The sequence below is a fragment of the Loxodonta africana genome, chromosome 7, assembly GCF_030014295.1.
Source record: "Loxodonta africana isolate mLoxAfr1 chromosome 7, mLoxAfr1.hap2, whole genome shotgun sequence".
Lineage (NCBI taxonomy): Eukaryota > Metazoa > Chordata > Mammalia > Proboscidea > Elephantidae > Loxodonta > Loxodonta africana.
This window is the reverse complement of record NC_087348.1, coordinates 22481522-22553610: the sequence shown is the minus strand read 5'-3', so window position 1 is coordinate 22553610 and position 72089 is coordinate 22481522. Positions and strand designations below refer to the sequence as shown.

The following is a 72089-nucleotide window of genomic DNA, read 5'->3' as shown; positions in this document are numbered from 1 at the left end:
CCAGCATATTTAGCGTGCAGGGAGCCCTTGGTTCTCTCAGTCAGAGCAATGTCTGGCTATTTACACAATAATGGGTTGTGGATAATACCCTCACCATTTGGTCAGGCAAACAATCCCTTGAGGAATGGACAATCAAGAAGTGCTGTTACAGAAGTGGTCACATGGATATGCATAAAATTACGCATAGATTAACAACATATCCCATTAAAGCAACCAAAGTCACTAGTGCGATGGGACTCAATGCTGAATAAGAACAGCGGGAAAGCTCTTGATATAGATTCCAGGAAGTTTCTTTAGTGTCAAGGATCAACACAGGTTGTTGTTGTTAACTGCCTGCAAGTCATTTCCGTCTATAGTGATCCCATTCACAGCAGAAGGAAACACTGCTGGGTCCCGTGCCATCCTCACAGTCATTGTCATGCTTGAGCCTGTTCTTGTAGCCACTGTATCAGTCCATCTCACTGAGGGTCTTCACCTCTTCTGCTGACCCTCTGCTTTGCCAACTCTCATGTCCCTTTCCAGGGACTGGTCCCTCCTGATAATACGTCCACAGTTTGTGAGACTAAGTCTTTCTGTCCTTGCTTCTAATGTGCATTCTGGCTGTACTTCTTCAGAGACAGATTTGTTCATTCTTTTGGTAGTCCATGGTGTATATTCAATATTATTTGACAACACCATGATTCAAAGAAGTCAATTCTTCTTCAGTCTTCCTTATTCACTGTTCAGCTTTCACAAGTGTATGAAGCAATTGAAAACACCATGGCTTCAGTCAGGCCCACCTTAGTATTTAAAGTGACATCTTTGTTTTTTAACAATTTAAAGAGATATTTTGGAGCAGATTTGCCCAGTGCAATGAGTCATTTGATTTCTTGACTGCTGCTTCTGTGGGAGTTGATTGTGGGTCCAAGTAAAATGAAATCCTTGACAACTTCAATCTTTTCTCAGTTTATCATGATGTGGCTTATTTGTCCATTTGTGAGGATTTTTTTTTCCTTTATGTTGAGGTGTAACCCATACTGAAGGCTGTGGTCTTTTATCTTCCTCAGTGCGCTTCAAGGCCTCTTCACTTTCAGCAAAGAAGATTGTGTCATCTGCATAATGCAGGTTGTTAATGAGTCTTCCTCCAATTCTGAAGCCCCGTTCTTCTTCACATAGTCCAGCTTCTCTAATTCTTTGCTCAACATACAGATTGAATAAGTATAGTAAAATGATACAACTCTGATGCACACCTTTCGTGACTTTAAATCACACAGTATCCCCTTGTTCTGTTCAAACAACTGCCTCTTGGTCTAAGTTCAGGTTCCTCAAGACACAATTAAGTGTACTGGAGTTCCAAACTTTGCAACGTTATCCATAACTTGCTATGATCTACACAGTCGAATGCCTTTGCATAGTCAATAAAACACATGTAAACATCTTTCTGGTGTTCTCTGTTTTCAGTCACAATTCACCTGACATCAGCAATGATATCTTTGGTTCCATGTCCTCTTCTGAGTCTAGCTTGAATTTCTGACAGTTTCCTGTAGATGTACTGTTCCAACTGCTTTTGAAAGACTGTGAGCAAAATTTTACTTATGTGTGATATTAATGAAATTGTTCAATAATTTCCACATTCTTTTGGATCACCTTTCTTTGGATTGGGTACAAATATGGATTTCTTCCAGTCAGTTGGTCAAGTAGCTGTCTTCCAAATTTCTTGGCATAGATGAGCGATTACTTCCAGCATTACATCCCTTTGTTGAAACATCTCAATTGGTATTTTGTCAATTCCTGCAACGTTGTTTTTTGCCAATTCTTTCAGTGGAGCTTGAGCCTTTCCTTCAGTACCATTGGTTCTTGATCATAGATCACCTCCTAAATAGTTGAAGATTGACTGATTATTTTTGGTACAGTGACCCTGCATATTCCTTCCATCCTTTTTTTAGGCTCCCTGCATCACTGAAAAAAACCATTGGCTACAATTCCTGGTGGCTTAAAAATGAGCTTATCCTGAAATATATATATATATTTTTTTTTCTTAAACAGATTTTTAATTCCACTTTGTGACTCAGTCTATAATCCAAATCACAACTGAAAACATTAGCAAGCTATTCAAATAAGACATTGTGTATCAATTAATCCTCCAAAATCACATCTCATTGAACCAAGCCAAAATTTTTTTCCATAACCAAAATCCAAATCCATCACCATCAAGTCAATTTCAAGCTACTTGAATAGTTTGCTAATGTTTTCATGGCAATCCCATGAGCGCTATGAAGAAGAAGTGACACATAGCATTTTATTGGTTTGTCTTTGGCTATAATCTTTATAGAAACAGATCACAAGGCCTTTCTTCCCCAATGCCCATGGAGTGGTTGGAACTGCCAACCTTTAGGTTAGTAGTCAAGCACAAACTCCTTGCATCACCTATGAATGGAATAGAGATGCATGGGCAGTTATATACAGATCTGTGTCTGGTTGGATACAGGCTTATGTATGGTTGAATACAGTTCCTTGTAAGGTCATATAAAGAACTATGTGTGGTTGAACATAGGCCATTTGTGATCAGACACATGCCAGAAGTATGGTAAGATATAGCATCATGTATAAATGGATACAAACCTGTGTATAGTCAAATAGTCATATGGGTACTCAGATACAGACCCACATGTGGTCAGAAACGGATACAATATGGCCTGGTGCAGATGAAAGTGTGTGATTTGACCCAGACCTATGAGTGACTGGATATAGATATGTGTGTGTGTTGAATACAGACCTATGCATCATCTATATGTAGTCAGATACAGAAGATCTGCATGTGGTTGTATACGAACCCATGTGTCTAAGATACACACACTTGTGTGATCAGATAAAGGCCCATATGGGGTAGAATACAACATGGTGTTGTAACATAAAGACCCATATGATTAAGTGGAGACATTTGTATGGCTGGAGATACACCAGTGTGTAAGGCTGGGTTCTTTAGATAATCAAAACCAGTAAAGCATATAAATACATATATAGACATTTATATCAAGGAAATAGCTTACATAGTTGTAGAGGATGGACCACCCCAAGTCCATGGGTCAGGCTTCTCCTGATGCATGTAGCCAAGATGGGCAGGTTGGAGAGCAGGGCTCTTGTTCACAGGCTGTGAAGATCAAGGAATCTCAAAGATAGGCAGTCAAGACCTCGGGTAAGCTGCTAGCTCAAGTCCCAAGAACAGGAGATCAGTTGAACAGGAGCCAGCTGCAGGATCCAGAATGAGCAAAAACCCACAAGCCTTGCCAGGATATCCACTTATAGTCAATGCAGGTCACACACACAAGGAAGTTCCCTTTCAACTGACTGGCTACTCAGAGAAGATCCCATCGTAGAGTGATCACATAATTTCAAATGTCATCATGGGAGTGATCACACCATCATACAACTAGCAAATCACTGAGGATCATGGCCATTCAAGTTGACACACAACAGTAACCATTACAACCAGTATGTGGTCAAATATAAATCTTTGTACAGTAAAATACACCCTTGTTTGTGGCAAGATACCCACCAAATCAAACCCATTACCGTTGAGTCAATTCTGATTCATAGCAACAGTATAGGACAGAGTAGGACTTCTCCATAGGATCTCCAAGGCAATAAATCATTATGGAAGCAGACTGTCACATCTTGCTTCTGTGGAGTGTCTAGTGAGTTTGAACTACCAATCTCTCAGTTAGAAGTTGAGCACTCAAGGAAGAGATGTGAGACAGAAACAATACTGTCAGCATCTTTCTTGAAAATGAAATCATGCCAAATAACCCAGTGAAAAGTTCCAGGCTCTCTCTCTCTCTCTATATATATATATGAAAGGCAGGGTTTAAGTCCCTATTAGAAGACCATGATGTACTATAAGCAAGAAGATGAAATATTGAAAAATAACAAAGCCATCGTCAGATATTTTAAATGATCTTGGAAGATGAATACATGATTTTTATGAAAATATAACACCAAAGAAAGCTGCTCTGCTTGAGGAGACAAAATGATTTCCCAATCGGGAAAATAAGTAAGATTTAGTCATTTTTCTGTCTACTTGCTTTTTTCGTTTGGATTGTTTTTATGTATTTAGCAAACTTATGATTAATTTAGAACTCTGAACCATCCTTTCTTGTAAACCTTAACATGCTAAGCAACATAAGCAAAGCTACAGATATAAAATATCTTACAAACATAAAAAAATATCTCCATATGGGGTGCTATGAATCATATTTTCATGTCTTATTTTGAATTGTATTATTCTGAAATCTGCAGTGAACACTATTAATTGTGAAAAAGGATTAGATTTATTTAAGAAAGAGACATTAGAAAATCTTCCACCAACTAAAATAAATTTCTGGTATTAAATGTAGCGTAAGTCATAACATGGATATAAATCTATAGACTCGACAGAGCTATTCTACACCAAAAAAGAACACATATTTTCCTACGAAATGAAAATCTTATGAATATATTTTGAATAAAATGTGTCTTTGGAATTATCCAAATAAATGTTTTTCATCATGCACAAATTATTTAATGTGAGGAATTATTTACCCAAATTAAAAAATTACACACAGTTTTCTAGAATCAATTCAATGGCAATGGATTTGAATTTTTGTTGTGTCGTTGTTGTTGTTTTGTATTGTTTTGTTTTGTTTTCCTGGAAGGAACAATTCTTTATTGAAAGTAGGTGATACATTTGCCTCTTACTTCATTTTCTTCTTCTGGTCCAAAGCTTCTTCATGGCATTTTTCATCTCTGCATTTCTCAGAGTATAGATTAAGGGGTTCAACATAGGGGTGAAAACAGTGTAAAACACAGCCAAAAATTTATCAACAGGTAGGGTGAAAGGAGGTCTCACATACAAGAAAATACAAGGGACAAAAAACAGGACTACCACAGTGATGTGGGAACCACAGGTAGATAAAGCTTTGTGCCTCCCTTCCTGACTAAGGTTCTTCAGGGAGTGAAGAATGACTCCATAGGAGAAGAGTAATAGCATAAAGATGACCAAACGTATTGTGCCATAATTGGCAATCACAGTGAGACCAATGACATAGGTGTCAGTGCAGGCAAGTTTCAATAAAGGGTACATGTCACAGAAGATGTGGTCAATGACATTGGGGCCACAGAAGGGAAGGTTGTAAACAAAGAGAAGATGAGCAACAGCATTCACAAAAACCTCCAAAATAAGCCACCAGCAGCAGCAGAACACGTACCCATTGGTTCATGATGGTCATATAATGCAGGGGTTTGCAGCTAGCCACGTAGCGGTCATAAGCCATGACCACCAGAAGTAAAATCTCAGCACCACCAAATAAGTGTCCTATAAAAAGCTGAGTCATGCAAGCTTGAAAAGAAATGATTTTCTTCTCATAGAGTAAGTTTGTAATCATATTTGGGGTAACCGTAGTAGAATAAACAGCATCCATTTTTTTTTTTTTTTTATAAATGATAAGTAGCCAAGAAAGAAGTACATAGGGGCATCCAGGGTAGAGCTGATCACCACAGTCAAGACAATAAGTAAGTTATCCACAATTGTCACAATGTAGATCAGCAAAAATGCAACAAATAATATTTTCTGACCCTGAAGACTCTGAGTGAGCCCCAAGAGAACAAACTCAGTCACATTGTTCCTTTGCTCCATATGATCTCCTATGTTTCCTTATTTCAGAGTTCGGAAAAAAGTTCCCTGTAAATATAACGACTAGTGACATTCCGAAGTCTCCAGATAATTCATTTAATCATTATACAAGTTGACATTATATTTATTATGTTTCAACACTGTACTATATTCTAAGAATACACGGCTGATCAAACATGGTCCATAACCTCAGTGAACTTATCAAACGATGAAAGGCAAACAAGTAATTAGAAACACACGGGAAAAGAGCAGATTGTGAAATAAATGGGGTAACCACATTAACTTGTCATCTGGGAGAAATAAAATTGTATGTATATATATATATATATATGATTAGTATTACATATAAAATTATAAATAGAAAGTTTTAAAGTAAAAATAAAGGAAGATTTACTTAATATTCACTTTCATATTAATAAATAAGATTATTTTCTACATTCTAAAAAAAAAAAGAATGGCAAAGTCTTTTTAACTAATAGCTTACATCCCCCAAAGGACATATTTCAAAATTTCAAAAATTGGTACTGATAAGGTACAGTTGCACAATAAAGACATAAGCACAACACTACATACACTATTATTAAAAAATAATAAATAAATAAATATACCAATATGAGAAAAACATGGAAAGATACATTTTTTTCTTGGAAACAGGTAACTTTTTTTGCTGGTGATGAATATTCAGAAATGAAAAAAGATGAGAGATTCCAAGGAAAAAAGAAGACTGTGTATACACACACACAACCACACCTCCTCCAAAAAAAAACTATCATAAATATCATCAATATTACTCAATACTGTGACCTCTTAAAATAATTCTATTAATGATATCCAGTTATTCTTGACACCTCTATTGACATTTACTTGAATACCTGACGTCATAATTCTGCCGGACCTCCTCTTCACAATACATGGATTTTCTGTTTTTGTGGCCAAACCCTCTGTGTGTGCACTAGATCCCATCCTCTTTGTCCCTGTTCCTCTTGTAGTTGTCTCCTCCAATTCCTACATTAACAATTTTCCTCTCTGTATTTACACAGCATAGTATCATCATTGTTTAAATAATTTATCCTTCGACTCATCCTTTTCAAGCAAGAAACTCAATTCTATGTTCTTTATGAAAACACCTTCCCCTTGCTAAATCTAATGATCCCCATCAGTCCTTTTCTTACCCAACCTATCACTCCTATCAGTTGAAGTAATAACCTGCTTTTATAAGCATTATCTTAGGTCCTTGAAGGTCACTCATTCAAGGTTTACAGATTTACATCATTCTCTAATTATTAACAGATTAACAAACAATGCTCACAGAGCAATTCCATTGATCCTACGGGAGACCTATAAGTCTCTGTCCATTAGAATATTCCACAAATTGTTACCCTTGAAATTTGTTTCTAAGAATACTGATGTTAGAGAAGGTGAATGTACTCTAAATCTTTGTACTTTGAAATATTCCCAAAAAAGCATCATAGAATTAAGTCAATCTCCACATATTTTATCAATCACAAAGAATTTCTAACATGGCTGAGTATCAGAGTCACTTAGGAGAACTTTTTTAAAAGAGCTTGACTTTCCAAATCATACTACCGATGTATCCTTGCATAATATAAACCCTTCTGAAGACTCATGTATAAAAACACTCCCTGGGTTACCTGCATAATGAAACAGTCATTCAGTTCAAGTTCTGGATTGTGGTGCCTTCTCCCTTGTCCTAAAAGATAACAGCTTCATACACTGATGCCATCTCTGTGGACACACACAGTAAGATAGTAGACGCACCAGCACCAGACCTGGAAATGTTTCTCTGTGGCCAGTTCTTTCTATGCTTCCGGAAGTCTGTCTCATCTTAGTCCTTCAGAAAATTGGTACCTTTTCAATAGATGAGATTTTTATTACAAATTCAAAAATGTCCTCTAACAAAAAGAAGTCTGAATATTACTAATCTTACAGAAATACTTTTGGGTACAGGAGGAAATTAAAACACTTTGAAACTCATTTTATACATCCAGTGTAACCCTTGAGCACATATGAAACAAAAGCATTCCAAGGTTTTTAAATTTTAAATTTCTTAACTATTATTTAGTAATTCAAATACAGCTATGTATTTTAAAAACCTAATATGACAAAGTAGAAATTATTATAGGAACAAAAGTTCTTTAAAATTTGATACAAATTGATGTAAATCAACTGACTACAGGAAGCATCATAACCTTCTGCTTGACACTCTTTTGAAAAGTAGTGTCTATTTTAGTTACCTTGCCATCGTTTTTATGTTGGGTGTGTGGGAAAGACAAAATGTCTCCAGCTCTCATATCTTTAAGTACAGAGAAGCAATAGTTGAGAAGCTGTACAAAACAAACAGCACTCAAAGAGCCTCATCTACAGCACTTACGGATTTAGAAGTTGAAGTCCTGCATGTCAAGCTGATGTCATAATGGGATAAGATGTTGGTGAAAGGGATGTGTGTACCTTGCATGTTTTAGTATGTGTATTATTGTGACCAGAGGCAAACTGGAACAAAATATGTTTCTAAAGGTGGACACATCTTCCTTGCCATGTTTTTACCCATGTTACGTTACCACGACTCAAAGACATAGAGCCAATTTCTTCAAGATTTTCAATCTGGACAATTCTATGGTTGCTCTGACCAATAAAATATGACAGAAGTAATATTGGGCCAGTTGTGGGGATAGCACTTACCTACCCTAGCAGCTTCTGCCTTCTCCATCTGAGAACCCTAAGCTGCCATTTTAGAAGTCTAACAAGCTCACTGGAGAGAACTTATCTTCAAATCTCTACATGGAGAAGGAGTGGAACCCAACAGATCTATCTCTGCCAGGGCACCATTCATATGAATAAAGTCACCTTGAACCAACCGTTAAGTCCAGCCCTTACCAGAATATCAGAGAATGAACTAACTCTATGCCATGTGGAGAAAAATTGCTTAGCCAAGTTCTGCCTAAATTTCTAACCTCAAAAATAAGCTATACCAAAATATGTGTTTTTTTAAACCACTAAGTTTTAGGATAGTTGCTTATGCATCAGTGCGTGACTGGAATAGTAATGATTCTAAAATGTGTATTAAAATGAAAAGATTCTACAACTAAAATAACCTTGAAAATAAAAGTGGTAGGATAATACTAAGTGGTTTTAGGATTTACTACATAAGAAATGTAACTAATACTCTGTGTTGCTAGTGAAAGATTAGGTAGTTAAACAAAAAGAACACAGATTTTAGAAATAGAACCACACATATATGCTAACATGTTTTCAACAAAGTTTCCATTCCATTCAATAAGGAAGAGAAAGAATTATAAGGAAGTGATATTTAAACAACTGATACCCACATTAAAAAATTAATCATGTGATCCAGCCAACATGGCACCCTAGACAGAGGCACCATGCCATCTCTCTGCAGCAAAGACCTGAAAAACAAGATAAAATAGATACAAATACCAATCCTAGAAATCTAACCATTAAATGAAAGGATAAAAAAACTAGATTGAATACTGAATGGAAGACAAAGTTGAAAGGAAACAGTGAAGGAGAAGGATGTCCCCTGCCCACTAACATGGCACAGCATCACCATCTTGAAGCAGAGCCAGCAATGACCACAGACATGGAGTACAGGATGACAACTTCACAGAGTTCCCAACAGGGGACAGAGCACCTTGTAACCAGAGAAACATGCTTTCTCAACCCTCACACTTCTGACACATACACCAACTCCCCCACTCCCCTCTGGCCCCTGGCAAGCTGCTGTGCCTAGAGTATCCAACACTCTTAGACCCACCCGCACAGTGGATCCACACTGCCCTGCCCCTCTTGCCACTGGACAAGCTGCTGAATGGTGGAAAGTGAACCTGTCTGGCTCTACCACCCCTCTGGCAAGGGGCTGTGAACATTTTACACCACTGGACCAACATCAGAAGGCAGGCAGTGCCCCCCCAGTCCACCTTCAGCCACCTCGCCAAGCCAGCATACAGCAATGAGGGTTCACCCTGCCTGCTGCTGCCCTGCCCATCCGGACAAGGTGGTGAGACCTACCATGCACACAAGTGAGCAAGCAGCAAAGGATGCCCAGATTGCCCGCACTGACATATCAAAAGAAAACAAAAAGCAGGATGAAACAAGAGAATATACTATCAATAAATAAAGAAAATAATACATTAATGTCTCAGAGACAGCAGACAATATCCATATAAATATATAAAAAACCAGGACAAGATGGCTCCAGCAAGTGACCAAAATAAAAAATCAGATGGCCTTCTGGTAGAAGAAAAGGCAGTGGAACTACCTGATAATTCAAAAGTCTAGTATTTATGGCTCTCCAAGACATAAGGAAAGATATCAAGGAAAACACAAACAAAAACAAAGAAAAAATATACAAAATTATGAAAAAAAAATCAGTGAGACACAAAAAAAGCAATGAAAGAAGTAAGGAAAATAATAGAAGAAAAAAGTGAAAATAAATGAACTAATAGAAATCATACAAAAACAGCAAATAGAAGTGTAAAATATAAAAAAAATTTCAGAAATGGACAACTCAATAGAAGGTATTAGGAGCAAATTTGAAACAAGGAAAGGCAAAATAAGCAAAATTAAAGACAAATTCAAGGATACAACTTTGACAAAAAATCAGACACAAGAATGAAGAAAATCTAAGACTTATGTGGGACACAATCAATAGCAAAAATGTGCATGTCATCAGAGTCCTAGAACAGGAGAAGAAAGGAAAAACACAGAGAGGATTTAAAAGATTTGCTGGGAGGAAACTTCCAAAATTCCATGAAAGAAGAAAAGCTGATCATCTCAGATGCACAGTGTATTCCACATAGGATAGAACCCAAGAGAAAATCACCAAGATATCATAATCACACTTGCTAAAATCAAAGACATTAAAAAAAAAAACCTCAAGACAAACGAAAACTCATGTACAAAGGGGAAACAATAAGACAAAGCTTTGATTACTTGGCGGAAACTATCCAGGCAAACCATTGGTCTAACTGACAAAAAAAAAAAAAAAGAGGAGAGGGAGCCAAGATGGCTGACTAGGTAGACGCTACCTCAGATCCCTCTTGCAACAAAGACTCAGAAAAACAAGTGAATCAATCACATACATGACAATCTATGAACCCTGAACAACAAACACAGATTTAAAGAGTTGACCTGAGTGACAGAGACGGAGAACGAACAACTAGGGGAAGCAGTGACTGTTTTCAGAGCCTGGAACCAGTGTTCCAATCAGGTAACCTTGGCCCCGGGCTTAGGACTGGGCGCAGGGGAGCTGAACACAACATCCTGTGATGGCGCAAACATGCAGCGCAGCCCTACCCCCTGAACTGACCCCGGGAGGGGGCCCAGCCTGTCTGCGCGGGTGGCGGGAGAAGAAGTCCTTGGGAGGCAGTGACTGATTTTGGAGCCGGGAGTGCAGCGTCCCAGCAGGGGAACCTTGATGCTGGGCTTTGGACTGGCAGCAGAGGAACTGACCGCAGCTTCTGCGGGCCAGACCCTGGGGGGCGATCTCTACACAGCCAACACACATAGGTGACACGCCCCTCGGGAATCTCAGATAAAATAGTCATCCAAAGCAAGATAAGCAACTTTGGCTATATTCTGGGGTGCTACTCTCTCCTGTTTTTCTGAACCCTCCCCTCCCCTTCCCAGGCGGCTTCATTAACATTGGAATTTCCTGAGCCAGAGGGAGAACAGCTACGGCTCCTCTGCTTTTCTTTTCCCTTTTTTTTTTTTTTTTGGTCTTTTTCTGACCCATTCTTCCAGCCTGAGAGAAGCAACCACAAAAAACCCAGGGACCAAAAATAAGGAGGGTGACACATACCATTCAGTAGAGGTACTTGCATTGGGGGCCTAAGGTACAGCTGCAGAGTGCACCCACCAAGGTGCTTTAGGAATAGAGACACACCTACCTCACTGACACTTGGGGGAAGTCTGTCAGCATCCTGCCCCCCCCGGAGTGTGAACCCCAGCTGCTACTAGAATCTGGTGCACACAACTATCACCACTACTTCTCAAGGTGGATAGGTTTTAGGGTGCAGCACACACTTGATGACCCAAAATCACATTCTACTCAAGAATAGTGAATAGACTCAGGCATATATATCTGGCAACAGCCCAAACCAGCTGTTAATAGGTCATAAGTAAGTCAAGGGCTACAACAATCAAGACAGCACAATCTAGTAGCCCATCCACGTATATTGAAAGAAAACAAAACAAGACAAGACTCAGTGAGCAAATATAGAATAAATCACTACAATATCTTAATGATGGCTTGGAGACAGCAGTCGATTTCAAACCACATAAAGAAGCAGACCATGACAGCTTCTACAACACCCCAAACAAAAGAATCAAAATCTTTCCCAAATGAAGACACAATCCTGGAATTATCAGATACAGACTATGAAAAAACTAATTTACAGAATGCTTCAAGACATCAGGGATGACCTCAGAAATGAAATAAGGCAAACTGCAGAAAAAGCTAAGGAACACACTGATAAAACAGTTGAAGAACTCAAAAAGATTATTCAAGAATACAGTTGGAAAATTAATGTTGCAAGACTCCATAGAGAGACAGCATGTAGAAATCCAAAAGATTAACAATAAAATTACAGAATTAGACAACGCAATAGGAAGTTAGAGGAGCAGACTCGAGCAATTCGAATGCAGAGTGGGAAATCTGGAGGACCAGGGAACTAACACCAACATAGCTGAAAAAAAATCAGATAAAAGAATTAAAAAAAATGAAGAAACCCTAAGAATCATGTGGGACTCTATCAAGAAGGATAATTTGCTTGTGATTGGAGTTCCAGAACAGGGAGGGAGGACAGAAAACACAGAGAGAATAGTTGAAGATCTGCTGACAGAAAACTTCCCTGACATCATGAAAGACGAAAGGATATCTATCCAAGAAGCTCATCAAACCCCATTTAAGACTGACCAAAAAGAAAAACACCAAGACATATTATCATCAAACTTGCCAAAAACAAAGATAAAGAGAAAATTTTAAAAGCAGCCAGGGAGAAAAGAAAGGTCTCCTTCAAGGGAGAATCAATAAGAAAAAGTTTAGACTACTCAGCAGAAACCATGCAGGCAAGAAGGCAATGGGGTGACATATACAGAGCACTGAAGGAGAAAAACTGCCAGCCAAGGATCATATATCCAGCAAAACTCTCTCTGAAATATGAAGGCGCAATTAAGATCTTTGCAGATAAGCACAAGCTTAGAGAATTTGCAAAAACCAAACCAAAGCTACAAGAAATACTAAAGGAAATTGGTCAGAAAACCAATAATAACAGATACCAGCACAACAAAAGGTCACAGAACAGAACATCCTGCTATCAACTCAAATAGGGAAATCAAAAAAACAAATTAAGATTAATTAAAAAAAAAAATGCTCAAAACAGGGAATCATTGAAGTCAATATGTAAAAGATCACAATAATCAAAAAGAGGGACTAAATACAGGTGGCATAGAACTGCCATATGGCAAGGGATACAAGGCGATATAGGACAATACAAGTTAGGTTTTTACTTAGAAAAATAGGGGTAAATATTAAGGTAACCACAAAGAGGTACAACAACTCCATAACTCAAAATAAAAACCAAGAAAAACATAACAGTTCAGCAAACATAAAGTCAAATACTATGAAAATGAGGATCTCACAATTTGCAAAGAAAAACGTCTCAGCACAAAAAAGTAAGTGGAAAAATGAGATTAACAACACACATAAAAAGGCATCAAAATGACAACACTAAACACTTATCTATAATTACGCTGAATGTAAATGGACTAAATGCACTAAAAAAGAGGCAGAGAGTCTTCAGACTGGATAAAGAAACACGATCCATCTATATGCTGCCTACAAGAGACACACCTTAGACTTAGAGACACAAACAAACTAAAGCTCAAAGGATGGAAAAAAATATATCAAGCAAACAATAAGCAAAAAAGAAGAGGAGTAGCAATATTAATTTCTGACAAAATAGACTTTAAACTTAAATCCACCACAAAGGATAAAGAAGGACACTACATAATGATAAAAGGGACAATTGATCAGGAAGATATAACCATATTAAATATTTATGCACCCAATGACAGGGCTGCAAGATACATAAATCATATTTTAACAGAACTGAAAAAGTGAGATAGACACCTCCACAATTATAGTAGGAGAGTTCAACACACCACTTTCAGAGAAGGACAGGACATCCAGTAAGAAGCTCAATAGAGACACGGAAGACGTAATTACAGCAATCAACCAACTGACCTCATTGATTTACACAGAACTCTCCACCCAACTGCTGCAAAGTATACTTTTTTTTCTAGCGCACATGGAACATTCTCTAGAATAGAACACATATTGGGTCGTAAAACAAACTTTTGCAGAATCCAAAACATCGAAATATTACAAAGCATCTTCTCAGACCACAAGGCCAGAAAAGTGGAAATCAATAACAGAAAAATTAGGGAAAAGAAATCAAATTCTTGGAAACTGAACAATACCCTGCTCAAAAAAGACTGGGTTATAGAAGACATTAAGGAGACAATAAAGAAATTCATAGAATGCAACAAGAATGAAAACACTTCCTATCAAAGCCTCTGGGACACAGCAAAAGCAGTGCTCAGAGGCCAATTTATATCAATAAATGCACACATACAAAAAGAAGAAAGAGCCAAAATCTGAGAAGTGCCCCTACAACTTGAACAAATAGAAAGTGAGCAACAAAAGAAACCATCAGGCACCCGAAGAAAACAAATAATAAAAATTAGAGCTGAACTAAATGAATTAGAGAGCAGAAAAACAATTGAAAGAATTAACAAAGCCAAAAGCCGGTTCTTTGAAAAAATTGACAAACCATTGGCTAGACTGACTAAAGAAATACAGGAAAGGAAACAAATAACCCGAATAAGAAACGAGAAGGGCCACATCACAACAGACCCAACTGAAATTAAAAGAATCATATCAGATTATTACAAAAAATTGTATTCTAACAAATTTGCAAATCTAGAAGAAATGGATGAATTCCTAGAAAAACATTACCTACCTAAACTAGCACAATCCGAAGTAGAACAACTAAATAGACCCATAACAAAAAAAGAGATTGAAACGGTAATCAAAAAACTCCCAACAAAAAAAAGCCCTGGCCCAGACGACTATACTGCAGAGTTCTACCAAACTTTCAGAGAAGAGATAACACCACTACTACTAAAGGTATTTCAAAGCATAGAAAATGACGGAATACTACCTAACTCATTCTATGAAGCCACCATCTCCCTGATACCAAAACCAGGTAAAGACTTCACAAAAAAAGAATATTACAGACCTATATCCCTCATGAACATAGATGCAAAAATCCTCAACAAAATTCTAGCCAATAGAATTCAACAATATATTAAAAAAATAATTCACCACGACCAAGTGGGATTTATACCAGGTATAAAAAACTAAACTAGTTTTTTTTATGCAAGGCTGGTTTAATATTAGAAAAACCATTAATGTAATCCACCATATAAATAAAACAAAAGACAAAAACCACATAATCTTATCTATTGATGCAGAAAAGGCATTTGACAAAGTCCAACACCCATTTATGATAAAAACTCTCAGCAAAATAGAAATTGAAGGAAAATTCCCCAACATAATAAAGGGCAACTATACAAAGCCAACAGCCAACATCACTCTAAATGGAGAGAGCCTGAAAGCATTTCCCTTGAGAATGGGAACCAGACAAGGATGCCCTTTATCACCACAGTTATTCAACATTGTGCTAGAAGTCCTAGCCAGAGCAATTAGGCTAGACAAAGAAATAAAGGGCATCCGAATTGGCAAGGAATAAGTCAAATTATCTCTATTTGCAGATGACATGATCTTATACACAGAAAACCCTAAGGAATCCTCCAGAAAACTACTGAAACTAATACAAGAGTTTGGCAGATTCTCAGGTTATAACATAAACATACAAAAATCACTTGGATTCCTCTACATCAACAAAAAGAACATCGAAGAGGAAATAACCAAATCAATACCATCCACAGTAGCCCCCAAGAAGATAAAATACTTAGGAATAAATCTTACCAAAGATGTAAAAGACCTATACAAAGAAAACTACAAAGCACTACTACAAGAAATTGAAAAGGACATACTTAAGTGGAAAAACGTACCTTACTCATGGATAGGAAGACTTAACACAGTAAAAATGTCTATTCTACCAAAAGCCATCTATTCATACAATGCACTTCCGATCCAAATTCCAATGTCATTTTTTAAGGTGATAGAGAAACAAATCACCAACTTCTTATGGAAGGGAAAGAAGCCTCGGAAAATGCTCTGGATCATTAGCCATTAGAGAAATGAAAATTAAAACTACAATGAGATTCCATCTCACTCCAACAAGGCTGGCATTAATCCAAAAAACACAAAATAATAAATGTTGGAGAGGCTGCGGAGAGATTGGAACTCTTATACACTGCTGGTGGGAATGTAAAATGTACAACCACTTTGGAAATCTATCTGGTGTTATCTTAAACAGTTAGAAATAGAACTACCATACAACCCAGAAATCCCACTCCTCGGAATATACCCTAGAGAAATAAGAGCCTTCACACAAACAGATATATGCACACCCATGTTTATTGCAGCTCTGTTTACAATAGCAAAAAGCTGGAAGCAACCAAGGTGTCCATCAACGGATGAGTGGTTAAATAAATTGTGGTATATTCACACAATGGAATACTACGCATCGATAAAGAACAGTGACGAATCTGTGAAACATTTCATAACATGGAGGAACCTGGAAGGCATTATGCTGAGCGAAATTAGTCAGAGGCAAAAAGACAAATATTGTATAAGACCACTATTATAAGATCTTGAGAAATAGTATAAACTGAGAAGAACACATACTTTTGTGGTTACGAGGGGGGGAGGTAGGGAGGGTGGGAGAGGATTTTTTACTGATTAATTAGTAGATAAGAACTGCTTTAGGTGAAGGGAAGGACAATGCTCAATACATGGAAGGTCAGCTCAACTGGACTGGACCAAAAGCAAAGAAGTTTCCGGAATAAACATGTCTGATGAGTTGTCTTTGGGAATGGTTCCCGTCCTGGGCCAACAGAAAGTTTGGGGACCATGACCGCCGGGATTCCTCTAGTCTCAGTCAGGCGATTAAGTATGGTCTTTTTGTGAGAATTGGGGGTCAGCATCCCACTGATCTCCTGCTCCCTTAGAGATTCTCTGTTGTGCTCCCTGTCAGGGCAGTCGTTGATTGTGGCCGGGCACCAACTAGTTCTTCTGGTCTCAGAATGATGTAGGTCTCTGGTTCATGTGGCCCTTTCTGTCTCTTGGGTTCTAAGTTATCGTGTGACCTTGGTGTTCTTCATTCTCCTTTGATCCAGGTGGGTTGAGACGAATTGATGCATGTTAGATGGCCGCTTGTTAGCATTTAAGACCCCAGATGCCACATTTCAAAGTGGGATGCAGAATGTTTTCATAATAGAATTATTTTGCCAATTGAGTTAGAAGTCCCCTTAAACCATGGTCCCCAAACCTTCTGTTGGCCCAGGAGAGGAACCATTCCCGAAGACAACTCATCAGACATGAAAGGGACTGGACAGTGGGTAGGAGAGAGATGCTGATGAAGAGCGAGCTAATTATATCAGGTGGACACTTGAGACTGTGTTGGCATCTCCTGTCTGGAGGGGGGATGGGAAGAAAGAGAGAGTTGGAAGCTGGCAAAATTGTCACGAAAGGAGAGACTGGAAGGGCTGACTCATTAGGGGGAGAGCAAGTGGGAGTACAGAGTAAGGTGTATATAAACTTATATGTGACAGTCTGACTTGATTTGTAAACGTTCACTTGAAGCTCAAGAAAAGTTAATAAAATTAAACAAAAAAAAATAAAAAAAAAGAGGAGAGGAAACAAATAATCCAATAAGGTGAGATGGAGGAAAACACAACAGACCTAATCGAAATAAGAAGGATCCTAACAAAATACTCTGGAAACCCTAGTGGTGTACTGGTTAAGTACTACGTCTGCTAACCAAAAGGTCGGCAGTTCAAATCTACCAGGCACTCCTCAGAAACTCTATGAGACAGTTCTAGTCAGTCCTACAGGGTCACTATGAGTTGGAATTGACTTGACGGCAATGGGTTTATGGGTAAAAAAATCCTAAGAAAAATTTTGGTCCGACAAATTTGAGAACCTAGGAGAAATGGACAAATTTCTAGAAATGTTGTTGTTGTTGTTAGGTGCCGTCCATTTGGTCCTGGCTCATAGCGACCCTAGGCACAACAGAACAAAATGCCGCCTGGCCCTGAGCCATCCTTACACTCGTTATGCTTGAGCTCATTGTTGCAGCCACTGTGTCAGTCCACCTCATTGAAGGTCTTCCTCTTTTCCGCTTACCCTGTACTCTGTCAAGCATGATGTCCGTCTCCAGGGACTGATCCCTCCTCACAACATGTCCAAAGTATTTAAGAGGCAGTATCACCATCCTTGCCTCCAAGGAACATTCTGGCTGTACTTCTTCTAACACAGATTTGTTCATTCTTTTGGCAGTCCATGGTATATTCAATATTCTTCATGAACACCACAATTCAAAGGTGTCAATTCTTCTTCGGTCTTCCTTATTCACTGTCCAGCTTTCACATGCATATGATGCAATTGAAAATACCATGGCTTGGGTCAAGCACACCTTAGTCTTAGAGGTGACATCTTTGCTCTTCAACACTCTAAAGAGGTCCTTTGCAGCAGATTTACCCAACGCAATGTGCTGGAAGTGCTCACTCGTCTATGCCAAGAAATATGGAAGACAGCTTCCTGGCCAACTGACTGGAAGAGATCCATATTTATGCCTATTCCCAAGAAAGGTGACCCAACTGAATGTGGAAATTTCAGAACAATATCATTAATATCACAAGCAAGCAAAATTTTGCTGAAGATCATTCAAAAACAGCTGCAGCAGTATATCGACAGAGAACTGCCAGAAATTCAGGCCGGTTTCAGAAGAGGACGTGGAACCAGATAGAGATATCATTACTGATGTCAGATGGATCCTGGCTGAAAGCAGAGGAGAATACCAGGAAGATGTTTGCCAGTGTTTTATTGACTATGCAAAAGCATTTGACTGTGTGGATCATAACAAATAATGGATAACATTGCGAAGAATGGGAATTTCAGAACACTTAATTGTGCTCATGAGGAACCTTTACTTGGATCAAGAGGCAGTTGTTCGGACAGAACAAGGGGATACGGTTTGGTTTAAAGTCAGGAAAGCTGTGCGTCAGGGTTGTATTCTTTCACAATACCTATTCAATCTGTATGCCAGGCAAATAATCCAAGAAGCTGGACTATATGAAGACGAACAGGGCATCAGGATTGGAGGAAGACTCATTAAGAATCTGCATTATGTAGATGACACAACCTTGCTGGCTGAAAGTGAAAAGGAATTGCAGTACTTACTAATGAAGATCAAAGACCACAGCCTTCAGTATGCATTGAGCCTCAACATAAAGAAAACAAAAATCCTCACAACTGGACCATTGAGCAATGTCATGATAAATGGAGAAAAGATTGAAGTTGTCAGGAATTCATTTTACTTGGATCCACAATTAACATCCATGGAAGCAGCAGTCAAGAAATGGGAAAAAAAAAAAAAAAATTGCATTGGGCAAATCTGGTGCAAAAGACCTCTTCAATGTGTTGAAAAGCAAAGATGTCACCTTGAAGACTAAGGAATGCCTGACCCAAATCATGGTGTTTTCAATCTCCTTATATGCATGAGAAAGCTGGGCAATGAATAAGGAAGTCCAAGCAAGAACTGACACTTTTGAAGTTGGTGTTGGCAAAGAACGTTTAATATACTGTGGACTGCCAGAAGAACGAACAAATCTGTCTTGGAAAGAGTACAACCAGAATGCTCTTAGAAGCAAAGATGGTGAGATTACATCTCACATAATTTAAACATATTATTGGGAAGGATTGCTCCCTGGAGGACGTCATGCTTGGTAAAGTAGAGGGTCAGTGAAAAAGAAGAAGACCCTCAATGGGATGGATTGACACAGTGGCTGTAACTATGGGCTTAAGCATAACAATGATTATGAGGACCATGCAGGATCGGGCAATGTTTCTTTCTATTGTACATAGGATCCCTATGAATTTAAGCCAACTAGATGGCACCTAACAACAAAAATGCACAAAACCAACAACCAATGTCATTCTCAATGGAGAGAGACTGAAAGCATTCACCCTGAGAATGGGATCCAGACAATGATCTGCTTTATTGGTACTCTTATTTAACATATTCCTGGAAGTAGCCTCGGGCAACAAGGTAATAAAAAGAAATAAGGGCACTCAAATTGGAAAGGGAGAAATAAAACTATCCCTATTTACAGATGATATGATCCTACACATAGAAAACCCCAAATATTCCACATACACACACACACACACACACACACACACAAATTATTGGAACTAATACAAAGTTTCAGTAGAGAAGCAGGATACAAGATCAACATACAAAAATCATTTGGATTTGTATACACCAAAAAAAAGAGCTTTGTAAAGGAAATCAGGAAAATAATACCATTTATAATAGCCCCTAAAAAGATAAAATACTTAGGAATAAATCTAACCAGGGATGAAGTCCTATACAAAGAAAAATACAAAACACTGTAGCAAGAAGCCAAAAGAGACCTACATAAATGGAAAAAACATACCATGCTGATGAATAGGAGGAGTCAACATTGGAAAATGTCAATTTTACCAAAGAGATCTACAGATATAATGCAATCCAAACCCAAATACCAACAGCATTCTTTAACAAGATGGATAAACAAATCGTTTTAAATGGAAAAGAAAGAGGCCTGGATAAAAAGGCATTATTGAAGAAAAAGAACAAAGTAGGAAGACCTCACACTACCTGATATCAGAAGTTACTCTACGGCCATGGTAGTGAAACAGCCTTGTACTGGTAAAATGACAAACACATAGACCATTGGAACACAATCAAGAAAGCAGAAGTAAATCAATCCACCAATTGTTGGCTGATCTTTCCATTAAATGAGAAAAAGTCTTTTCAAAATATAGTGCTGGCAAATCTGGACGTCCATTTGTAAAAAAAAAAAAAATGAAACGGGACCCATACTGCACACCATACACAAAAATTAACTCAAAATGGATCACAGACATAAATATAAAAAGTTAAATGATAAAGATGATGGAAGAAAAAAATAGGGGAATGCTAGGGACCCTATTATATGGCATAAATACAAAGCAAACAGTAACTAACAATGCTCACACACCATAAAATGAGTTAGATAACTGGGATCTTCTAAAAATTAAACAAATATGCTCATCAAAAGACTTCACCAAAGGAGTAACAAGAGAACACACAAACAGGGGAAAAAAAAATTGGGGTTATGATATATCTGATATATCCAGAAGGCTGCCTCTTGCTCTCTCTATATATATTCCACCTGAGCACAATTAAGCATTCTGAAATTCCCATTCTCCTTAATGTTACCCATAATTTGTATGGACACTTTGGCATAGACAATAAACACAGTAAACATCTTTCTGGTATTCTCTACCTTCAACCAACATTCATCTGTCATCAGCAATGATATCCTTTGTTCCTCATCTTCAGAATCCTGCTTGAATTTCTGGAAGTTCCCTGTCAATGGACTGCAGTAACTGCTTTTGAATAATCTTCAGCAAAATTTTACTTCTGGGTGATATTAATGATATTCTTTGATAATTTCTGCATTGTGTTGGATCACCTTTCTTTTAAATGAGCACAAATATGGATATCTTCTAGTTGATTGGCTAGATAGCTGTCTTCCAAATTTCTTGGCATAAACAAGTGAGCACTTGCAGCAGTGTATCAATTTGTTGAAACATGTCAACTGGCATTCTATCAATTCCTGGAGCCTTGTTTTTAACCAATGCCTTCAATGCAACTTGGATCTCTTCCTTTAGTACCATTGATTCCCGATCATATGCTACCTCCTGAAATGGTTGAATGTCGACAAATTCTTTTTGATACGGTGACTGTATATTGCTTCCATTTCTTTTGATGCTTCCTGAATCATTTAACATTTTTCTCCACAGAATTCTTAAATATTGCAACTGAAGTCTTGTATTTTTCTTTAGTTCTTTCAGCTTGAAAAATGATGAGCCTGTTCTTCCCTTTTGTTTTTCTATCTCTAGGTCTTTGTACATTTCATAATACTTTACTTTGTCTTCTCAAGCTGGCCTTTGAAATTGTCTGTTCAATTCTTCTTCATCATTCATTAGCCATTAGAGAAATGCAAATGAAAACTACAATGAGAAATCATGTCACCCTGACATTACTAGAACTAATAAAAACAAAAACAAAAAATAACAAAAGTTGGAGAGGTTGTGAGGAGATTGGATCTCTTATGCATTACTGGGGGGAAATGTAAAATGTAAAATATGGTGCCTCCTTGAAATTCTAGAAATAAAATACCATACAATCCAGTAAGCCCATTCCGAGGACTATATCCTAGAGAAATAAGAACTGTCACAAGAATAGACATATGCACACTTATGTTCATTGCAGCATTATTCATAACAGAAAAAAATGGAAGCAACCTATGTGCCCATCAGCAGATGAATGGATAAACAAATTATGGTACATACACATATTGGAATTCTACATAATAATAAAGAACAATGATAAATGCTCAAAACATCTCAAAACATGTATGAATCTGGAGCACATTATGCTTAGTGAAATCAGTCAATCGAAAAAGGATGAATATTGTATGAGACCACCCAAGAAAATGTTTATACATACACAAAAAAAACAATCTGATGATTACAAGGGAGAAGAGGGATGTGTTGGGAGAACCACTAACTAGACAGTAGACAAGTGTTAACCTTGGTAATGGGGAAGACAACACACAATATAAGGGAAGTTGGTATATCTTGACTAAGGCAAAGTCTTAGAAGCTTCCTAGACAAAACTAAACACCTCGAGGAACAGAGTTACTGGTGTTGAGAGCTGGGGGCCATGGTCTTTAACATAGCTCATAAACAAAAGGTTTTAAATCCTACTTTGCTGAGTAGTGGCACCTGGGGTCTTAAAAGCTTGTGAGCGCCCTCTAAGATACATTTGCTGATCCCATCCTGTGTGGAGCAAAGGAGAATGAAGAAAACCAAAGACTTAAGGACAATATTAGTCCAAAAAACTAATGAACCACAGCCTCATCCAGCCTGATCCCAGAATAATTAGCTGGTGCTTGGTTACCGCTACTGCCTGCTCTGACAAGGATCACAATAGAGGGTCCCAGACAGAGCGGGAGAAAAACGTAGAGAAAAATTCAAATTCACAAAAAGGACCAGACTTACTGGTCTGACAGAGACTTGAGGAACCCCCAAGACTATGGTCCCTAGACACCCTGCTAACTCAGAACTGAAGCCAACCCTGAAGTCCATGTTTCAGCCAAAGTTTTAGACACACCTATAAAACAAACAGTAACACATGTGAGGAACATGCTTCTTAGTTCAGTCAACTGCAGGAGACTAAATGGGTAACCCCCACCCAGCCCAAAAGCAAAAATAAGAAGGCAGAAAAGGACAAGAAAAGTGTAGGAATGGACAAAGGGTACCAGGGGTGTAACGGGAAAGAGGGAGAGGGTTGACACTTTGTGGGAATTACAGCCAAGGACACAAAACAATTTATGTATAAAATTTGAGTGAGAAACTAATTCATGCCATCAACTTTCAGCTAAAGCACAGTAAAATTTAAAAAGATTTAATCACATGTAAGCAGATAGAGCATCGTTTGTGGTGGACACAGACCTGAGTATGGTAGATACAGATATCTGAATGGTTGGATACAGATCTGCCTGTGGCTAGACACAGACTTATGGTCTGTCAGACTTAGACCATTATGTGTTCACATATGACTCATGTGTGATCAGATATAGACCCCTGTGTGGTCAGATACAGACTTGCGTGTTTATGTATAGACCCATGTGTGACCTTAGACACATGTGTAGACAGATACAAGTCTATGTGTGTTTGGTACAGACTTGTGTCTTTGACTTTGAGGATTGTGCAGTAACTCATGCAGCAAAAGACACTGAATCCTTTCAGATCAACTCACTGAAAATGTGAATCAAATGTAAATAAGAGAATTCCCTCTGTAAATCAGAAACAGAAAGGCAAGTTGTATGTACACTCTGTGGAACTAACTACAAATTTTATTGAGATTTTTAAAGCAAGTCTGCACAATATGCTTCTTATTCAGAATGAGAAATCCAGATTATTGTGATATACCCTTTTTTACAATAGAAGTATTTCAAGACATTAGGAATTTCTGAGCCTTATAAAATGACTTTAAGATTTATCAGGAATAATTAATATTTGGGAATTGCATAAAAATGTTTTAAATAGGTGAGTAATAGAGGAGATTATCCCACCAGATAATACAAATACACATTAAAAATCTTTGATAACTGACATAGTGTGTTAGTGGTAGAGAGTTAAAAAAAAAAAATAGAAGAAATGAAAGAAATGGTGAAAAGACTGAATGAACACAAATAATTTACAAAGGTTATGGAAGGAACTCTATATCCCAGACACTGTGAAAGAAAAAGAAAGCACAAAGACAACTAAGGAATAACCCTGCCTTCAGCTGACTTATACACTATAAACATAGACAACAGACCAAGATTTTTATACATCACTCCATATAGCTATGCAAATTTGAAAATTAACTAAATTTCCAAAAGTGGAGAACTTAGTTATGCTAACTCCAGTTCAACCAAATCTCAATATTATTTGGTGAATAATGGTATGCTTAGGAATTTATTTATTTATTTTTTTAAGGAAGAGTTTGAGATGATATAAGAAATATCCATGTAATGATATTAGGAATAAATATAAGGTTACAAAGTCACATACACTGTGTGTTTTACCAGTGAAAAAAGCCCTGTCTTCCGTGCCCTTAACCCCTCATGAAACCAAACTAATACAGAAGGCAGGAACCATAGGTGTCTTTGATCATATGTTCCTACAATATTAGGGGTAGGTAATATTTTATTTTAAACCTGATTCAGAGAGAGAAATGTTCACAAAGATTTTATGATTGAGACCTCTGTCAAACAGAACAATATATTCTGATCTCTGTATTACCTAATAATCTGCATTCCCGTAGTAAGGGAGGTGAGAATGGAGACAGTAGGAATTGTCAACATTTTTCCTGACATTGAAATCATGTAAAATAATCCAGTGTCAATTTCTGTATTTTATATTTGAAGCTCATTGATTATGGACTTTTTCTACTTTTATGTATGAAAGGGAAGGGCCTTTGTCCCCATTAGAAAGTCATGAGACACTATAAACAAGAAGGAGGTGGGGATATTAAAAATAATAAAGCTATCATCGGATACTTCAAACTTTCAGGGACAATGAATGGATCATCTTTAGAAAAATATAATGTGAAACAAAGCTGCTCCACTTAAGGGAATAAGATGATTTCCCAATTGGGAAAAAAAGTAAGATTTAGTCATTTATCTGCCTATTTGCCTTGTTCATTTTGATTCTTTTTGTATATTTAACCTTCTTATGATTATTATGAAAAATAGTAGGTTTCTAGGGTGGTAAATGGCTACGTGCTCACCTAGTAACAAAAATCAGTTCAAGCACAATCAGAGGTGCCTCAGGAAAAAGTTCTGGAGATCTCTGTCTGAAAGTTCAGAGCCATGAAAACTCAAAGGAGTGCAGTTCTACTATATAACACATGGGGTGGCCATAAGTCAAAATTGACCCAAATGTAACTCAATGATTAATGTTAGAACTCTGAAGCCGCCTTCCTCTTGAACCTCAACGTACTAAGCAAAATAAGCGAAACTAAATATTTAAAAAACCTTACTGATACAAAAATAAAAATATATAGTTCAAATGTTAATATGGACTGTCTCTGTGCAGGGAAGTGTCTTGGTATTCTAGTGCTGCTATAACATAAATACCACAAGTGGATGGCTCTCGCAGTCTAGTAGGCTAGAAGTCCAAATTCAGGGTGCCAGGTCAAGGGGAATGCTTTCTCTCTCTGTCGGCTCTGTAGGAAGACCCTTGTTATCAACCTTGCCCTGGTCTACGAGCCTCTCAGTACAGGGTCCAAAGGACTTGTTCTGCTCCTGGCACTATTTTCTTGGTATTATGAGGTCCCTTTGTCTCTCTACTGGCTTCTCTCTTTTATATCTCAAAAGAGGTTCATTCGAGAAACAGGCTAAAATTTTAAACTGAATCCTGCCTCATTATTATAACTGCCTCTATTTCTGCCTTACTAATAGAGGTAGGATTTATAACACATAGGAAAATTATATCAGATGACAAAATGGTGGACAATCGCACAATACTGGGAATCACAGCATAGCCAAGTTGACACACATTTTTCTAGGACACAATTAAATCCATGACGGGAGGGTTGAATCATGTTTTTACATCTTATTTTATTATTGTGAAATGAGACCTATTAATTCTGAAAAAGGTTTAAATGTACTTAAGAAAGAGACATCAGAAAATTTTCCATCAACTAAAATAAATTTCTGGTATTAACTGTAGTATAACTCATCACATAGAGTATAAATCTATAGCCTCAATGGAACCGTTTTACGCCCCCCCAAAATGACATGTATTTGTCAAGAAATGAAAATCTTAAAAATATATTTTGAACAAAACTAGTCATTGGAAGTATACACATAATAAATATTTTTAATCATTTATAAGTTACTAAATGGGAAGAAAGTTTTTCCACACTTATAATTACACAGGGCATTTCTGAAGGAGGAGTTTTTAATTGAAAGTAGATGATGCATTTATCTTCCAGGTCATTTGCGTTTTCTGGTCCAGATCTTCTTCATGGCGTTTTTCATCTCTGCATTTCTCAGAGTATAGATTAAGAGGTTCAACATAGGAGAGATGACAGTGCAAAATACAGTCAAAATTTTATCTATTGGTAAGGTGGAGGGAGGTCTCACATACATAAAAATACAAGGGATAAAGAAGAGGGCCACCACAGTGATGTGGGAGCCACAGGTGGATAAGGCTTTGCGCCTCCCTTCCTGACTAAGATTCTTCAGGGAATGTAGAATGACTCCATAGAAGATGAGTAACACCGTAAAAATGACCACACATATTGCCCCATCATTGGCAACCACAGTGAGACCAATGATATAAGTGTCAGTGCAGGCAAGTTTTAATAAGGGGTACATGTCACAGATGAAGTGGTCTATGACATTGGGGCCACAGAAGGGAAGGTTGTAAATAAAGAGAAGCTGAACTACAGCATGCACAAAACCTCCAATGCAGGCCACCAACAGCAGCAGAGCACATACCCGTTGGCTCATGATCATCATATAATGCAGGGGTTTACAGATAGCCATGTAGCGGTCACAAGCCATGACCACCAGAAGTAAAACCTCAGCACCACCAAATAAGTGTCCTATAAAAAGCTGAGTCATGCAAGCTTGGAAAGAAAATGTTTTCTTCCCATAGAGTAAGTCTATAATCATGTTTGGGGTAACTGTAGTAGAATAAACAGCATCCATAAATGATAAGTAGCCAAGAAAGAAGTACATAGGGGCATCTAGTAGTGGGCTGACCACCACAGTCACAACAATGAGGAGGTTGCCCACCATTGTCACAATGTAGATGAACAAGAACAAAACAAAAAATATTTTCTGACTCTGGAGATTCTGAGTGAGGCCCAAGAGGACAAATTCAGTCACATTGTTCCTTTGTTCCATATGTTCTTCTGTGTATCCTTATTTCAGAGTTCAGAACAAATTTACCTGTAAATATATGATGAGTAGTGACTTTTTGAAATCTCCAGTTAACTTGTTTATTCATTCAACAAATAGGCTTAATGATTTACCAGGCTCCATCACTGTCCCAGATGATAAGACTGCAAGGCTGATTTATTAAAACATGGTCCCTGACTTCAGTGATCGTAGACTAATCGAGAGGCAAATTACAAATATGCAAGGGAAAAGTAGAGGTTATTAAATATTGGGACTGTCATACTAATTTCCATCTGGAAGAAAATAAAATTGTATCTATAGCTAGCACAATAAACAAAAATAAAATAGAAATCCAGTTAAGATTTAATGCTAAAATAAAGTACAATTTATATTTATTTTCAAGTCAGTAAAATAAATTATTTTCTACATTCTAGGAATAGAAGAATCTTCCTAACTAATAACTGAAATCCCAATTAGACATATTTCAAAAATTTTAAAAGGATTTTTAAATATACAATAAACAGTCTATAGACAAAAATACCTTGGCGGAAAATATGTCTAAAATAGACAAGTAATTCTAATTAGTTAATCACAAAAAGACGAACACCTAATAGAAAATATGTCTAAAATAATTCTAACTAGTTAACCAGAAAAAGAGAAACAACCTAATGGCAAAGGATATAAACAAGTGATTAAAAGAAGAGCACATCCAAATGGCCAACAAACATATGATAGGATGCTGAAACTCACCTATAAATAGTGAAATGTAAAATAAAATAACAGATATCACTCTACACCCATCACATTGACAAAAAAGCTTTAAAAAAATATTAACAGCTATAACTGGCAAAAACAGAGAAAAGGGCCTTCTCTTCCATTGTTAGTAAAAATGTTAATTTTATAGTATTTATCTAGCCATCTCTATCGAAAACAAAAATGCATTTACTTTTCGTCACAACAATTACACTCTTTAAAACCTATTCATGGGAAGTAAGGCAACAGTACCTAGAATATACTCATGGTATATTTTTGCTGCATTATCTATAATGGCATTAAATAACAAACATGAAAGAAAAATAATTTAAGTGAATTCCATTCAATAGAGAAATGGTTGAATATATCTAAAAAAAAAAATCCATTAAATGGAATAATGCATTTGAAAGAATGAATTAGAACTATGCTGGTACCATTAGAGAAATTCCTACAAGGTACTGTTGAGTAAGAGAGAAATGAGCATAAAACTACCCACAATATATTATCATAAAACAAAAATAAAAATACAAATGCATCAGTTTATAAATGTTTGTATATGATTATATAAGTATAGGAAAAATATGAAAGGGAACATTTTCGTTGTCGTTATAAACAGGTTACATTTATGCTGGCGATGTATGTGAAAGAATGAAATGATGAGAAGGCAGATTTCAAAACAAAGAAAACTGCACAAATTCAAAAAAATTATGTCAAAATATTATTGATATTCACCAGCTCTTTTATCTCTTAAAGTGATCCTAGGGATGATATTCAGATACTCTCTAAGTCTCTATTGACATTGACTTCAATATCAGACTTCATAATTCTGCCTGACCTCCTCTTCACAATATATGGATTGTCTGTGTTTCTAAGTATGGCCAAGCCTTCTGCATGTGCAGTAGGTTCCATAGTCTTTATTGCACTCAAAACAGTGCTCCTGTAACTGTCCCCTCCATTCTACATCATTAGTTTTCCTCTCTGTTTTGCATTATTCTGTCCACAAATTTATACAGTATAATATCTCCATTGGTTAAATAATCTATTCCCCAACTCTACATCTCTTTCAAGTGAGCAACCCAACTGTCTTTTCTTCTTTATAAAAAACACCCTCACCTTGCTAAATCTAATGGTTCATTACACTTTTTTTTCTTACCCAGCCTATCTTTCCTACAAATTAAAGTGATAGCTTGCTTGCATAATAGCACTTTATGTTCTTGCATCACTTTCTAAGAATTCAAGTGTTAACAGGCAATGCTTCAGAACACTACAGTTCATCCTACAATGATATTTACAAATCTCTACCCATTAAAATAGCCCCCAAATACTTACCCTTTAATTAGTTTTTAAGAACACTAATGTTAGAGAAAGTAAATGTACTCTGGGTCTTTATAGGATGAAAATATCCAAGGGAAAATTACAGAATTGAGTCAAAACTCATATATTTTATTGACCAAAAAGCATCTCTAACACACCTGACTATCGGAATCACATAGAAGAATTTTCAAAAGTCTACGACATTCCAAGTCACACTACCAATGTGCTCTTGCATGATCTAAAGCCTAGTGAAGACTCCTATGTACAAAAACACGTCCTGAGTTACCTGCATAATGAGACAGTCATTCAGCACAAATTCTGGATTGTGGTGCTTCTCCTGTGTCCTAAAAGATAATATCTTCATGCCCTGATGTCATCTCTGTGAACACAGAGAGTAAGATGGTACATACACCATATCTGGATCAAGAAATGTTTCCATGTGACCAACTATTTCCACGCTTCAAGAAGTCTGTCTCATCTCAGATGTTCAGAAAAATGATACCTTTTAAATTGTTGATATTTTCAAGGTGGATATCAAAAATGGCCTGAAACCTGAGGGGGGCCCAAGATGGATGACTAGGTAGAAGCTACCTCGGATCCCTCTTGCAACAAAGGCTCGGAAAAACAAGTGAATCAATCACATACATGACAATCTACGAACCCTGACCATCAAACACAGATCTAAAGAGTTGACCTGAGTGACAGAGACTGAAACGAACAACCACGGGGAAGCAGTGACTGTTTTCGAAGCCTGGAGCCAGCATCCCAGTCAGAAAACCTGGGTGCCGGGCTTTGAACTGGGCGCAAGGGAGCTGAGCACGGCATCCTGAGATGGCACAAACACAGGTCGCAGCCCTAGCCCCCAGAAGTGACCTCAGGGGAAGCCCAGCCAGTGCGCGCAGGCAGCGCAGCAACACGGCTGACAGGAGGAGAAGTCACCAGGAGTCAGCGACTGGTTTTGGAGCCTGGAGTGTGGCGTCCCAGCCGGGAAACCTTGGCACTGGGCTTTGGACTCAGAGAAGAGGAACTGACCATGGCTTCTGAGACAGCACAAGCACGAGATGCGAGCCTGACCCTTGGGGACAATCTCGACCCAGCCAATGCACACAGGCTACACAACCCTCGGGAATCTCAGATAAAACAGTCATCTCCAAGCCAGATAAGTAACTTTGTCTATATTCTGGGGTACTACTCTCTCCTATCTATCTGATCCCTTCCCTCTTCTTCCCAGGTGGCTTCATTAACATTGGAATTTCCTGAGCCAGAGAGTGAAGTGCTGTGTGTTTTTTTTTTTTTGTTGTTGTTGTTGTCTTTTCCTAACCCATTCTCCTGGCCTGAGAGAAGCAGCTACAAAAAACCCAGGGACCAAAAATCCTTCCCTGACTTTCCGAAATTGGACTAAAAATACAGAACCAGCTCCAGCCAAGCATATGAGATCCACGGTATTGGGCTCTCATCCCTACAGGGAACAAGGTGGCTATTAAAATGTAAAGGAATTTCTGATAGGGATCTGACTGTAATTGTTTTAGCAGATTACTGGAAAGACAAATTTCCCAGGCCTGATATTTCTGCGTATTAAACAGAGCCCTCACTGACTCTCAACAGGGAACTGAGGGCTGAAGCTCCACCCAGACCACCTAGCCTCCTGCCATAGGGGTCTGAGAATGGTGACACCTACAAATCAGTAGGGGTACATGAATTGGGTGCCTAAGGTACAGCTGCAGAGCCTACACACCAAAGTGCTTTGGGAATAGAGACACAACTACCTCACTGGCACTTGGGGGAAGCCTGTCAACATCCTGCCCCCCTGGAGTGTGACCCCCTGCTGCTACTAGAATCTGGTGCACACAACTATCACCACTACTCCTCTAGGTGGAGAGGTGACAGTCTGCACCACACACTTGGTGACCCAAAATCAGATTCTACTCAAGAATAGTGAATGGACTCTTAGGCTTAAGTATCTGGTAAGAGCCCAAACCAGCTGGTAATAGGACATACGTGATTCAAGGGCTACAACAATCAAGACAGCACAATCTAGTAGCCCATCCACGTATATTGAAAGAAAACAAAACAAGACAAGACTCAGTGAGCAAATATAAAATAAATCAATACAATATCTTATAAATGGCTCAGAGACTGCAGTTGATATCAAATCACATAAAGAGGCAGACCATGACTGCTTCTATAAATCCCCAAATTAAAGAATCAAAATCTTTCCCAAATGAAGAGACAATCCTGGAATTGCCAGATGCAGAATATAACAAACTAATATACAGAATGCTTCAAGACATCAGGGATGACCTCAGAAAAGAAATATGCCAATCTACAGAAAAAGCCAAGGAACACACTGATAAAGCAGTTGAAGAACTCAAAAAGATTATTCAAGAACATAGTGGAAAAATTAATAAGCTGCAAGAATCCATAGAGAGACAGCATTCAGAAATCCAAAAGATTAACAGTAAAAAGACAGAATTAGACAACTCAATAGAAAGTAAGAGGAACAGAATCGAGCAATTGGAATGCAGAATGGGGGAAGTGGAGGACAAGGCAATTGACACCAATATTAAAAAAAAGAAAAATCAGATAAAAGAATTAAAAAAAATGAAGAGACCCTAAGAATCATGTGGGACTCTATCAAGAAGAATAACTTCATGCGGTTGGAGTTCGAGAACAGGGTGGCATAACAGAAAATACAGAGAGAATAGTTGAAGGTCTGTTGGCAGAAAACTTCCCTAACATCATGAAAGACGAAAGGATATCTATCCAAGATGCTCATCGAACCCCATATAAGATTGATCCCAAAAGAAAACCACCAAGACATATTATCATCAAACTTGCCAAACCAAAGATAAAGAGAAAAATTTAAAAGCAGCCAGGGATAAAAGAAAGGTCTCCTACAAAGGAGAATCAATAAGAATAAGTTCAGACTACTCAGCAGAAACCATGCAGTCAAGAAGGCAATGGGATGACATACATAGAGCACTGAAGGAGAAACACTGCCAGCCAAGGATCATATATCCAGCAAAACTCTCTCTCAAATATGAAGGTGAAATTAAAACATTTACCGATAAACACAGCTTACAGAATTTGCAAAAAAACAAACCAAAGCTACAAGAAATACTAAAGGAAATTGGTCAGAAAATCAATATGATCAGATACCAACACAACACAAGGTCACAGAACAGAACATCCTGATATCAACTCAAATAGGGAAATCACAAAAACAAATTAAGATTAATTTTAAAAAGAAAAACGTGCTCAAAACAGGGAATCATTGAAGTCATTATGTAAAAGATCACAGTAATCAAAAAGAGGAACTTAATACAGGAGGCATAGAACTGCCATATGGAGAGGAAAACAAGGTGATATAGGACGATACGAGTTAGGTTTTTACTTAGAAAAATAGGGGTAAATATTAAGGTAACCACAAAGAGGTCTAACAACTCCATAACTCAAAATAAAAACCAAGAAAAACATAACAGTTCAGCAAACATAAAGTCAACTACTATGAAAATGAGGAACACACAATTTACAAAGAAAAAGTCTCAGCAGAAAAAAGTAAGTGGAAAAATGAAATTGTCAACAACACACACAAAAAGGCATCAAAATGACAGCACTAAAAACATACTTATGTATAATTACACTGAATGTAAGTGAACTAAATGCACTGATAAAGAGACAGAGAGTCTCAAACTGCATAAAGAAACACAATCCGTCTCTATGCTACCTACAAGAGACACACCTTAGACTTAGAGACACAAACTAAAACTCAAAGGATGGAAAAAAATATATCAAGCAAACAACAAGCAAAAAAGAGCAAGAGTAACAATATCAATTTCTGACAAAATAGGCTTTAAAGTTAACCCACCACAAAGGATAAAGAAGGACACTACATAATGATTAAAGGGCCAATCTGACCAGGAAGATATAACCATATTAAATATTCATGCACCCAATGACAGGGCTGCAAGATACATAAAACAAACTTTAAAAGAACTGAAAAGTGAGATAGACACCTCCACAATTATAGTAGGAGACTTCAACACGCCACTTTTGGAGAAGGATAGGTCTACCAGTAAGAAGCTCAACAGAGACACGGAAGACCTAATTGCTACAATCAACCAACTTGACCTCATTGACGTATAAAGAACACTCCACCCAACGGCTGCAAAGTATACTTTTTTTTCTAGCGCACATGAAACATTCTCTAGAATAGACTACATATTAGGTCATAAAACAAACCTTTGCAGAATCCAAAACATGGAAATATTACAAAACATCTTCTCAGACCACAAGGCCATAAAGTGGAAATCAATAACAGAAAAATCAGGGAAAAGAAATCAAATACTTGGAAACTGAACAATACCCTGCTCAAAAAAGACTGGGTTATAGAAGACATTAAGAAGGGAATAAAGAAATTCATAGAATGCAACGAGAATGAAAACACTTCCTATGAAAACCTCTGGGACACAGCAAAAACAGTGCTCAGAGGTCGATTTAAATTGATAAATGCACACATACATAAAGAAGAAAGAGTCAAAATCAGAGAACTCTCCCTACAACTTGAACAAATAGAAAGCGAGCAACAAAGGAATCCATCAGGCACAAGAAGAAAACAAATAATAAAAATTAGAGCTGAATTAAATGAATTAGAGAACAGAAAAACAATTGAAAGAATTAACAAAGCCAAAAGCTGGTTCTTTGAAAAAATTAACACAACTGATAAACCATTGGCCAGACTGACAAAGAAATACAGGAAAGGAAACAAATAACCCGAATAAGAAACGAGATGGGCCATAACACAACGGACCCAACTGAAATAAAAAGAATCATATCAGATTCTTACGAAAAATTGTATTCTAACAAATTTGCAAACCTAGAAGAAATGGATCAATTCCTAGAAAAACACTACCTAAACTAACACAATCAGAAGTAGAAGAACTAAATAGACCCATAACAAAAAACGAGATTGAAACGGTAATCAAAAAACTCCCAACAAAAAAAAAGCCCTGGCCTGGACGACTTCACTGCAGAGTTCTACCAAACATTCAGAGAAGAGTTAACACCACTACTACTAAAGGTATTTCAAAGCATAGAAAAGGACGGAATACTACCTAACTCATTCTATAAAGCCACCATATCCCTGACACCAAAACCAGGTAAAGACACCACAAAAAAGAAAAATACAGACCTATATCCCTCGTAAACATAGATGCAAAAATCCTCAACAAAATTCTAGCCAATAGAATTCAACAGCATATCCAAAAAATAATTCACCACGACCAAGTGGGATTTATACCAGGTATGCAAGAGTGGTTTAGTATTAGAAAAACCATTAATGTAATCCACCATATAAATAAAACAAAAGACAAAAACCACATGATCTTATCAATTGATGCAGAAAAGGCATTTGACAAAGTCCAAAACCCATTCATGATAAAAACTCTCAGCAAAATAGAAATTGAAGGAAAATTCCCCAACATAATAAAGGGCATCTATACTAGTTTTTTTTTTTTTATACAAAGCCAACACCAACAGCACTCTAAATGGAAAGAGCCTGAAACCATTTCCCTTGAGAACGGGAACCAGACAAGGATGCCCTTTATCACCGCTCTTATTCAATATTGTGCTAGAGGTCCTAGCCAGAGCAATTAGGCTAGACAAAGAAATAAAGGGCATCCGGATTGGCAAGGAAGAAGTAAAATTATCTCTATTTGCAAATGACATGATATTATACACAGAAAACCCTAAGGAATCCTCCAGAAAACTACTGAAACTAATAGAAGAGTTTGGCAGAGTCTCAGGTTAAAGATAAACCTACAAAAATCACTTGGATTCCTCTACATCAACAAAAAGAACATCAAAGAGGAAATCACCAAATCAATACCATTCACAGTAGCCCCCAAGAAGATAAGATACTTAGGAATAAATCTTACCAAAGACGTAAAAGACCTATACAAAGAAAAATACCAAGTACTAGTGCAAGAAAATAAAAGGGACCTACATAAGTCGAAAAACATAAATTGCTCATGGATAGGAAGAGTGAACATAGTAAAAATGTCTATTCTACCAAAAGCCATCCATACATACAATGTACTTCTGATCCAAATTCCAATGACATTTTTTAATGTGATGGAGAAACAAATCACCAACTTCATATGGAAGGGAAAGAAAACCCGGATAAGTAAAGCATTACTGAAAAAGAAGAAGAAAGTGAGAGGCCTCACTCTACCTGATTTTAGAACCTGTTATACAGCCACAGTAGTGAAAACAGCCTGGTACTGGTACAACAACAGGCACATAGACCAATGGAACAGAATTGAGAACCCAGAAATAAATCCATCCACATACGAGCAGCTGATATTTGACAAAGGCCCAGTGTCAGTTAATTGGGGAAAAGATAGTCTTTTTAACAAATGGTGCTGGCATAACTGGATATCCATTTGCAAAAAAATGAAACAGGACCCATACCTCACACCATGCACAAAAACTAACTCCAAGTGGATCAAAGAGCTAAACATAAAGACTAAAACGATAAAGATCATGGATGAAAAAATAGGGACAATGTTAGGAGTCCTAATATGAGGCATAAACAGAATACAAAACATTACTAAAAATGATGGAGAGAAACCAGATAACTGAGAGCTCCCCCAAATCAAACACCTATGCTTATCTGAAGACTTCATGAAGAGAGTAGAGACCACCTACAGACTGGGAAAAAATTTTCAGCTATGACATCTCCGACCAGCACCTGATCTCTAAAATCTATATGATTCTGTCAAAACTCAACCACAAGAAGACAAACAATCCAATCAAGGAAGTGGGCAAAGGATATGAACACACACTTCACTAAAGAAGATTTTCAGGCAGCTAACAGATACATGAGAAAATGCTCTCGATCATTGGCCATTAGAGAAATGCAAATTAAAACTACAATGAGATTCCATCTCACTCCAACAAAGCTGGCATTAATCCAAAAACCAGAAAACAGTAAATGTTGGAGAGGCTGTGGAGAGATTGGAACTCTTATACACTGCTGGTGGGAATGTAAAATGGTACAACCACTTTGGAAATCTATCTGGCATTTTCTTAAAAAGTTAGAAATAGAAATACCATACAACCCAGAAATCCCACTCCTCGGAATATACCCTAGAGAAATAAGAGCCTTTACACGAACAGATATATGCACACCCATGTTTATTGCAGCACTGTTTACAATAGCAAAAAGCTGGAAGCAACCAAGGTATCCATCAACGGATGAATGGTTAAATAAACTATGGTGTAGTCACACAATGGAATACTATGCATCAATAAAGAATAGCGACGAATCTGTGAAACATTGCATAACATGGAGGAACCTGGAAGGCATTATGCTGAGTGAAATTAGTCAGATGCAAAAGGACAAATATTGTATAAGACCACTACTCTAAGATCTTGAAAAATAGTATAAACTGAGAAGAACACAATCTTTTGTGGTTATGAGGGGGGGAGGGAGAGAGGGTGGGAAAGGGTTATTTACTGATTAGTTAGTAGATAAGAGCTACTTTAGGTGAAGGGAAGGACAATACTCAATACAGGGAAGGTCAGCTCAACTGGACTGGACCAAAAGCAAAGAAGTTTCGGGGATAAACTGAATGCTTCAAAGGTCAGCAGAGCGAGGGTCGGGGTTTGGGGACTATTGCTTAAGGGGACTTCTAAGTCAATCGGCAAAGTAAATTCTATTTTGAAGACATTCTGCATCCCACTTTGAAGTGTGGAGCCTGGGTCTTAAATGCTATCAAGCAACCATCTAAGATGCATCAATTGGTCTCAACCCACCTGGATCAAAGGAGAATGAAGAACACCAAGGTCACACGATAACTATGAGCCCAAGAGACAGAAAAGGCCACATGAACCAGAGACTTACATCATCCTGAGACCAGAAGAACTATGTGGTACCCGGCCACAACCGATGACTGCCCTGACAGGAAGCACAACAGAGAACCCCTGAGGGAGCAGTAGAACAGTGGGATGCAGGCCCCAAATTCTCATAAAAAGACCAGACTTAATGGTCTGACTGAGAACAGAAGAATCCTGGTGGTCATGGTCCCCAAACCTTCTTTTGGCCCAGGAGAGGAACCATTCCCGAAGACAACTCATCAGACATGGAAGGGACTGGACAATGGGTAGGAGAGAGATGCTGATGAAGAGTGAGCTACTTGTATCAGGTGGACACTTGAGACTGTGTTGGCATCTCCTGTCTGGAGGGGAGATGGGAAGGTAGAGAGGGTTAGAAACTGGCAAAACAGTCACGAAAGGAGAGACTGGAAGGAGGGAGCGGGCTGACTCATTAGGGGGAAATTAAGAGTTTGGAGTAAGGTGTATATAAGCTTATATGTGACAGACTGACTTGATTTGTAAACTTTCACTTAAAGTAGAATAAAAATTATTTTAAAAAAAGATGGCCTGAAACCAAAAGAAGCCTGAACTCGATTGTAAAAGCAAATGTGAAACAACTAATATGAGGTTTAAAAATGAGCCGATTCTGTGAAAGAAAATATCATGAATTATTTAGATAAATATTTTACAGTTTGTGTTTTGGAAGGGAAATAGTGAAAAAGCCTTCACAACATTTTGATTCTCAATTTGTTATATTGGCCTGGTTCATACAGCATAGATGAACTTTGGTTTGCCATATTTTGTTATGCTTTGAGTTCATCATTTCAATTCCTGAAAAAGCCAGCCATGTAAATACTCAAGTAGACAAACACTGTCTGTGGTAAGGGCAAATGTCTGTGGACAGTTTATTAACATATGAACTACAACACATATTGTTGAGTCATTCAATGGGTACAACACCAAGGGTGGCTCTACCGTAATTAAACTCATTGGGACCTTAATCTTAATTCTAAGACTAGATTCTACATCTCCAGAGATGTCACAAGGATAGTCACTGACATAGAACATGTCTTATATGACCAGGTTGTCAGGAGAGAAAATCAAAACACAACAATATGATGACAAATGACACAAAGGGAAGAGTCCATGGTGGGCAGAATCTGAATGTGTAAAAATCATGACATTCAAAACAGACAGTCCTTTGGTGTGTAAGTTTAAGCTATGCACTTGTAGATAACATTTGAACTCACTTCCAGAGGACCATGAAAATTGATTTCAGAACAAGTTACTGAAAACTTGATTTAAATGCATAAAAAGGAGGGTTCTCGCCTGTGATGGATTCAATTGTGTTCCCTAAAATGATACGTTGAAATCCTAATGTGGAAAAGTATAGTTGAATGGTGGTACAATTTGAAGAATGTATCCCATGTCACTGAATTGTACATGTAGAAACTGTTGAAATAGGGTATGTTGGCTCTGTATATTTTCACCAAAATAAATAAAACTAAATAATAAAATAACCTAGAAGTTAAGAGCTAATAATTACTGAGCTGAAGAAATCAATGTCTACAAGCATTTTGGGACCAACTTCAGTCAACCTAGCCTGTACTTCTTTTACAAGACAGAAAATCAAAACTCTGGGTTATGTACCCACGGCCCACTGCCATTGACTGGGTTATCTAGAGGAGCAAAACCAGTGAAATGGCTCACACAGTGGTGATTGCTGGCAAGTCCCAAATCTATTGGTCAGGCATCAGGCTGGAGGCATCTGCCCACATGGTTGCAGGGGCTGAAAAACCCAAAATCAGTGGGCCAGATGGCAGGCTACTATCTCACATCCCAAGAACCAGATATCAGAAGATGATGAGTCAGAGGCAGGATCAAGAGGGAAAGAACTCTGCCAGAACATCCATATATATTTGATGCAATCCACACCCTCAACGTAACTCCATTTTCAGCTGATTGGCTGCTAACAACAGATCACATCATGGACAATAATTACATGTCTACTGAATCACTGAGAGTCATGGCCTAGCAAAGGGAACACTTAACCTTAACCATCGCAGTCCACCTCTCATCAACTTGACAATGGTACACATCTCCTTAAACCATATCATAATCTCTAAGAAAAAACATATTACATGTAACATGATACAACTAACATGTGTACAACCAAAAACGCATTAGCCCCATTACATCTTATATTCCACCTTATATTTTATAAGTAATGGAATAAGGGAGGGAAGAAAACAAAGTTAATTGCTACATATATATCTATTTGTACGTACATACAGAGAGAGAGAGGGAGCCTTGGTGGCACAGTGGTTAAGAAATTGGCTGCTAACCAAAAGATCAGCAGTTCGAATACACCAGGTCCTGCTTGGAAACCTTACGGGGGCAGTTCCAGTCTGTCTTACTGGGTTGCTATGAATCAGAATCAACTTGACTGCAACATGGTTTTATATACATGTATGTGTGTGTATGTATGTATGTGCATGTACACATATATGTATGCATATGTGTATATATATACATTTATACACATGCACACATACACATATAACAAAACAAGGAAGAAATACTAAAAGCAATTACAGTTTTTGTTTCTGCAACTCGTCACGTTGTCATAGCTGGCATTTAGAACTACCTTCTTCCACCACCCATTCTGTATTCTCTTTGCCCTCAGCAAGCACTTAGGCTGACTGTGGCTCTTTGCCTGGTGGAGTGAGCCAAACTTTCCTTCCTGAAGGGTCTGGGCCATTAGCAGTCATATTGGAAGTGGGTTGCTGTAGTTTTCCATTAACTTTCATCACAGGGCATGGTAGTACTAAGTGATGCGCTAAGGGATCTCCTATATTTCAGACATACTCTTCTTTATCTCCATTATGCAATATCAATCAGATTGCCTCTTTGTAATCTGTGTAACCAGGATCAGCCACACCAACCAATATAGTAACACCCTTCTTTGCCCGATGATCCGGAGGCATGAGGATCCCAAAGTGGCCAGGCAGCATTCTTAACTTCCAGTGGAATCAAAGTTTTGTCTCCAGGTGGGAGGAGCATTCCTCCTTTTGTAGCTAAGACCTCTAGACCTGCAGAGAATAGGGTAGCAAGAACGGAAAGCAAAAGTTTTGCAGGTGGGTCTCCAGGGTAATAGTGATATCACTTCCATCTCCACCCCTTGATTCCAGGACCTTTGAATCCAGGCTATGAGAGAAACAGCACCAAATATAGTAGAATGATTGAAAGCATACACAGCCTCCTAGAGAACATTGCCCCAACCCTGCAAGGTATTGCCACTTGGCTGATACCATATTGTGTCTTTAGAAGGCCGTTCCATCTTTCTACCAAGCCAGCAGTTTCAGGATGATGGGAAACGCAGTCACACCAGTGAATTCTCTAAGATGGGCCCACTGCCACACTTTCTTTGTTGTGAAGTAAGTCCCTTGATCTGAGGTGACACTGTGTGGGATACCACAACAGTGGATAAGGCATTCTGTAAGTCCATGGATGGTTATTTTGGCAGAGAAGGCAAATCAGCAATCTGGTAATTGTGCACAAAGAAGGCAGATCCATATCCAGAGTAAGTGTCTATCCCAGTAAGTACAGAACACTGCTCATTCCATGATGGAAATGTTCCAATTTAATCAACTGCCACCAGTTCATCGTCTCTAGGAATGGTGCCATATCAGGGACTCAGTGTTGGTCTCTGCTGATGGTAGAGTGGGCACTCAGCAGTGGCTGTAACCAAGTCAGCCCTGGTGAGTAGAAGTCCAGATTTGATTCTCAGTCCATTATGCCAGCTTGACTTTATACAGCATAGTTGAACTTTGGTTTCCCTGAAGGATGGAAATTAGTTCCATGTCTGTTTTTGGAATCTATCATTTCAATTCTTGAAAAAACCAGTCACACAAATACTCATATAGACAAACAAGCTCTGTGGTAAAAGCAAAAGTCTATGGACACTTTATTTACACTTGAAGTGCAACGCATATTGTTGAGTCATTCAATGGGTACAGCACTAAGGGTGACCTACCATAATTAAACTCATTTGGACTTTAATCATGATTCAGAGAATAGATTCTGCATCTCCAGGTCCTAGGGGGAATAATCACAATGGAACAATCTGAGGTCAAATCATCCAAAAGGGAGAGTCCAGGGTGGACAGAATTTAAATATACGAAAATCATCACCTTCAAAATAGGCAGTTCTATTGGATGTGTAAGTGTAAGCTATAAATTTTCAGATGACATCTTAACTCACTCCCAGAGGACCATGAAAGCTGATTTCAGAGCAAGTCATTGAAAACTTGATTCAAATGCATGTAAATCAGAGTTCTCACCTGTTGTGAATTGAATTGTGTCCCTCAAAATGATAAATCGTAACCCTCGTACCTGTGAATGTGACTTTGTTTGAAAATAGGGTTTATGAAGATGTTGTCAATTAGGTTAACATTAGGTCTTGCTGTAGGTGTGTGGGTCCCACTGTATTCCTAAAATGAGGAGAAGATACACAGAGACAGACAGACATGAAGGTTACCATGTGATGCGTCAGTTGCAAGCCCAGTAATGGCTGGAACTACCAGAAACTAGGAAAGAGGAGTAGACCCATTTTTCAGTCAAAGCCTCAAAAGTAATCAAGTTACCCTAAGGTAGGATTCTCAGCCTTCAGAACTGTGAGACAATAAATTTCTGTTGTTTAAATCTACCCACTTTGTAGTATGGCGTCCCGAGGAAACTGTATCCCCCAACGAATAAAAGTCTTGAGTTTGTCACAGAAAGAGTTTCAGACAGGCAAATTGGTAAGATTTGTACTGAACATGGAGAAAAAAGTATGAAATATTTAAAGGGTAACTTCAAAATCCATGAGTTCTTATCATACAGCCCTTTCTGAGGAAAATATTACCACTTTTTGTTTCTACACAAATTTTCAAAGATCTGTGTTGGTGTGGGAAAAGGAAATTCCATCACTTGGAAATGTACATAAAGAGAAGGAAGACTAATAGGATTTGTAGAGTTCTGGTTGTTTTCTTTACATTTTCTCCCTTTCTGCCTCGACTATCCAAACCAAATCCACTGTTGTTGAGTCAATTCTGACTCATAACAACTCTGCAGGACAGAGTAGAGCTGCCCCACAGGGTTTCCAAGACATAAGTCTTTACTGAAGAAGACTGTCACATCTTTCTTCCTTGGAAAGGCAGTTAGGTTGGAACCTCTGGCCTTTCAGTTAGCAGTGCTGAAGCACTACACCACCCAGACTCCTTTCTACATTTTTATTAAACCTTGTATTTCCAGGGAAAGCAATAGTCCCAGAATGAAAAAATCACATTTCATGTCATCTTTTGATAATTAAAATGTTCAGCAACGTACAAGTGAAGTCATTAATTGTGACTTGCAGGAGGAGAGATGATTCATTGGGAAGTCAAATATCCTTTTACCCTTTCTCCTTGATGCTTCTCTAGATCTCAGACAAGTTGTCCAGAGCTCCAACAGCCATCCTGTGACCGTGTTGGTACCATAAAAATGCAAGTCAAGAGATTGGGAAATAAGAGTCCTGCTCTGCTTCCCTCTCCCCTCCCCAATATTGTTTAGGCTTTTGGGGGCCCTTTTTTTGGGAGGTACATATAAATTTGAGGAATGATTTTTTTTTCCATTTCTATAAAGAAAGCTATTGGAATTCTGAGGAGGATTGCATTGAATTTATGGATTGTGGTAGGTAGTATTGACATCCTGACAATATTGAGTCTTTGAATCCATGAGCATGAAGTGCCCTTCCATTTATTTAGGTCATCTTTACTTTCTTTTGGAAACCCTGGTGGTGTAGTGCTTAAGAGTTTGGCTGCTAACCAAAAGGTCAGCAGTTTTAATCCAACAGGCACTACCTAAATTGTTTTAGTACTGTTTTGTTTTTGTTTTTTAATAATTTTTATTGTGTTTTAAGTGAAACTTTACAAATCAAGTCAGTCTGTAACACATAAGCCTATATACACCTTACTATATACACCCATTTACTCTCCCCCTAATGAGTCAGCCACTCCCTCCCTCCAGTCTCTCCTTTCATGACCATTTTGCCAGTTTCTAACCCTCTCTACCTTCCCATCTCCCCTTCAGACAGGAGATGCCAACACAGTCTCAAGTGTCCACCTGATACAAGTAGCTCACTCTTCATCAGAATCTCTCTCCAACCCATTGTCCAGTCCCTTCCATGTCTGATGAGTTGTCTTCGGGAATGGTTCCTCTCCTGGGCCAAAAGAGGGCTTGGGGACCATGACCACCAGGATTCTTCTGTTCTCAGTCAGACCATTAAGTCTGGTCTTTTTATGAGAATTTGGGGCCTGCATCCCACTGTTCTCCTGCTCCCTCAGGGGTTCTCTGTTGTGCTTCCTGTCAGGGCAGTCATCGGTTGTGGCCGGGTACCATCTAGTTCTTCTGGTCTCAGGATGATGTAAGTCTCTGGTTCATGTTGCCCTTTCTGTCTCTCGGGCTCATGGTTATCCTGTGACCTTGGTGTTCTTCATTCTCCTTTGATCCAGGTGGGTTGAGACCAATTGATGCATCTTAGATGGTCACTTGTGTGCATTTAAGACCCCAGACGCCACACTTCAATGTGGGACACAGAATGTTTTCATAATAGAATTTACTTTGCCAATTGACTTAGAAGTCCCCTTAAGCCATAGTCCCCAAACTGTTGCTCTTGCTCCGCTGACCTTCAAAGTGTTCGGTTTATTCCGGAGACTGCTTTTGTTCCATTCCAGTTGAGCAGAACTTCCCTGCATTGAGTATTGTCCTTCCCTTCACCTAAAGTAGTTTTTATCTACTAACTAATCAGTAAATAACCCTCTCCCACCCTCTCTCCCTCCCCCTCTCATAACCACAAAAGAATGTGTTCTTCTCAGTTTATACTATTTCTCAAGATCTTATAGTAGTGGTCTTATACAATATTTGTCCTTTTGTAACTGACTCATTTCACTCAGCATAATGCCTTCCAGATTCCTCCATGTTATGAAATGTTTCACAGATTCGTCACTGTTCTTTATCGATGCATAGTCTTCCATTGTGTGAATATACTATAATTTATTTAACCATTCATCCATTGATGGACACCTTGGTTGCTTCCAGCTTTTTGCTATTGTAAACAGTGCTGCAATAAACATGGGTGTGCATATATCTGTTCGTGTAAAGGCTCTTATTTCTCTAGGATATATTCCGAGGAGTGAGATTTCTGGGTTGTATGGTAGTTCTATTTCTAAATTTTTAAGAAAACGCCAGATAGATTTCCAAAGTGATTGTACCATTTGACATTCCCACCAGCAGTGTATAAGAGTTCCAATCTCTCCACAGCCTCTCCAACATTATTTATTTTGTGTTTTTTGGATTAATGCCAGCCTTGTCGGAGTGAGATGGAATCTCATTGTAGTTTTAATTTGCATTTCTCTAATGGCTAATGATCAAGAACATTTTCTCATGTGTTTGTTAGCTGGCTGAATATTTTCTTCAGTGAAGTGCGTGTTCATATCCTTTGCCCACTTTTTGATTGGGTTGTTTGTCTCTTTGTAGTTGAATTTTAACAGAATCATATAGATTTTAGAGATCAGGTGTTGGCCGGAGATGTTATAGCTGAAAATTTTTTCTCAATCTGTAAGTGGTCTCTTTACTCTCTTGGTGAAGTCTTTAGATGAGCATAGGGGTTTGATTTTTGGGAGCTCCCAGTTCTCTGGTTTCTCTTCATCATTTTTGGTAATGTTTTGTATTCTGTTTATACCTTGTATTAGGGCTCCTAACGTTGTCCCTGTTTTTTTCTTCCATGATCTTTATCGTTTTAGTCTTTATGTTTAGCTCTTTGATCTGCTTGGAGTTAGTTTTTCTGCATGGTGTGAGGTATGGGTCCTGTTTCATTTTTTTTGCAAATGGATATCCAGTTATGCCAGCACCATTTGTTAAAAAGACTATCTTTTCCCCAATTAACTGACACTGGGCCTTTGTCAAATATCAGCTACTCATATGTGGATGGATTTATATCTGGGTTCTCAATTCTGTTCCATTGGTCTATGTGCCTGTTGTTGTACCAGTACCAGGCTGTTTTCACTACTGTGGCTGTATAATAGGTTCTAAAATCAGGTAGAGTGAGGCCTCCCACTTTCTTCTTCTTTTTCAGTAGTGCTTTACTTATCCAGGGCTTCTTTCCCTTCCATATGAAGTTGGTGATTTCTTTCTCCATCACATTAAAAAATGTCATTGGAATTTGGATTGGAAGTGCATTGTGTTAATAAATGGCTTTTGGTAGAATAGACATTTTTACTATGTTCACTCTTCCTATCCATGAGCAATTTATGTTTTTCAACTTATGTAGGTCCCTTTTATTTTCTTGCACTAGTACTTTGTAGTTTTCTTTGTATAGGTCTTTCACATCATTGGTAAGATTTATTCCTAAGTATTTTATCTTCTTGGGGGCTACTGTGAATGGTATTGATTTGGTGATTTCCTCTTCGATGTTCTTTTTGTTGATGTGGATGAATCCAAGTGATTCTTATAACCTGAGACTCTGCCAAACTCTTCTATTAGTTTCAGTAGTTTTCTGGAGGATTCCTTAGGGTTTTCTGTGTATAAGATCATGTCATCTGCAAATAGTGATCATTTTACCTCTTCCTTGCCAATCTGGCTGCTCTTTATTTCTTTGTCTAGCCTAATTGCTCTGGCTAGGACCTCTAGCACAATGTTGAATAAGAGTGGTGATAAAGGGCATCCTTGTCTGGTTCCCTTCCTCAAGGGAAATGCTTTCAGACTCTCTCCATTTAGAATGATGTTGGCTATGTATAGATGCCCTTTATCATGTTGAGGAATTGTCCTTCAATTCCTATTTTGCTGAGAGTTTTTATCATGAAAGAGTGTTGGACTTTGTGAAATGCCTTTTCTGGATCCATTGATAAGATCATGTGATTTTTGTCTTCTGTTTTATTTATAGGGTGTATTACATTAATGGTTTTTCTAATATTGAACCAACCTTGCATACCTGGTATAAATCCCACTTGGTTGTGGTGGATTATTTTTTTGGTATGTTGTTGAAATCTATTGGCTAGAATTTTGTTGAGGAGTTTTGCATCTATGTTCATGTGAGATATAGGTCTGTATTTTTCTTTTTTGTGATGTCTTTACCTGGTTTTGGTATCAGGGATATGCTGGCTTCATAGAATGAGTTAGGTAGTATTCCATCCTTTTCTGTGCTTTGAAATGCCTTTAGTAGTAGTGGTGTTAACTCTTCTCTGAAAGTTTGGTAGAACTCTTCAGTGATGCCGTCCAGGCCAGGGCTTTTTTTTGTTGGGAGTTTTTTGATTACCTTTTCAATCTCTTTTCTTGTTATGGGTCTATTTAGTTGTTCTATTTCTGATTGTGTTAGTTTAGGTAGGTAGTGTTTTTCTAGGAATTCATCCATTTCTTCTAGTTTTTCAAATTTCTTAGAATACAATTTTTTGTAATAATCTGATATGATTCTTTTAATTTCATTTGGGTCTGTTATGATATGGCCCATCTCGTTTCTTATTCGGGTTATTTGTTTCCTTTCCTGTATTTCTTTTGTCAGTCTGGCCAATGGTTTATCAATTTTGTTAATTTTTTCGAAGAACCAGCTTTTGGCTTTGTTAATTCTTTCAACTGTTTTTCTGTTCTCTAATTCATTTAGTTCAGCTCTATTTTTTATTATTTGTTTTCTTCTTGTGCCTGATGGATTCCTTTGTTGCTCGCTTTCTATTTGTTCAAGTTGTCGGGACAGTTCTCTGATTTTGGCTCTTTCTTCTTTATGTATGTGTGCATTTATTGATATAAATTGAGTTCTGAACACTGCTTTTGCTGTGTCCCAGAGGTTTTGATAGGAATTGTTTTCATTATTGTTACATTCTATGAATTTCTTTATTCCCAACTTAATATCTTCTATAACCCAGTCTTTTTTGAGCAGGGTATTGTTCAGTTTCCAAGTATTTGATTTCTTTTCCCTGATTTTTCTGTTATTGATTTCCAATTTTCTGGCCTTGTGGTCTGAGAAGATGCTTTATAATATTTCGAATTTTTGGATTCTGCAAAGGTTTGTTTTATGACCTAGTATGTGATCTATTCTAGAGAATTTTCCATGTGCACTAGAAAAAAAAGTAGACTTTGTAGCTGTTGGGTGGAGTGTTTTGTGTAAGTCAAGGAGGTCAAGTTGGTTGATTGTAGCAATTAGGTTTTCCGTGTCTCTACTGAGGTTTTTACTGGATGTCCTATCCTTCTCCGAAAGTGGTGTGTTGAAGTCTCCTACTATGATTGTGGAGGTGTCTATCTCACTTTTCAGTTCTCTTAAAGTTTGTTTTATGTATCTTGCAGCCCTTTCATTGGGTGCATAAATATTTAATTTGGTTATATCTTCCTGGTCAGATTGTCCCTTTAATCATTATGCAGTGTCCTTCTTTATCCTTTGTGGTGGATTTAACTTTAAAGTCTATTTTGTCAGAAATTAATATTGCTACTCCTGCTCTTTTTTGCTTGTTGTTTGCTTGATATATTTTTTTCCATCCTTTGAGTTTTAGTTTGTTTGTGTCTCTAAGTCTAAGGTGTGTCTCTTGTAGGCAGCATATAGATGAATCTTGTTTCTTTATCCAGTCTGAGACTCTCTGTCTCTTTGTTGGTGCATTTAGTCCATTTACATTCAGTGTAATTACAGATAAGTATGTGTTTAGTGCTGTCATTTTGATGCCTTTTTGTGTGTGTTGTTGACAATTTCATTTTTCCACTTACTTTTTTCTGCTGAGACATTTTTCTTTGTAAATTGTGTATTCCTCTTTTTCATAGTAGTTGAATTTATGTTTGCTGAGTTGTTATGTTTTTCTTGGTTTTTATTTTGAGTTATGGAGTTGTTAGACCTAGACCTCTTTGTAGTCACCTTAATATTTACCCCTATTTTTCTAAGTAAAAACCTCACTTGTATCATCCTATATCACCTTGTCTTCCTCTCCATATGGCAGTTCTTTGCCTCCTGTATTTAGTCCCTCTTTTTGATTATTGTGATCTTTTACATAATGACTTCAATGATTTCCTGTTTTGAGCATTTTTTTCTTTTTAAAATTAATCTTAATTTGTTTTCGTTATTTCCCTATTTGAGTTGATATCCATATGTTCTGTTCTGTAATCTTGTGTTGTGTTGGTATCTGATATTACTGATTTTCTGACCAATTTCCTTTAGTATTTCTTGTAGCTTTGGTTTCGTTTTGCAAATTCTCGAAGCTTGTGTTTATCGGTAAATGTTTTAATTCCACCTTCATATTTGAGAGAGAGTTTTGGTGGTTATATGATTCTTGGCTGGCAGTTTTTCTCCTTCAGTACTCTATATATGTCATCCCATTGCCTTCTTGCCTGCATGGTTTCTGCTGAGTAGTCTGAACTTATTCTTATTGATTCCCCTTTGTAGGAGACCTCTCTTTTATCCCTGGCTGTTTTTAAAATTTTCTCTTTATCTTTGGTTTTGGCAAGTTTGATGATAATATGTCTTGGTTGTTTTCTTTTGGTGTCAATCTTATATGGGTTTCAATGAGCATCTTGGGTAGATATCCTTTCGTCTTTCATGATGTCAGGGAAGTTTTCTGCCAACAAATCTTCAACTATTTTCTCTGTCGTTTCTGTTATCCCTCCCTGTTCTGGAACTCCAATCACATGCAAATTATTCTTTGTGATAGAGTCCCACATGATTCTTAGGGTTTCTTCATTTTTTTTTTTAATTCTTTTATCTGATTTTTCTTCAACTATTTTGGTGTCAATTGCCTTATCCTCCATCTCCCTCACTCTGTATTCCAATTGCTCAATTCTGCTCCTCTGCCTTCCTATTGAGTTGTCTAATTCTGTCATTTTACGGTTAATCTTTTGTATTTCTGAATGCTGTCTCTCTATGGTTTCTTGCAGCTTATTAATTTTTCCACTATGTTCGTGAATAATCTTTTTGATTTCTTCAACTGCTTTATCATTGTGTTCTTTGGCTTTTTCTGTAGATTACCATATTTCATTTCTGAGGTCATCCCTGATGTCTTGAAGCATTCTGTATATTAGTTTGTTATATTCTGCATCTGGCAATTCCAGGATTGTCTCTTCATTTGGGAAAGATTTTGATTCTTTAATTTGGGGAGTTATAGAAGCTATCGTGGTCCGTTTTATGTGCTTTGATATCAACTGCTGTCTCTGAGCCATCTATAAGATATTGTAATGATTTATTTTATATTTGCTCACAGAATCTTGTTTTGTTTTCTGTCAATATACACAGATGGGCTACTAGATTGCACTCTCTTTATTGTTGTAGCCTTTGAATCACTTATATCCTATTACCAGCTGTTTTGGGCTGTTACCAGATATATAAGCCTAAGAGTCTATTCACTATTCTTGAGTAGAATCTGATTTTCAGTCACCAAGTGTGTGGTGTAGACTGTCACCTATTCACTTAAGGGAGCAGTGGTGATAGTTGTGTGCACCAGATTCTAGTAGCAGCATGGGGTCACACTCCGGGGGGGGGGGCAGGATGCTGACAGGCTTCCCCGAAGTGCCAGTGAGGTAGGTGTGTCTCTATTCCTAAAGCACTCTGGTGGGGAGGCTCTGCAGCTGTACCTTAGGCACCCAATGCATGTACCTATACATATTGGTAGGTGTCACTATCCTCAGACCCCTATGGCAGGAGGCTAGGTGGTTTGAGTGGAGCTTCAGCCCTCAGTTCCCCGTCCTATGTCAGTGAGGGCTCTGTTTAATAGGTAGAGATATCAGACCTGGGAAATTTGTCTTTCCAGTAATCCGCTAAAACAATTACAGTCAGATCACTATCAGAATTGCCTTTTGCATTATAATAGCCACCTTGTTGCCTGCAGGGATGAAAGTCCAAGACTATGGATCTCATATGCTTGGCTGGAGCTGGTTCTGTATTTTTAGTCCAATTTTGGGAAGTCAGGGAAGGATTTTTGGTCCCTGGGTTTTTTGTAGCTGCTTCTTTCAGGGCAGCAGAATGGGTTAGGAAAAGACAAAAAAAAAGAAAAAGAAACCCACAGAGCACTTCACTCTCTGGCCCAGGAAATTCCAATGTTAATGAGGCCACCTGGGTCAGGGAGGGGAGGGATCATATAGATAGGAGAGAGTAGCACCCAGGAATATAGACACTTATTTGGTGGTTCTGAGATTTTACTTCTTGTGATCATGGCCTATGATCGCTACATGGCTATCTGTAGACCCCTGCATTATATGATGATCATGAACCAACAGGTGCGTGTTCTGCTGCTGCTGGTGACCTGGGTTGGAGGTTTTGTGCATGGTATAGCTCACCTTCTCTTTGTTTACAATCTTCCCTTCTGTGGTCCCAATGTTATTGACCACTTTTGCTGTGACATGTATCCATTATTAAAGCTTGCTTGCACTGACAGCGATGTCATTGGTCTCACTGTGATTGCCAATGATGGGGTAATATGTGTGGTCACATTTATGCTGCTACTCATCTCCTATGGAGTCATTATGCACTCCCTGAAGAATCTTAGTCAGGAAGGGAGGCGCAAAGCTTTATCCACCTGTGGCTCCCACATCACCGTGGTGGTCCTCTTCTTTGTCCCTTGTATTTTTCTGTATGTGAAACCTCCTTCCACCTTACCTATTGATAAATTCTTGACGGTGTTTTGCACTCTTTCCACACCTATCTATAATCCCTTAATCTATACTCTGAGAAATTCAGAGAAGAAAAATGCCAAGAAGAACCTTTGGACCAGAAAAAGAAAATGAAGCAACACGCAAATGCATCACTTACTTTGAATAAAGGTTTTCCCTTCCAGGAAAACAAAAGAAAAAACTGAAATCCACTGCCATCCAGTCAATTCCAGGAAAGCTGCGAGTAATTATTTAATTGTAGTAAATATTTCCTCAAGTCATCATGATTGTGCATGATGAAAAACATTTATTAGGATACCTCCAATGATTACTTTTGTTGAAAATATATATATATATTTTATTAACTTTTATTGAGCTTCAAGTGAACATTTACAAATCAAGTCAGACTGTCACATATAAGTTTATATACACCTTACTCCATACTCCCACTTGCTCTCCCCCTAATGAGTCAGCCCTTCCAGTTTCTCCATTCGTGACAATTTTGCCAGCTTCCAACTCTCTCTATCCTCCCATCCCCCCTCCAGACAGGAGATGCCGACACAGTCTCAAGTGTCCACCTGATATAATTAGCTCATTCTTCATCAGCATCTCTCTCCTACCCACTGCCCAGTCTCTTTCATGTCTGATGAGTTGTCTTCGGGAATGGTTCCTGTCCTGGGCCAACAGAAGGTTTGGGGACCATGACCGCCGGGATTCCTCTAGTCTCAGTCAGACCATTAAGTATAGTCTTTTTGTGAGAATTTGGGGTCTGCATCCCACTGATCTCCTGCTCCCTCAGGGGTTCTCTGTTCTGCTCCCTCAGGGCAGTCATCGGTTGTGGCCGGGCACCAACTAGTTCTTCTGGTCTCAGGATGATGTAGGTCTCTGGTTCCTGTGGCCCTTTCTGTCTCTCGGGCTCATGGTTATCCTGTGACCTTGGTGTTCTTCATTCTCCTTTGCTCCAGGTGGGTTGAGACCAATTGATGCATCTTAGATGGCCGCTTGTTAGCATTTAAGACCCCAGACGCCACATTTCACAGTGGGATGCAGAATGTTTTCGTAACAGAATTATTTTGCCAACTGACTTAGAAGTCCCCTTAAACCGTGGTCCCCAAAACCCCGCCATTGCTCCGCTGACCTTTGCAGCCTTCAGTTTATCCCGGAAACTTCTTTGCTTTTGGTCCAGTCCAGTTGAGCTGACCTTCCATGTATTGAATATTGTCCATCCCTTCACCTAAAGCAGTTCTTATCTACTAATTAATCAGTAAAAAACCCTCTCCCACCCTCCCTCCCCCCGCCCCGTAACCACAAAAGTATGTGTTCTTCTCAGTTTATACTATTTCTCAAGAACTTATAATAGTGGTCTTATACAATATTTGTCCTTTTGCATCTGACTAATTTCGCTCAGCATAATGCCTTCCAGGTTCCTCCAGCTTATGAAATGTTTCACAGATTAGTCACTGTTCTTTATCGATGCGTAGTATTCCATTGTGTGAATATACCACAATTTATTTAACCATTCATCCGTTGATGGACACCTTGGTTGCTTCCAGCTTTTTGCTATTGTAAACAGAGCTGCAATAAACATGGGTGTGCATATATCTGTGTGAAGGCTCTTATTTCTCTAGGGTATATTCCAAGGACTGGGATTTCTGGGTTGTATGGTAGTTCTATTTCTAACTGTTTAAGATAAGGCCAGATAGATTGCCAAAGTGATTGTACCATTTGACATTCCCACCAGCAGTGTATGAGAGTTCCAATCTCTCCGCAGCCTCTCCAACATTTATTATTTTGCGTTTTTTGGATTAATGCCAGCCTTGTTGGAGTCAGATGGAATCTCATCGTAGTTTTAATTTGCATTTCTCTAATGGCTAATGATCGAGAGCATTTTCTCATGTATCTGTTAGCTGCCTGAATATCTTCTTTAGTGAAGTGTGTGTTCATATCCTTTGCCCACTTCTTGATTGGGATGTTTGTCTTTTTGTGGTTGAGTTTTGACAGAATCATATAGATTTTAGAGATCAGGTGCTGGTCGGAGATGTCATAGCTGAAAATTCTTTCCCAGTCTGTAGGTGGTCTTTTTACTCTTTTGGAGAAGTCTTTAGATGAGCATAGGTGTTTGATTTTTAGGAGCTCCCAGTTCTCCGGTTCCTCTTTTTCATTTTGGGTAATGTTTTGTATTCTGTTTATGCCTTGTATTAGGGCTCCTAATGTTGTCCCTACTTTTTATTCCATGATCTTTATCGTTTTAGTCTTTATGTTTAGGTCTTTGATCCACTTGGAGTTAGTTTTTGTGCATGGTGTGAGGTATGGGTCCTGTTTCAATTTTTTGCAAATGGATACCCAGTTATGCCAGCACCATTTGTTAAAAAAACTATCTTTTCCCCAATTAACTGACACTCGGTCTTTGTCAAATATCAGCTGCTCATATATGGATGGATCTATGTCTATTCAATTCTGTTCCACTGGTCTATGTGTCTGTTGTTGTACCAGTACCAGGCTGTTTTGACTACTGTGGCTGTATAATAGGTTCTGAAATCAGGTAGAGTGAGGCCTCCCATTTTCTTCTTCTTTTTCAGTAATGCTTTGCTTATCCGAGGCTTCTTTCCCTTCCATATGAAGTTGGTGATTTGTTTCTCTATCACCTTAAAAAATGACATTGGAATTTGGATCGGAAGTGCATTGTATGTATAGATGGCTTTTGGTAGAATAGACATTTTTACTATGTTAAGTCTTCCTATCCATGAGCAAGGTATGTTTTTCCAGTTATGTAGGTCCTTTTTAATTTCTTGTAGTAGAGCTTTGTAGTTTTCTTTGTATAGGTCTTTTACATCCTTGGTAAGATTTATTCCTAAGTATTTTATCTTCTTGGGGGCTACTGTGGATGGTATTGATTTGGTTATTTCCTCTTCGATGTTCTTTTTGTTGATGTAGAGAAATCCAAGTGATTTTGTATGTTTATCTTATAACCTGAGACTCTGCCAAACTCTTCTATTAGTTTCAGTAGTTTTCTGGAGGATTCCTTAAGGTTTTCTGTGTATAAGATCATGTCATCTGCAAATAGTGATAACTTTACTTCCTCCTTGCCAATCCGGATGCCCTTCATTTCTTTGTCTAGCCTAATTGCTCTGGCTAGGACTTCTAGCACAATATTGAATAAGAGCAGTGATAAAGGGCATCCTTGTCTGGTTCCTATTCTCAAGGGAAATGCTTTCAGGCTCTCTCCATTTAGAGTGATGTTGGCTGTTGGCTTTGCATAGATGCCCTTTATTATGTTGAGGAATTTTCCTTCAATTCCTATTTTGGTGAGAGTTTTTATCATAAAAGGTTGTTGGACTTTGTGAAATTCCTTTTCTGCATCAATTGATAAGTTCATGTGGTTTTTGTCTTTTGTTTCATTTATATGGCGGATTACACTAATGGTTTTTCTAATATTAAACCAGCCTTGCATACCTGTTATAAATCCCACTTGGTCGTGGTGAATTATTTTTTTGATATTCTGTTGAATTCTATTGGCTAGAATTTTGTTGAGGATTTTTGCATCTATGTTCATGAGGGATATAGGTCTGTAATTTTCTTTTTTTGTGAAGTCTTTACCTGGTTTTGGTATCAGGGAGATGGTGGCTTCATAGAATGAGTTAGGTAGTATTCCGTCATTTTCTATGCTTTGAAATACCTTTAGTAGTAGTGGTGTTATCTCTTCTCTGAAAGTTTGGTAGAACTCTGCAGTATAGCCGTCCGGGCCAGGGCATTTTTTTGTTGGGAGTTTTTTGATTACCGTTTCAATCTCGTTTTTTGTTATGGGTCTATTTAGTTCTTCTACTTCTGATTGTGTTAGTTTAGGTAGGTAGTGTTTTTTCCAGGAATTCATCCATTTCTTCTAGGTTTGCAAATTTGTTAGAGTACAATTTTTTGTAATAATGTGATATGATTCTTTTAATTTCAGTTGGGTCTGTTGTGATGTGGTCTTTCTCATTTCTTATTCAGGTTATTTGTTTCCTTTTCTGTATTTCTTTAGTCAGTCTAGCCAATGGTTTATCAGTTTTGTTATTTTTTTCAAAGAACCAGCTTTTGGCTTTGTTAATTCTTTCGATTGTTTTTCTGTTCTCTAATTCATTTAGTTCAGCTCTAATTTTTTTTATTTGTTTTCTTCTTGTGCCTGATGGATTCTTTTGTTGCTCACTTTCTATTTGTTCAAGTTGTCGGGAGAGTTCTCTGATTTTGGCTCTTTCTTCTTTTTGTATGTGTGCATTTATCGATATAAATTGGCCTCTGAGCACTGCTTTTGCTGTGTCCCAGAGGTTTTGATAGGAAGTATTTTCATTTTCATTGCATTCTATGAATTTCTTTATTCCCTCCTTAATGTCTTCTATAACCCAGATATCCTTTCGTCTTTCATGATGTCAGGGACGTTTTCTGTCAGCAGATCTTCAACTATTTTCTCTGTGTTTTCTGTCCTCCCTCCCTGTTCTGGGACTCCAATCACATGCAGGTGATCCTTCTTGATAGAGTCCCACATGATTCTTAGGGTTTCTTCATTTTTTTTAATTCTTTTATCTGATTTTTTTTCAGCTATGTTGGTGTTAATTCCCTGGTCCTCCAGATTTCCCACTCTGCATTCTAATTGCTCGAGTCTGCTCCTCTGACTTCCTCTTGCGTTGTCTAATTCTGTAATTTTATTGTTAATCTTTTGGATTTCTGCATGCTGTCTCTCTATGGATTCTTACAACGTGTTAAATTTTCCACTATGTTGTTGAATAATCTTTTTGAGTTCTTCAACTGTTTTTTCAGTGTGTTCCTTAGCTTTTTCTGCAGTTTGCCTTATTTCATTTCTGAGGTCATCCCTGATGTCTTGCATTCTGTAAATTAGTTTTTTATATTCTGTATCTGATAATTCCAGGATCGTATCTTCATTTGGGAAAGATTTTGATTCTTTTGTTTGGGGTGTTGTAGAAGCTGTCATGGTCTGCTTCTTTATGTGGTTTGATATCGACTGCTGTCTCTGAGCTGTCTCTGAGCCATCACTAAGATATAGTAGTGATTTATTCTATATTTGCTCACTGAGTCTTATCTTGTTTTGTTTTCTTTCAATATACGTGGATGGGTTACTAGTTTGTGCTGTCCTGTTTGTTGTAGCCCTGGACTTACTTATGACCTATTTCCAGCTGGTTTGGGCTGTTGCCAGGTATATATGCCTGCGTCTATTCACTATTCTTGAGTAGAATCTGGTTTTGGGTCATCAAGTGTGTGCTGCACCCTAACACCTAACCACCTCGAGAAGTAGTGGTGATACTTGTGTGCACCAGATTCTATTAGCACCTAGGGTTCACACTCCAGGGGGGGCAGGATGCTGACAGGCTTCCCCCAAGTGTCCGTGAGGTAGGTGTGTCTCTATTCCTAAAGTACCTTGGTGGGTCGGCTCCGCAGCTGTACCTTAGGCCCGCAATGCAAGTACCTTTACTGATTGTTAGGTGTCACCCTCCTTAGACCCTTAAGGCAAGAGGCTAGGTGGTCTGGCGGGAGCTTCAGCCCTCAGTTGCCTGGTGTGGGTCAGTTAGGGCTCTGTTGAATAAGCAGAGATATCAGACCTGGGAAACTTTTTTTTCCAGTAAATCCGCAAAAAAAAAATGCAGTCAGATCCCTATCAGAAATGCCTTTGCATTATTACAGCCACCTTGTTCCCTGTAAGTATGAAAGCCCAAGATTTGAATCATATATGCTTGGTTGGAGCTGGTTCTGTGTTTTTAGTCCAATTAGGGAAGGATTTTTGGCCCCTGGGTTTTTTGTGGTTGCTTCTCTCAGGCCAGAAGAATGGGTTAGGAAAAGACCAAAAAAAAAAAAAAAAAAAAGGAAAAGCAAAGCTGCGGAGCCAGAGCCGTTCTCCCTCTGGGTCAGGAAATTCCAATGTTAGTGAAGCCGCCTGGGAAGGGGAGTGGAGGGTTCAGAAAAACAGGAGAGAGTACACCCTGGTATAAAGCCAAAGTCGCTTATCTTGCTTGGGATGACTATTTTATCTGAGATTCCCAAGGGGCGTGTCGCCTATGTGTGCTGGCTGTGTGGAGATTGTTCCGAGGGTCTAGCCCACTGAAGCCGGGGTCAGATCCTCTGCTGCCAGTCCAAAGCCCAACATCAAGGTTCCCCTGCTGGGACGCTGCACTCCCGGGGACTTCTCCTCCTGCCAGCCGCGTCGCCACACCGCCCCGCGGATCGGCTGGGCCCCCTCCTGGGGTTAGTTCAGGGGAGTAGTTCTGCGCCCCGTGTTTGCGCCATCACAAGATGTTGTGTTCAGCTCCCCTGCACCCAGTCCAAACCTGGCGCCAAGGTTCCCCAGCTGGGACGCTGCACTCCCGGCTCCAAAACCAGTCACTGCCCCCCGGGGACTTCTCGTTCCACCAGCCGCATCGCCACGTTCACGTGGACAGGCTGGGCCCCCTCCCGGGGTCAGTTCAGGGGGGTAGCGCTACACCCCGTGTTTGCGCCGTCACAAGATGTTGTGTTCAGCTCTCCTGCGCCCAGTCCTAAGCCTGGCGCCAAGGTTACCTGACTGGGACGCTGGCTCCAGGCTCTGAAAACAGTCGCTGCTTCCCCGTAGTTTTTTGTTCAACGTCTCTGTCACTCAGGTCAACTCTTTAAATCTGTGTTTGTTGTTCAGGGTTCGTAGATTGTCATGCATGTGATCGATTCACTTGTTTTTCCGAGTCTTTGTTGCAAGAGGGATCCGAGGTAGTGTCTGCCTAGTCAGCCATCTTGGTCCCCCTCCAAAAATATATTTTTAAGATTTTTATTTCCTAAGAAAATGTACATACTTTTTTATGTAGAATAGTGCTGTTGAGTCTATAGATTTACATTCTGTGTGATGACTTATGCTACATCTAATGGCAGAAATCTATTTTAGTTGATGGAAGGTTCTCTCATGTCTCTTAAATAAATCTAATCCTTTTTTCACAATTAGTAGTGCTCATTGTCAATTTCAGAATAATACATTTTGAAATATAACATAAAAATGTTTCCTTCCACTCCAAACAGAGATAGAACATATTGCTTAGAAATTTATGTATTTATTTTTGTATCTACAAGATGTTTTAAATATAGTGCTTGCTTATATTGGTTAGCATGTTAAGGTTTATAAGATTGCTTCAGAACTCTAAATTAATTGTAAGGAGGCTAAACATACAAAAAGAATGTGAATGAGCAAGGCAGACAGGCAGAAAACTGAATCTTATTTTCCCAACTGGGAAATCATCTTATCTCCTCAAATGGAGAAGCTTTGGTGTTATATTTGCATAAAGGTGATGAATTCCTCTTCTAAAGTCATTTAAAATACTTAATAAAGGCTTTGTTATTTTTCAATATCCAATCTCCTTCTTGCTCATAGTGTTTCATGGCCTTCTAAAAGGTCCTCAAGGAAAACAAACAAACAAAGAAACCCATTGCTCTCTAGTCGATTTTAACTCATAGTGACCCTGTAGGACAGAGTAGAATTGCCCCATAGGGTTTCCAAGGAGTACCTGGTTGAATCAAACTGCCTACCTTTTGGTTAGCAGCTGTAGCTGTTAACCACTACGCCACCAGGGTTTCCAAAAGGACCTAGACCCTGCCATTCTCATGGAAAATTAGCAAAATCCATAAACAGTGAGCTTCAAGTAAACACTGCAGAACTCGACAATGGATTACTTTGCATGATTTCATTTCAAGAATGATGCTGACCATTCATGCTGTTTCCATCCTCACATCTCTTCCTAGAGGAATGCAGATTTTTAGGCAATAAAGAGGTTGTAATAAAGAGATCATAATAGATTGTTTTATTTGATAGAGGCCTCATTCATTACATCTTTGTGAACATTTTTCTTTTGAATCAGGCTTAAAATATTATTTGCCCCTGTGATAGTATGATAGTAGGAAACTTGTGGTCAAAGGCACTCGTGGTCCCTGCCTCTCTTATTTAGTCTTATTTTATAATGATCTAATGCAATGGGAAACCCTGGCGGTGTAGTAGTTAAGTGCTACAGCTGCTAACCAAGAGGTCCGCAGTTCGAATCCACCAGGCGCTCTTTGGAAACTCTATGGGGCAGTTCTACTCTGTCCTATAGGGTCGCTATGAGTCGGAATGGACTCGACAGCAGTGGGTTTGGCTTTGGATTAAAGCAATGGCGGATTCGGTCCATTTCACTGGTAAAGCACACTGCATGCATGGCTTTGTATCCTGGTATTTATCTCCAGTATTATTACATTGGCTACTTCTTAAAGCATCTCAACCCTTCCTAAGCATAACATTGTTCATCAAATAATATCAAACATTTCGTTGGCCTGAGTTAGCATAACTAAATCCTCCACTTTTGGCTCTTTAGTCAATTTTCAAATTTACGTAGTCGTATCAAGTGGTGAGATAAAAATTCTAATTAATTGTCTATTTATGTTCACTGATTTTTAAGTTACCTGATAGTGGAAAATTCGTTATTTTTGTGCCCTCTCTTTCTTGTGCAACATGTAGGATGTAGAATTGACCCCAGAAACCTTTGTAAATTACTTGTATTTTTGAATTCTCAGTCTATTGGAGTCAGAATTTTACTGAAGAATTTTGATGAACTTTTTATATATTAAATATATGTACCAATTTTCTTTGATATTTGCTACAAATGTTTACCTTACATGTTTTTCATATTGTAATTATGATTGTTTTTATATGCAAATGTTATATTTAAAACGTTTTTACTTTTTGATTTTTTCATTTACATATACTTGAAGAATTCCATTTCCTTTTATTGACTATACATTTTAATCTTTTTTTTTATTTCGTAAACAACTTTTAAAATAATCCTGTTTTCAACCCATCTAGATTATTTTTTTGTGGTGAGAGGCTATCTAAACCTGTTTTGTACAAATCGGTAAAATATTCTGCAAGCATAGATTATTAATTATTTGAAGTATCAATTTAACTTTTTGTCTGTTAATATGTCATTTTATACATACAAAAAATCAATCTTTTCTTCCACTTTTTTTGGTTTATTTCTCTGCCACTAACATACACTATTTCAGTAATCAAATATTTTTTTCATAATTTTTATTGTGCTTTACGCGAAAGTTTACAAATCAAGTCAGTCTCTCACGTGTGAACTAATACACACCTTACTACCTACTCCCACTTACTCTCTCCCTAATGAGTCAGCCTGCTCCCTCCTTCCAGGCTCTCCTTTCATGACTGTTTTGCCAGTTTCTAACCCCCTCTACTCTCCCGTATCCCCTACAGACAGGAGATGCCAACTTAATCTCAAGTGTCCACCTGATGCAAGTAGCTTACTCCTCATCAGCATCTCTCTCCAACCCATTGTCCAGTCCAGTCCATGTCTGATGAGTTGGCATAGGGAATGGTTCCTAACCTGGGCCAACAGAAGGTTTCGGGACCACTACCACCAGGATTCTTCTAGTCTTAGTTAGATCATTAAGTCTGGACTTTTTATGAGAATTTGGGTCTGCATCCCACTGTTCTCCTGCTCCCTCAGGGGTTCTCTGTTGTGTTCCCTGTCAGGGCAGTCATCGGTTGTGGCCGGGCACCATCTAGTTCTTCTGGTCTCAGGATGATGTAGTCTCTAGTTCATGTAACCCTTTCTGTCTCTTGGGCTCATAATTACCTTGTGACCTTGGTGTTCATTCTCCTTTGATTCAAGTGGGTTAAGACTCATTGATGCATCTTAGATGGCCACTTGGTAACGTTTATGACCCCAGATGCCACACTTCAAAGTGGGATGCAGAATGTTTTCATAATAGAATTTGTTTTGCCAATTCACTTAGATGTCCCCTGAAGCTATAGTTCCCAAACCCATGCCCCTGCTCCGCTGACCTTGGAAGCATTCAGTTTATTCAGGAAACTGCTTTTGGTCCAGTCCAGTTGTGCTGACCTCCCTGTATTGAGTGTCGTCCTTCCCTTCACCTAAAGTAGTTCTTATCTACTAACTAATCAGTAAATAACCCTTTCCCACCCTCCCTCACTCCCTCCCCTCTCTTGTAACCACAAAAGAATGTGTGCATCTTAGATGGTCGTTTGTTCGCATTTAAGACTCCAGACGCCACACTTCAAAGTGGGATGCAGAATGTTTTCATAACAGAATTTACTTTGCCAATTGACTTAGAAGTCCCCTTAAGCCATAGTCCCCAAACCCTTGCTCTTGCTCCGTTGACCTTCAAAGCGTTCAGTTTATCCCAAAGACTTCTTCGCTTTTGGTCCAGTCCAGGTGAGTTGACCTTCCCTGTATTGAGTATTGTCCTTCCCTTCACCAACAAGGCTGGCATTAATCCAAAAAACACAAAATAATAAATGTTGGAGAGGCTGTGGAGAGACTGGAACTCTTATACACTGCTGGTGGGAATGTAAAATGGTAAAACCACTTTGGAAATCTATCTGGCATTTTCTTAAAAAGTTAGAAATAGAACTACCATACAACCCCGAAATCCCACTCCTCGGAATATATCCTAGAGAAATAAGAGCCTTTACATGAACAGATATATGCACACCCATGTTTATTGCAGCACTGTTTACAAGAGCAAAAAGCTGGAAGCAACCAAGGTGTCCATCAACGGATGAATGGTTAAATAAATTATAGTATATTCACACAATGGAAGACTATGCATCGATAAAGAACAGTGACGAATCTGTGAAACATTTCATAACATGGAGGAACCTGGAAGGCATTATGCTGAGTGAAATGAGTCAGTTGCAAAAGGACAAATATTGTATAAGGCCACTATTATAAAATCCTGAGAAATAGTTGATTTCTTCAACGGCTTTATCAGTGTGTTCCTTGGCTTTTTCTGTAGATTGCCATGTTTCATTTCTGAGGTCATCCCTGATGTCTTGAAGCTTTCTGTATACTAGTTTGTTATATTCTGCATCTGGCAATTCCAGCATTGTATCTTCATTTGAGAAAGATTTTGATTCTTTAATATGGGGATTTATAGAATCAATCATGGTCTGCTTCTTTGTGTGATTTGATATCGACTGCTGTCTCTGAGCCATTTATAAGATATTGTATTGATTTATTTTATATTTGCTCACTGAGTCTTATCTTCTTGTTTTGTTTTCTTTCAATATACGTAAATGGGCTACTAGATTGCACTATCTTGATTGTTGTAGCCTTTGAATCACTTATGTCCTATTGCCAGCTGGTTTGAGCTGTTACCAGATATATAAGCCTATGAGTCCATTCAGTTTTCTTGTATAGAATCTGCTTAGGTGTCCTGATTTTGGGTCACCAATGTGTGTTATAGGCTGTCACCTATTAACTTAGAGGAGTAGTGGTGATAGTTGTATGTACCAGATTCTAGAAGTGGCAGGGGGTCACACTCGAAGGAGGGCAGGATGCTTACTGCCTTCTCCATGTGCCACTGTGGTAGGTGTGTCTCTATTCCTAGAGCACTTTGGTGGACAGGCTCTGAAGCTGTACCTTAGGCACCCAATGCTTGTACCTCTAAAGATTGTTAGGCGTCACTATCCTCAGACCCCTTTAGCAGGTGCCTAGGTGGTATGGGTGGAGCTTCAGCCCTCAGTTCCCTGCTGTGGATCAGTGAGGGCTCTGTTTAATAGGTAGAGAAGTATCATACATTGAAAACTTGCCTTTCCACTGCTCAGCTAAAACAATTACAGTCAGATCTCTATCAGAATTGCCTTTGCATTATAATAGCCACTTCGTTCCCTGTAGGGATGAAAGCCAAAGGCTGTGGATCTCTTATGCTTGGCTGGAGCTGGTTCTGTTTTTTTATTCTAGTTTAGGGAAGTCAGGGAAGGATATTTCCCCCCTGGGTTGTTAGTTGCTGCTTCTCTCAGGCCAGGAGAATGGGTTAGGGGGAAAAAAAAACCCAGAGCACTTCACTCCCTGGCCCTGGCACAGGAAATTCCAAAGTTAACGAAGCTGCCTGGGGCAGGGAGGGGAGGTATCAGATAGATAGGAGAGAGTAGTGCAATATAGACGAATTTACTTATCTTGCTTGGTGATGACTGTTTTATCTGAGATTCCAGAGGGGTCTGTAGTCTGTGTGCACTGGCTAGGTTGAGATTGCCCGTGAGGGTTAGGCCTAAGTACCGTGCTTTTGCCCTCTCAGAAAGGGGTTGTCATCTCCTCCTGTCCTAGTCCAAAGCCCAGCACCAAGGTTTTCTGGCTGGGACGCTGCACTCCAGGCTCCAAAACAAGTCACTGCTTCCCCATGATTTCTCCTCCTGTCAGCTACTTTGCTGTGCAGCCTGCGTAGGCTTGCTGGGTTTCCGCCAAGGTTACTTCATTGGGCTAGGGCTGCATCCCGTGCTTGCGCCGTCTCAGGAAGCCATGCTTGGCTCCTCTGCGCTTAGTCCAAAGCCCGGCGCTAAGGTTTTCTGACTTGGGACACTGGTTCCGGGCTGCAAAAATAGTCACTGCTTCCCTGTGGTTCCTCGTTCTCTTGTCAGTTGCATCAGTGTGCAGCCTGCTTACACTGGCTGAGTCTCTACCAAGGTTACTCCAGGGAGTTAGGGTTTAGGGCTGGGTGCAGTGCTTGCCCCATCTCAGTAAGTCACAATCAGACCCACCACTCTGGCACCAGGGAATGGGGAGGGCTCAAGGCTGTGGCACAGGAGGCTGGTTCCAGAAGCTGTCCCTCGCCTGTCACTCAGATCAACTCCTTAGTTCTGTGTTTGATGGTCAGAGTTCATAGATTGTCATGTACGTGATCAATTCACTTGTTTTTTTGCATCTGTGTTGCAAGAGGGATCTGCAGTAGTTCTACCTAGTCAGCGATCTTTGCGTTGCCTCCCAATCAAATATTTTTAATGTTATTTATACTTGGTCCTCCCTCCCCCCAAAAGAAACCAAACCCATTGCCATCAAGGCTATTCTGACTCATAGCCACTCTATAGGACAGAGTAGAACTGCCCCACAGGGTTTCCAAGGAGCAGCTGGTGGATTCAAAGTGCTGACTTTTTGGTTAGCTGCTGAGCTCTTTGACCACTATGCCACATCCTTCTATTTAAGAACTCTCTTTTGAAAGCAAAGCATTTTGTTTTCCTTTCAGGAAGTGAGCATTGCACTCATATCACTCAAGAATAGAAATGGGAATCTTGCCAGAAATTCCATTTCGTTCTGAAAATTATACTTATGAATATGATAGACTTCCCTTGAGCCACATTGTTTGCCGTGTGTCTCTATGTGCTATTTTCTTTTTATTAAGGAGTTTTGTTATGTTGCTCAATCTTTTAGTGACTGACCCTCTGACATCATCCATGACATAAAGGGCACTCATGATGTCATTTTCTTGTGTCTCTATGAAAGCCCAATGACCTTCCACTTTTAAATAGCATGTACCTCATCACTGTATCAGGGAATTTTTGAATCCCAGCTCCTAGTGTTCAACACTGGGTGACAGTATTAGGATTCTGCCAGTGTCCCTATCTGCATATGTTCATATAACAGACATTTCCAAAGTTATCTGAACACTAAGACTATGGCTTTCTAATGCAAAAGCTGTACAAAGAAAAAGAAGACAAAAGAAGAATTGATACATCTAAATTGTGGTATTAGCAAAGGATATTTAGCATGCTGTGGACTGCCAGAAGAATATAATGAATTAACTTACTTTGAGTATGGCCATGTCTGAATTTTATCTTACAAAATTGTGACAGTATACTAAGTAAATCCTTGAGGAAAAATGAAAATACATATTTCACGTCTTTCCACGTGTAACTATTCCTAAAATTTCTCTAATTCTAAAAGTTCATTTGGAAGCAGAACAATATGGAAATTGCATTTAAATTTGGAAAGAGTAATGAACTGTTGATAATATGACAGATTCTAATGTTGTAAAAATTAAAATCAAGTGTTACTGCTCAGAAAACACACTTATAAACATAAACTAACCTAAATTCAGGGTGTTTCAGACAGGATGCTTCTGGTTGCAAATGACAGAAAACTCAACCAAAACGTTTTTGAACTATAACGATATTTATCAATTGGCCATCATAACTATGAACTTCAGGGTTTATGTGGTGGTTTATGCGGTAAGCTTCAAAGTTAGTTGGTAACATGTATCAATTTTGTGTAAAGTAGCCATGCATTCAAATAAAATTTTAGGTTACTCAAATTTAGCGTTCCAGTTTGAAGTCTTAGTCAAGTTGAGTTTTGATACAACTGAGAATAAAGTGATTAAGTGAAGACACATCCTCTTGGATCAGGAGTTAAATCTTCGTGTTGTTACTACTGATAAAAGCAATTTCTGATTGTGTTTCAGAAATAGATCAGTATGGTTCCAGCTGATCTAGATTCAGGCTTAGGTCAACAACATCTACTCCAGTCCAGAACTTAAGAGCTGTGATTATCTGCTTTTTCAAAAATTGGAAGGTAAATATAAGCAACTTACTTAGTCCCAATGTTCTCTGCCTCTGAGCCATAGGGTTTATTGGGTATAGAAGCTCTAACAGTCAGAGTAAGGCCTTCCTCTGCTAGGAATACGGTTAGGCAAGAGAATCTGCTGCTTGTTCTCCATTCGTTTTGGAATAAACTTTATCTGCCTTAGCTAAAGATTTACTAATATAAACTCATAATTTATTATTCACTTTATTTTAGAATTTTCTCTTCACATTACAGACATTTCTCATTACTTGATTGTCTGCCACTTTTTCTTGGCAAGACCTAAGTCTTTTTTCCTCTAGGGATTGTCTAGGGAAGAAAATTGTCCAGGAGAGGTAATTTCATTTGAACTTGTTCCAAATATTTTAACAAACTAATTTATAAGGAACTTGCATTGTCTTTCATTTGAAATAGTGATGATGTAAAAAGCCACACACTATGTCTGCACATATAAATAGAAGCATTATTTCCTGATAGAAGGACCCAAGAAATTTCTGAAAATTAAAACTCCTGTCCAGGCTAGAGACTCTCTAATTGGCATCTAGTCCTGTAGATGGTTTCATGTTATATTTTCTGTTGATACTTATCTTTCATTGCTTGTAGGAATTTCTGGAAGGTCATAATTTTCTAGAGTGAGATTGGAGAGAGGTAGGGACATCCTTCTAATGAGGAAAGAAATGGTCTTTGGATATGCTTTTTGAATGGTTAAATTACTGAAAAGTTCTGCTCCTTTCTATGAGAAAGCTCTGCCATTGGCTGTTCTGGGAAGTTAAATCCCAGCATTTGCCATATTAGGTACAGAATTAATGGCTAGGGACATGAGTACTACCCTAAATCCTCAGTCAAAGTAAAGTGCTTTTGTTGATTCATTGTAATTGATTAAAAAGAGAAAAATTCACATAACTTATTTCAGTGATTTTTTTTCTTCTGTCATTATATTCCAGGTCTGGCCAGGTTAATTTCCATTAATTTACCCTGTTTTTACATAGTCATACGAACATAGCATCTTCATTGTTCTTCAAACACATTTTTCCAACAGGTGAGAACATTCAACTATTTATCTTTGTACTGTAGAAATTGACATTATTTTTAAATGCCTTCATATTCCAGGCATCCAGTTTGGATACATATATACTTCCTCGCTTACCTGCAAAAAAAAGATATGATGGGCAGATTGTATGGAAGTATGAAAAGTGTAACCACTTGGAACTATTTCTAGACTCACTGCTCAGTACACATTGTCATGTGTTCTGTGATTTCAGATAAATACATGAGGTATCTACAATTACTCTCAATGATAGAAGCCCTGATTTTCAGGACCAAGGACAAGACCCAAGAGGTGAGTTTTTGAAACATCTGAAAGAGGATATGCATTAAAATTTTACATGATATATTGAAATAATAGCTAATGTCTTAAATATATTTCACTAGATTAATTCTGAATTTGTACAATTAAGCAAGAGAAACACAGAAATTAACCAGAACTACATAATCTATTTGGCTTAAGTATTTTAGCCTGATAGATGTTTACTGTTCATTTGCCAAATTACAGAAGCATGTTATGCATTACAAGGAAGTCAGTAGATTTTATAATCTTGGTTCACAGGATATGTGATATGTTAATATAGAGTTATCTATAGATTTATAGATATATTTGAACTAAACAAAAAACTAAATAAAAAAACCCAATCTCATTGCTGTTCAGTCCAGGGAATTCCAGCTACCCCATAGGGTTTCCAGGGAGCTGCTGGTAGATTCCAACTGTTGACCTTTTGGTTAATAGCCAAGCTCTTAACCACTGCACCACCAAGTTTCTGTATTTGGACTAGAGAATTTAAAACTATGTATTATATCAAGCATATCAGGGTGTAAAGAACAAATGCCTGTTATGTCTGGAAGCTTCATATGTGCTTTTATGTGTGAAATTTCGAAAACTATGACAACAACCTTATTAGTATTTATACAAAAGAAACTGGCAATCAGGAAGCACCTTGTTACTGCCACTTAGAGTTATAAAACCATAATTGTAATATACTGTAGAAGTTACTTTTGTTACAATGGTATTTTAATTTCTATTTTTAAAAAGCCATGCCCTTATAAAAATAAGCTAAATGATTTTTTTCTAGAAAGGTGTTAACTTAGTGGTTTAAGCTGAAAGCCTAGTAATTCTTTTTGTGTTCATAGTATCAAATATTTGAGGACTGAAACTACAGCAGATACTTTATGTACTCATTTTTTTTTACATGGAAATAATTTAGCTGGCCAATGAAATATTTATTTCAGTGGAATCCAGCATTGATTATTAATAAGATTAAGGGCACTAGACCTTGCAGCAAAAATGTAGTTAAAAATTATTAGATATAAACTATCTTTACCATTATTTATAACAGTTGTGCCTTTATCAATCTACAGCTTCAAAAATGATAGAACTCCTGAATCACTTGGACATATAGAGTGCTCATTACACCTGCCGTCTAAAAGACAGCTCAAAATTCTTCTGCACATGTTCTCTCCCTCCAACCAAATCACTATAAATGAAATCAGCTTGTCTACATTTGAGGTTTAGTAATTCAGCAATCTTCTCCAAAAATGAATAGTCCTAAAGTTTGTGTTTGTACCTATATATGTACTATTCTGTCTTATTTGAGTTTATCTTTAACCAGAAGAGCTAGGGACTCTGAGGAATCAATGTTCTTTTTTTTTTTTCCTTTTCAATTTTCTTTTCCTTCCCTTCCTTTCTCTTTCTTTCCTTTCCCTCCTCTCCTCCTTTCCTCCCATCTTCTCTCCTCTTTTGTCTTTTCCTCTCTGCTCCCTTTTCCCCTTCCTTTCCTTTCATTTGCTTTTCTTTGTTTTCTACGATGGGCTCTGTGTTTATTTGTAATGGCTTCCCAAGAAGCCTCCCGAGTAAGTTCAGGAAGCCTCAGAGGTTGGCCTTCCAGCACTCTTTCACTAGAAGAAATCTTTCTGAAGAAGATTTCTTAAGAATACTATACTCAACATATTAATATCCTTATTATTTGTATATATTAATTTCTTAAATATAATTTCTCTCTTCCTGATTTGATTCTTCTTTTCTTTCATATTCTAGTCTTTAGGTATCCATCTGATGCATGGGTACAATTTTTTCTTTTTTTTCTGCTTAACTTTCATTAATATACATACCATGACATGTAGATATTACTACACATGTATGGCAAAATAGGTAATTCTTACAATGTACAGTTTTATACCATGTCCAAAAATGAGTGTTTGTGAGTTAAATATATATATTATGCTAAGTAATACACTTATTACTAAATTGACAAAGGTCCAGATGATTTATTCTGATCCAATGCCCATCGCGAAACACTCAAGAACGATAATAAAAGCTCTTGTTTATTGATTCTTTATTAGGTTCCCAGTAGAACGCTACTGGGATCTCCAAGGATATTCTGTCCTGAAATAGGTACACACTGAATGAGAAATTTTAACCATTATTTGGTCACTGTAATGATCAAATCACAACACCTGCTAGCATTTTTAAAGTAACAGTGATAAACTTGGAGACTGTTGTTTAAAAACATAAATAGAAATATTCAGCAGAATAAAATAAGGCGGAGTTTCGCTGATAGTATCACAGATAGTTGGACTGGGAAGGATTCTGAGATCATCTAGTTTAATCCTTTTATTTTCCAATGAGTAAATTGAGACAGACTTGTGACTAAATTTAGAAAATGACTAAAACTCATACCTTCTTATACTGAGTTTGGACTCTCCCTTTGAGCGTGTTCCTTTTGGGAATCTGGGCATTGCAGTTCTAATTTTGACCACTCCTAGTGCCTAAGAAGCATTACGGATAAAACCCTGTTCCGTTGCCCTCTACCACTCTTTGCAGTGTCTATTTTCTCCCCCATGGCTATGCAGCTCGCCCCCAATTGATTTGAAAATACTGGCTGCTAATGTACTAGTTGGTGTTTGTTATGTGTCAGTTAACTTCAGTTCAAAAATGTTTTCTGAAAATACAGATCATACTGTAAGGGTACTCACCACAAATGCTACCAACTAAAAGTACTGACTCTATGTTAATAGGGTAGAGATTTGTGTTAAGAGTTGTGGGATAAGCACAGAGGAAATGGAAAGCATTGTGAAAGTTAAGAAGAGAAAGACAATCTATGTCCAAGTAATTGCTACAGGGAATAATGTGCTAAATAATTTTGTAGTTGCCTGATACACTTCGAAGTCCAGCTTTCCAGATTTGAAGATTCATAAAGACTGGACAACCTTTGAGACAGGAAAGACTGAACTTCTAATAGTAGAATGTTGTAATACTTAGTGAGATATTCCTGAAAAGGGGTTATTTTTGGTGCTGTATAGATCATATCGTAAAGGTACTCACGACAAATATTACCAACTCTAAGTACTGACCATATGTAAATTCATTTAGAGTTTATCTTCACCACCAGAGAATAAGTTTCTTGAGAGCAGAAACCCTATCCCTCTTTGTCATTGCTGACCTCTGTACCAAGGACTGTCATGTTTTAAAAAAGGATATTAAATGAATGAAAGTTTGTTAGGCCTTGGACTGATCTTCTCTGTAGAAGATCCACTATGATTTAGAGATAGAACCTATTATTCATAGGCCCAGTCCAGTCATCTGAGAAGAAGTAGAATTGTTAAGGGAAGACATGTTGGGATCTTTGGAAGAGAAACTCAGTAGATATTTCTAAATGTTTGTTACGGATAAGCCACCGTAGAATAGTGAAGAAGTGCTCCATGACATAATGGACACTTTCATAGTAGTGTTCATGATTTTATTACAGGTCTTGTTCTCCTGAGCTCTCATCTCTGAAACAGGTCTTGTAGAAGAGTAAATGGGACACAGTAACAATGTAACAGAATTTGTCCTCCTGGGACTCACTCAGGATCCTGAGGGCCAAAAAGTGTTATTTATCATCTTTTTGCTCATCTACATTGTCACAATGGTGGGCAACCTGATTATTGTCATGACCATTATTGTCAGCCCCTCCCTGTACTCCCCCATGTACTTCTTTCTTGCCTATCTGTCACTCATGGTTGCTATTTATTCCACTGCCATTTCCCCCAAAATGATTCTAGACTTACTCTGTGGTAAAATGACTACTTCTTTCCCAGCTTGCATGGGCCAGCTCTTTATAGAGCACTTATTTGGTGGTACTGAGGTCTTTCTTCTGGTGACAATGGCCTATGACCGCTATGTGGCCATCTGTAAGCCATTGCATTACTTGACCATCATGAATCGACAGGTTTGCATTCTGTTGCTGGTGGTGGCCTGGGTTGGAGGTTTTTTGCACTCTGTGGTTCAACTTCTCTTTGTGTACAGCCTCCCATTCTGTGGTCCCAATGTCATGGATCACTTCATCTGTGACATGTACCCATTATTGGAACTTGCTTGTACTGACACCTATTTTATAGGTCTCACTGTGGTTGCCAATGGTGGAGCCATCTGTATGGTAATTTTTATCCTTCTGCTAATCTACTGTGGGGTCATTCTAAGCTCCCTGAAGACTCTCAATCAGAAAAGGAGGCACAAAGCCCTGTCTACCTGCAGCTCCCACATCACAGTGGTTGTCCTCTTTTTTGTGCTGTGTATTTTCTTGTATGTTAGACCTGTTTCCAACTTTGCCATTGATAAATCTATGACTGTGGTTTTTACGGTTATCACTCCCATGTTGAATCCTCTGGTTTACACCTTGAGAAATTCTGAGATGAAAAATGCTATGGAAAAAATCTGGGGTAGAAAGTTAACCAAAAGTAGAATAAGAATGTGTGTCCACACTGAAAATATCATTGCTAAATCTTTAAAGTAACAAATAGGCAGTTAATTATCGCAATGAATGATTAAGTCAATTCAACGGATTCTCTAGGAATACTACTCTTTATTGATGCGAAGGCATAAAAAAAGTTAAATAAATTATTCTTCCAGGTTAGAATTAACCTAACAAATAGAGACATTCTGGAGGCCAGATAAACGGCACAGGTTTTTTTCCTGTTATAAATAAAAATAAAACCAAGCTTATATTGTAATTTTATTTTTCTCAGTATATGCTGAAACAGGGCTTAGAAGAAACTCTTTTGTTTTTTCCTCTTTAAAAAAAAAATAAATCGAGTTACTTTCTGAAAATTTTCTATCATCCAAATTCATGAGAAAACAATTTGACTAATCCTTAGAACAAATTTTTGAGGCCAAGGGTGTGATTTTAAAATTTTACTGTTCATTATTCTATTAGCAAAACAGCTTCTTTTTCTTTTTTTTTTTTTTAGCTCCACTATGCATTTTGTGTTTAAGAGTACTTCTGTTTCTCTGGGCAATGTCTATGCATTTGCAATTCTATATATTTAAGAGGGACGTGATATTATGTTTGGTTTGAGACACCATTAGTGAGCAATTTTGATAGATGGGATGTGGTTGATGAAGAAAACTCTTTCTAGTTCTTGATTAGAGGAAAGATGCTATTTCACCCTGGATTTGAAAATCACATTAATCTAAGTTATAAACATATTTTATGTTTTCCTCACTAGTTATCATGTGCATTTTCTTTACGATTCTGAAATGAGTAGGTAGAGCTTCCAGTTTTGTCTCCAACTTGAAAATATATAAAGTAACATGTTATTTGGCATAAGCAGCATGTTCCCTAAAAATTGTAGTGTAAACTTTAAATGTAAACTCTTTTTATATGTAGTCTTAGTCATGATTTG

The 72089-nt window shown here is 38.2% G+C and overlaps 3 protein-coding genes and 1 pseudogene across 3 annotated transcripts; 2 read left to right on the top strand and 2 right to left on the bottom strand.

Moving 5' to 3' along the window:
* Positions 1-4503: 4503 nt before the first annotated feature.
* LOC135231821 (olfactory receptor 4A47-like) lies at positions 4504-7238 on the bottom strand (annotated as a pseudogene).
* Positions 7239-26524: 19286 nt separating this feature from the next.
* On the bottom strand, positions 26525-27518 carry LOC100654001 (olfactory receptor 4A15-like). Its single transcript, XM_003423417.3, has one exon. It carries the CDS (start codon positions 27440-27442, stop codon positions 26525-26527), a length of 918 nt encoding a protein of 305 aa, XP_003423465.2. The 5' UTR covers positions 27443-27518.
* A 14583-nt stretch (positions 27519-42101) lies between these two features.
* LOC135232038 (olfactory receptor 4A47-like) lies at positions 42102-51157 on the top strand. The gene is made up of 2 exons (XM_064289321.1): positions 42102-42182; positions 50503-51157. The coding sequence occupies exons 1-2, from the start codon at positions 42102-42104 to the stop codon at positions 51142-51144; spliced, it is 723 nt and encodes a 240-aa protein (XP_064145391.1). The 3' UTR covers positions 51145-51157.
* Positions 51158-68851: 17694 nt separating this feature from the next.
* On the top strand, positions 68852-71335 carry LOC100653719 (olfactory receptor 4A5-like). Its single transcript, XM_003423416.3, has one exon. The coding sequence runs from the start codon at positions 70226-70228 to the stop codon at positions 71198-71200; it is 975 nt and encodes a 324-aa protein (XP_003423464.2). The 5' UTR covers positions 68852-70225; the 3' UTR covers positions 71201-71335.
* The last annotated feature ends 754 nt before the right edge of the window (positions 71336-72089 follow it).

Excerpts from the sequence above, each read along its gene's own strand:
- LOC100654001 (XM_003423417.3), bottom strand. The coding sequence starts at position 27,442 with ATGGAACAAAGGAACAATGTGACTGAATTTGTCCTCTTGGGCCTCACT.
- LOC135232038 (XM_064289321.1), top strand. The coding sequence starts at position 42,102 with ATGGCGTCCCGAGGAAACTGTATCCCCCAACGAATAAAAGTCTTGAGT. Across the intron at positions 42,183-50,502 it reads AGTTTCAGACAGGCAAATTG|ATAGGAGAGAGTAGCACCCA; the intron begins GTAAGATTTGTA and ends GGGATCATATAG.
- LOC100653719 (XM_003423416.3), top strand. The coding sequence starts at position 70,226 with ATGGGACACAGTAACAATGTAACAGAATTTGTCCTCCTGGGACTCACT.